Genomic DNA, 71,800 nt, shown 5'->3' with positions numbered 1-71,800 from the left:
ATGAGTCATTACACAAACTAAAAACTATTTCCCCATGCTAATTTCCCCCCTGCTGTTACTCACACCTTCTTGTCAACTGTTGGAAATGGGCCATCCTGATTATCACTACAAAAGTTTTTTTTTCTCCTGCTGATAATAACCCACCTTAATCGATTAGTCTCATTAGAGTTGGTATGGCAACCCCCATTTTTCATGTTCTCTGTATATATATATATCTTCCTACTGTATTTTCCACTGCATGCAACTGATGAAGGGGGCTTTAGCCCACAAAAGCTTATGACCAAATAAATTTGTGCCACAAGTACTCCTGTTCTTTTTGCTGATACAGACTAACATGGCTACCACTCTGAAAAATACAGACAGTAATTAAGGGGAGGAAAGCAACATGTATCAAAGAGAAAGGACACTTGTTAATTTTGCAGTAAAAGTAGATGTGTTCAAGAAATATTTTTGTTCCGAAGCAGTATCAAGTGCTCCTATCACCTGACGTGATGAAATACAGATTTTAAACCCCATCTACATTAGTACATTAGAATTACGAACATAAATTGCAAACTCCCAGATTAACCACACACCTCATTCGGAACCAGATGTATGCAATGAGACAGTTCTGTGTTAAATATAAACTATAACAAAATAAAGGGAAAGGTTATTTAAAATATTTGACAGGGTGAGGAAAAATGGGGAAAAAATCCTGGTATGGGATTAGTTAAAAAAAAAATGTCGAGGAATATAATTAATGCCAGACAACAGCATGGTTTATGGAAAACAGGTTTTGTCAAATAAATCTGATTTCATCCTTTAATGAGAGTACATGTTTGGTTGATCAATGGAATGATGCAGATACAATAGACTTTGATTTCTCTGAGGCATTTGATTTAGTAGGGGAAAACACGCAGATAAAAAATGAACACAATGCAATAGCAGTGGAGTACATGTTAAATGGACTAAAAACTGGATAACCAACGTATCTCAGAAGGCAGTTATCAGTGGGTAATTGTCAGGGAATGGAGGTGTTTCTTGTGGTGTTCTGCTGGGATCAGTTTTAGGCATCATGCTATTCAATATTTTCATCAATGATATGGAGAAGGGAGAAAACACTGGGTACTAATGGGCTCTGGAATCTAGCAGAGAAAGGCAGAGCAAGACCCAATGGCTGGAAGCTGAAGCCAGACAAACTCCAGTTGGAAATAAGGGCCAAAGGTTTAGCACTGAAGATGATTAATTGTTGGAACACACTGCAAATGGAAGTGGTGGATTCTCCAACTCCCCATCGTCTACAGATGCAGCCTGGATGCTTTTCTAGAAAATCTGCTTTAGGGCTTCTCCACACTGAAAGCACTACAGTGGTGCTGCCGTAGCGCTTCATTGTAGACACTACTTACACCGACGGCAGGGGTTCTCCCATCAGCGTAGGTAATCCACCTCCCTGAGAGGTGGTTGCTAGGAAGATGGAAGAATTCTTCTATTGACCTCATGCTGTCTACACTGGGGTTAGTTTGATATAGCTACATTTCTCAGGGGTGTGGATTGTTTTTGCTGTTTCAAAAAATGAAAATGCAATGTTAAGTTGCATTATCAGAGGCATAGCATGCAAGTCATGAGAGGTGATATTATCACTCTACTCGTCGCTCATTGGTCCTCATCTGGAGTACTGTGCCCAGTTTTGGTCACAGCTGTATACAAAGAATGCAGAATAACTGTACAGGATCCAGAGGCAAGTGACAAAGATGATGAAAGGGAGGGAGTACAAGCCATATGATCAAGCTGAAGAAACCGGATATCTTTAGTTTCTAAAAGAGTAGATTGGGAGAGGACACGATAGCAGTGTTCAAAATTTGAAAGGCTTCATAAAAATATGGAGGAAAGTTGTTCCCTCTTGTTGCGAAGGAAAGGACAAGAGGCAATGGGTTTAAACTACAGCATAGCAGATTTAGATGAAATCTCAGGAAGAACTTCCTAACGTAAGAACAGTAGGACAAAGGAACAGATGCCTGGGAAGGTCATTCGATCTCCTTCGCTGGAGGTTTTCCAAAGGAGGTGGATAACTATCTGTCTGGCATTGACTAAGATACATCAAATCCTGCATATTTGCAGGGGTCACATTAGATGACCCTTGCGGTCCCTTCGAACCCTATGGCTCTATGAGTCCATAATGTAAAATCCTAGTGTAGACCAGGTCTTAGTCAAACACAAGCCGTGGAGCTCAATACAGGGGCAACTGGGTGAAATGTAATGGCCTGTGTTATACAGGAGGTCAGACTGGTTGCTCTTATAGTCTCTTCTGACCTTAAACCTATGAACCTATCAATAATAAAAGTAGATCAAGCATTCATATTTACTGTGTATCATATCACACAAAAAAGGAAACATGGGATTACATTGAAAGTCTGAACATATAACATTGAGAAAAGGAAATTGTTTACATAATCCATATTTAGCCTGTGGAACTCCTTGCCACCATAATTATTGGAAAGAAGAGCTTAGCTGGATGGGATTCACAAATGGATTGGCCATTGTGGGTCGTGCTGATGTCACCAACTTTAGTTAAGGCTGTCTGACACCTTCAGTTAGGAGACCTCATTTCTATTCCTTATAAGTTTGCCAATTTTAATCATTTGGACTGAAATTTCCCATGCTGGGTGTCTGCATCTGGCTGAATTGTTTTTTTTTTTTTTTAAATATTCAAGCAGAACAATACAGCCAACTTCGTGAATTAAGTTAGAAGAGAAGATGTCTTGCCTATGTTGAAAAATTCTTATAATTGTTCCAGTGAAGAACACCTCCATGCTTTCCAGCAGATAAAAAGTCAGGTAACAGTTCCCCCACACACCGCGCCCCATGCACCTTTTAACTACCAGAGCCCTGAAATTTAAGAGGAGGATAGTGTCTGTGCATTAACACACTGTTGGCTCCTGAGGTCTTTACTCAGTTCTTACTCCAAGGGGAGTTTTGATTCAGTGGTGCCTGAGCAAACTGCAGGCTACAGCCTCAGAATTTGGCCCTGTATCACACATCCATTAACATCTTTCATCCTGAAGGATCCCCTGTGCCACTGAAATGCAGCCAGATTTGGGCTGGAGGTGTCATAACTATAAAGGGAAGGGTGACAGCTCTCCTGTGTACAGTGCTATGGAATCCCTCCTAGCCAGAGACTCCAAATCCTTTTACCTGTAAAGGGTTAAGAAGCTCGGGTAACCTGGCTGACACCTGACCCCAAGGACCAATAAGGGGACAAGATACTTTCAAATCTTGGGGGGGGAAAGGCTTTTGTGTGTGTCCTTTGTTTAAGGGGTTGTTCGCTCTTGGGACTGAGAGGGACCAGACATCAATCCAGGTTCTCCCCATCTTTCTAAACAAGTCTCTCTTATTTCAAAATTGTAAGTAAAAGCCAGGCAAGGCGTCTTAGATTTACTTTGTTTTCTCAACTTGTAAATGTACCTTTTACCAGAGTGCTTATCTTGTTTGCTATACTTTGAACCTAAGACAGAGGGGATTCCTCTGAGCTCTTTAAGTTTGATTACCCTGTAAAGTTATTTTCCATACTGATTTTGCAGAGATGATTTTTACCTTTTGCTTTAATTAAAAGCCTTCTTTTTAAAAACCTGATTGATTTCTCCTTGTTTTAAGATCCAAAGGGGGTTTGGATCTGTATTCACCAGGAGTTGGTGAAAGGAAGGAGGGGGGAAGGGTCAATTTCTCCTTGTTTAAGATCCAAGTAGTTTGGATCTGTATTCACCAGGGAATTGGTGAAAGGTTTCTCAAGGCTTCCCAGGGAGGGAATTCTTAAGATGGTGGCAGCGGACCAGAGCTAAGCTGGTAGATAAGCTTAGAAGTTTTCATGCAGGCCCCTACATTTGTACCCTAAAGTTCAAAGTAGGGATACAGCCTTGACAGGAGGCCATCAGCCATGGGGACACAGCAAAGAGGGACATTCTGGCCCATGATACTGGAGCAAGCTCATGTCCTGTGGCAAGGGCCCAGGTATGTTTAATGGCTGTGCAGAGTGGAAAGGACCACAGACTTACACTCTCTCTCATCACGCCCATGTTGCACTGGGTTTGTCGAGAAGGTAAGCTCCTCAGCAAGAGATGGGTAGCTGTGAATTCTGACACTGACGTGTCTTCCCTGGGAATCCACCTCAGATAGTTGTGTCTCACATCTCTCTCACTCCAGCATCTGCAGCAACATTGCACACTGAGGTCTGACACTGGGATATGCTCTGGTTATATTATAGCTCTGTGCAATCCCAGTGGGGTTCACTAAGCCTCTAGGGGAGAAGAGGCATCTGGATGTTAACAGGCTGGACACAAACCTCTCTGCACCTCTGTGCTGTTTATCCAGCTTTAGAAGAAAACAGTAATTATGGGGTCATCCTAAGGGAGATGAGAACACTGGGGCTCTGTGCTTAGTCAGAGAGGAATTGGCTGCTCTGTGTATTTGTGTATATTGAAAAAATATATTGTTGATTAGCAAGAAAACTGGGATTAATCTTAGGTCTCCATAGGGTCTGATACCCTGTACATGCCAGAGTGGCTGGGTAGATAGTAGACAGAATGATCTAGAGAAAGATGACTACATGGAAATATGAGCAGTTTCTGTAGGCACACAGAGCTGTCTAAGGTATCAAAGATCACTAATACTCCTCAGTAATGTTTCATTGAAGGATAGTGAATGGGAACATATCTCCATTGTACAGATAGGTAAACTGAGGGATAGGGAGACATGACTTGGCCAAGGTCACACAGTGAATCACGACAGAACCCAGGAGTCCAGAGTTCTTTTCCTGTAACCATGGTCTCTCTGTCAGTAACTGAGCAAATGACAAGAGGGAAATGGACTGAAGATCTAGCAGGTCCTCTGTGATGTGTTGGTTTGACGGACTTCCCCTGTGTGCAACCTGGAAGTGCAATACCTCTGAGCCCTTGGGCATACCAATCTCAGACCCCTATCACATGGTGGGGCTATGACAAGCTGCAATCCTCTCCAGGTCTTCCACTTACACAGCCATACACTGACAGGGATCAACCCAGCTGCCGTTACATGAATACTTTCACTAGTCACTCATGAACCAACAATAGCGGGGCACCAGAAAGTTCCCCCCAGCTCGCCAGCCTAGGACCCAGAGCTGTATTGTCTTGTCCTGGTCAGAAGCTTGATCAGTTGCAAGTTTATAACCCAGTATGCCCCTCCCTCAATGCGGAGAGGACAATGCACCAGCCCCTCTTCCTGAGACACTGAGGGCTTTAGCTTCCTTGACCATGGGATACTGTTCCAGGAAGAAGGACTGTTAAGCAGAGATGGGGTCCACCTATTAAGGAAGGGAAGAGCATATTTGGATACAGACTGGCTAACCTAGTGAGGAGGGCTTTAAACTAAGTTAGAAGGGGGCAGGTGACCAAAGCCCACAGGTAAGTCAAAAACATTGAGGCCTGGGAGAAGGGTCAGAAATTGGGGAGGGGGAGCATGGGCTGTAATAGCAGGGATCAAAGAGGGTCAAGACAGAACTGGGCGGGGTAAAATCAGTATCTAAAATGTCTGTATACTGATGCCAGAAGTATGGGGAATAAGCAGGAAGAATTCATAATGCTAGTAAATGAACACTATAATATAGTTGGCATCACAGAGGCTTGGTGGGATAATACACATGACTGTAATATTGGTATATAAGGGTACGGCTAGCTCAGGAAGGAGAGGCCAGAAAAAAGGGAGAAGGTGTTGCCTTATATATTAAAAATGTATGCACTTGGTCTGAGGTTGAGATGTAAATAGGAGACAGACTTGTACAAAGTCTCTGGGTAAGGATAAAAGGGGTAAAAAACAAGGATGATATCATTGTAGGGGTCTACTACAGACCGCCTAACCAGGAAGAAGAGGTGAATGAGCCTTTTTATAAACAACAAACAAAAACATCCAAAGTACAGGATTTGATGGTGATGGGGCACTTCAACTACCCAGACATCTGCTGGGAAAATAACACAGCAAGGCACAGATTATCCGAAAAGTTCTTGGAATGCATTGGAGACAATTTTTTTTATTCCAGAAGGTGGAGAAAGCTACTAGGGGAGAGGCTGTTCTAGATTTGATTTGGACAAATAGGGAGGAACTGATTGAGTATTTCAAAGTGGAAGGCAGCTTGGGTGAAAGTGATCATATTCATGATTCTAAGGAATGGTAGGTGGGAGAACAGCAAAATAAAGACAATGAATTTCAAGAAGGCAGACTTTAGAATTCTCAGAGAGTTGGTAGGTAACATCCCATGGGAAGCAAGTCTAAGAGGAAATACAATTGAAGACAGTTAGCAGTTTTTCAAAGAAACATTGTTAATTGCAGAGGAGCACACTATTCTATGGTGTAGAAAAGATAGGAGGTATGGAAGAGACCATCTTGGCTTAACCAGGAGATCTTCATTGATCTAAAAATCAAAAAAGAGTCATACAAAAAGTGGAAACTCGGTCAAATTACAAAGAATTAATATAAACAAATAAGACAAATATGTAAGGGCAAAATTAGAAAGGCTAAGGTACAAAATGAGATCAAACTTGCTAGAGACATAAAGGGTAAGAAGAAAACATTCTACAAATACATTAGACACAAGAGGAAGACCAAGAATAGCATAGGCCCATTACTCAATGAGGAGTGAAAACAATAACAGAAAATGTGGAAATGACAGAGGTGCTTAATGACTTCTTTGTTTCAGTTTTCACCAAGAAGGCTGGTGGCGACTGTTCACCTAATGTAGTGAATGCCAGGGAAAATTAGGTAGGATCAGAGGCTAAAATAGGGAAAGAACAGGTTAAAAAATATTTAGACAAGTTAGATGTCTTCAAGTCGCCAGGGCCTGATGAAATGATCCTAGAATACTAAAAGAGCTGACTGAGGCGATATCCGAGCCTCTAGCTATTATCTTTGAAAAGTCATGGAATATGGGAGAGATTCCAGAAGACTGGAAAAGGGCAAATATAGTGCCCATTTATAAAAAGGGAAAGAAGGACAATCCAGGAAATTAAACACCAGTCAGCTTAACTTCTGTACCCGGTAAGATAATGGAGCAAATAATTAAAAATAATAATTAAAGAATCCATTTGCAAACATCTAGAAGATAATAAGGTGATAAGCAATAGTCAGCACGGATTTGTCAAGAATGAATCATGTCAAACCAACCTGATAGCTTTCTTTGACAGGGTATGGCTAGGGTGGCGGTAGATGTAGTATATCTAGACTTTAGTAAGGCTTTAAATACAGTCTTGCATGACTTTCTCATTAACAAACTAGGGAAATACAACCTAGATTGATCTACTATATTATCTACAGAAAAACAAATTTTGTGTGATTATAAAATATAGCGAACAGACCAAAGCATATTTCCTAGCAAATATACAGAACTTTAAACTTAGCCTAACATACTAGAGAGATGGGATTTGAAGAAGCAATTTCTCACCCTCTGATGATAAAACCAGTTCACCACGTTTTCATATGCAACCATTATCTTTGTTGATGAGCCATCAGCACTGTCTAGTTTCTTCATGTTTGGACCCAAAAGGCTAGTTGTGGGTGTTACCCAGAGTAAGCACATTTGAAATATAGATACATAGTCAATATTCACAACTTCAGGTGCAAAATTCATATATGCATGCCAGTAGGATAATCATATTCAGCAAACCATAACTTTTCCAATGATACCTCTCAAGACATATCTTGTACCACAGGTATCATAATTATGTCATAATCACATCTCATAATCACACCACTATGTTGAATGCTGAGATTCCCATGTGGTCCCTTGACACTGTTTCTCTGTGCCCTTGACTACAGAGCCCCCCGTTGTAAGGAACAGGATTAGGCTACAGCCAGCCAGATAAATAAGTAACTGGCTCGCAGAGTCACTGGGTAACTGAGGCACAGCTCACAGAGAGTCTCCTCCTCATGTTCAAGCATGAGACATGCACACGCTCTAAGCAAGGCCATGCACATTCTTAATAGTAAGGGATGTGTCACAACCCAGCTTGAAATGCCTGCTGCTAGCTCTCTATAGAGTCAAACAACACCCTCCAAATTTGGTGATGATGAAAATTTGGATGCCGGGTGTGAGGTCTGTCTCCAGTGCTAGAGCAGATCTCATTGCTCATGGAGTGGGTGGGGGGTCAGGATCAGACCGAGAGGCAGCCCAGCAGGGCTCTGTTCAGCCAGGCAATGCTGTCCAGATCCTTTGTTTTCTGAAAGCATGTCCTCATTCCCACACCTTACTGCCAAGCTTCAGGAGGAGCAAAGAACTCACTCAAGAAAAGATGCTGTGCTAATCATAGAATCATAGAAGATGAGGGTTGGAAGAAACCTCAGGAGGTCATTTAGTCCAACCCCCTACTCAAACAGGATCAACCCCAACTAAATCATCCCAGCTGGGCCTTAAAAAACCTTTAAGGATGGAGATTCCCCACCTCGCTAGGTAACCCATTCCAGTGCTTCACCACCATCCTAGGGAAATAGTTTTTCCTAATATTCAACCTACACCTCCCCTATTTCAACTAGAGATCATTGCTCCTTGTTCCATCATCTGCCACTACTGAGAACAGCCAAGCTCCATCCTCTTTGGAAACCCCCTTCAGTTAGTTGAAGGCTGCTATCAAATCCCCCCTCACTCTTCTCTTCTGCAGACTAAATGACCCCACTTGGAACAGCCTCTCCTCATAAGCCATATACTCCAGCCCCCTAATCATTTTAGTTGGCCTCCTTTTGACTCTCCTCAATTTGTCCACATCCCTTCTGTACTGGGGATCCAAAATTGCATGCAATACTCCAGATGTGGCCCCAGCAGTGCTGAATAGAGGGGAATAATCACTTCCCTCAATCTTCTGGCAATGCTCCAATTAATGCAGCCCAATATGCCGTTAGCCTTCTTGGCAACAAGGGCACACTGCTGACTCATATTCAGCTTCTCATCCACTGTAATTCCCAGGTCCTTTTCTGCAGAACTGCTGTTTAGCCAATCAGTCCCCAGCCTGTAGCAGTGCATGGGATTCTTCCATCCTATAGGCTTCATCATCACGGGGTTTTGGGAAGAGTTCAAGTTCTCCACCCAGTGCCCCCAAACCATCCTAGGGAGGGACACCGAGCTGAAATCTCTATAATGCATATAGCTATGGCTTCAAATATTGTAGCACCCGAGCGCCTCATAATCTCTAAAATATTTATCAGAACAATACCCCATGCAGTAGGGCCATGCAATTAACACCACTGTGCAGAGTCAAACGTTCCTAGATCTGAAGGTCAGAAGGCACCACTGTGATTACCTAGCCTGACCCCTGCATAGCACAAGCAAGAGGCCTGCCCTAAAATAAGTCCTAGGGCAGAGCTGTTATAACAACATCCTGCCTTGATTTAACAATTGTCATTGCTGGAGAATCTACCCCGGCCCTTGGTAAATTGTTCCAGTGGTTTATTACCCTCATTGTTAAAAGAATTATGCTTTAGTTCAAGTCTGAATGTGTCTAGCTTCAGTTTCCAACCATTGGATCACTTTATAACTTTCTCTGATAGATCGAAGAGCCCTTTGTTAAACGTTGTTGCCCATGCAGGTATTTACAGACTGTGATCAAGTCACCCCTTAATCTTCTCTTCGTTAAGCTAAATCGATTAAGCTCCTTGAGTCTATCACTACAAGGCACATTTTCTAATCATTAAATATTCTCAAGGTTCTTCTCTGAACCTCCTCCAATTTATCAACTTCCTACATGAACTGTAGATACCAGAATTGGACCAATATTCCACCAGTGGTGACACCAATGACAAATACAGAGGTATAAAAATCTCTCTGTTCCTAATCGAGATTGCTATGGTTGTACATACCAGATTGCAGTAGCTTTTTCAGCCGTACTGTTGCCCTGGGAGCTCATGTCCAGCTGATTATCCATTATGATCCCCCAGGTCTTTTTTAAAGTCACTGCTTCGCAGGATTGGGTCCCCCATCTGATATGGATGGCCAGCATCCCTTGTTTCTAGATGTACACCTTTACATTGAGCCATATTAAAACACATGTTGCTGAGGCACAGAGGGCATAAGTGAGTTGCCCAAGGTCACAGAAGACTGTGAAAAAGCCTGGAAATGAAGCCAGTTCCTCTGAGTCCCAGGCTAGCACTTCAACCACTGAACCATCCTTCCTCTCTGGGGCTAGTGGCTGGGGAAGGGGCAGCTGGTGGCTCAGCATGCTGAGGTGACCAGAAACTCAGGGAATTAAATTCCTGTGACATAAGCAAATAGGAACCGAAGAACCATTATTTTTCCAGATGATAACACTGAGTTATGGGTTTCTTCTTAATCTACTGAGTGACAAATCCATTTGCCAAGGCACAGAGAGGAGCATAGTGCACTAGGAACTCCACATGAGCACCCAGTGTGGCGCAAAATGGGCAAATGGGTGATCCATATGGACATAAGATTTAAAGGGACGTCCTGGGTCAATGAGACCATTTCCCTACTATGGCAGGCAACCCTGGAATATCATCCAGTGCATGAAACTGTGAAACTTCAATTTAAACCAGCTGGCTTGTTTCCCCTCCCCACTCCTGTTGGGCGGCTGTTTCTGAACCTCCCTCCTCGGATGGTCAGAAACCTTCTTCTCCTTCCCAGCCTCAGTTTGCTCCTCATGACTTTGTCCCCATTTGTTCCTGTGCCAACACTGTCCTTTAGCTTCAGGAGCTCATCTCCCTTCCTGGTGTTTACACCCACCCCCCAATGTATTTATAGTGAAATCCAATTCACGCTCAGCCTGCATTGTGTTAGGCTAAACCAGCCAAGCTCTTTCATTCTCCTCCAAAGTTAGTCTCTCCATTGCCCTCACAATCCCAGGAGCCCTTCTCCACAGCTGTTCCAGCCTGAATTCATCTTTCTTGAATATGAGTGACCAGAATTTAACAGTTTTTCAGGAAATGTCTCACCAGTGCTTGATATAAGGATATTAAAACTTCCCTGTCTCACTGCCACATTCTAGGATCTCATCTGCCTTGTTCACAACTGCATCACATTGGTGGCTCACAGTCATCCTGAGACTGACTAATATATCCAGGTTTTTCTCCTCCTCCATTGTTTCCAACGTACCCTCGGCTGTATAAACAGGGACACAGTGAGTAGAAGTAGGGAAGACTGAGAGGTGATTTGATGTCAGTGTACAAGCACTTTCAGATAAGTTTATGGAGGAAATGGTTTGATGGGATAACGTGATTTTAGTCAATTAGGCATTAATGAGCCATCGCTGGTAAAATAAGGGTCCGGCTGTAGAATCTTGCCTGTATGCTCGGGGTTCTACTGATCGCCATATTTGGGGTCGGGAAGGAATTTTCCTCCAGGGTAGATTGGCAGAGGCCCTGGAGGTTTTTCGCCTTCCTCCGCAGCATAGGGCAGGGGTCGCAGGCTGGAGGATTCTCTGCGACTTAATTTAAAGACTTCAAGGGAAAGTGGGTGGGTCAGCTTTTGTGGCCTGCATCATGCGGGAGGTCAGACTAGATGACCATATTGGTCCCTTCTGACCTTAAAGTCTATGAGTCTATGAGACAGAGGGATGAAATACCAGCTACTAATGGGCTCCTTAATCTAGCAGGGTAATTTATTACAAGAAGCAGTGGCTGGAAACTGAAGCCAGACAAATTAAATTGGGAAATGAGGCACACATTTTTAACAGCAAGGGTGACTAACCAGTCAAGCAAACTGCCAAGGGAGGTGCTGGATTCTCCTGCTATCTCTAAACCAAGACTTGATGTCTTCCTGGAAGATCCGCTTTAGAGGAATGCATGTCACGCATTAATAGAACACAACTCATTGGGTTCAAGATGGGGATAAATGGGTGAAATTCTGCAGCTTGTGCCATACAAGAGTTCAGAATAGATCAGTTGTTCTCTAACTTATTTGATCATATTTGCTTCTTTGTGTCTATAAGAGTTTATGCCTTCCCCCAGCCACACAAATATATATACTGATTTATGTGGTGGCATGGCTTCGATTGAATTAGTTTCAGCTTTGTTGTTTTTCACTTGCAGTTGTTTTTTTAGTTACACAAATGAGCCAATTATCCAGTGAAATAAGAGCAAAAGCAAAACTGTGATTTTGGTCCCTGCTTACAATGAAATTGGCACACCGTGCCATAGCAAACAGATCCACGTTGAGATGTCTACGACTTTGTATAATGCTATGCAAGCTTAACAGTAATCCACCAAAATGAAAAGTGCCACCTAGAGACAAACACACAGTGCCGACTGGGGACTGGATGTGTCTGCAGGGATGAGCTTGGCTAGTTATTCATTGATGTGAGTAAAATGTGTACAGGAAGGTTTTTCCCCTACATTTTCTCATGGCCCCAGCCCTCCAAATACATTCCACACCCCCACCAGGGAAGCCCACCACCTAGTTTGAGAGCGTCTGGACTAGATGATATAATGGCTTATTCTGATCTTAAATTCTCTGACTCTATGAATCATTGTCTTGAGCACATCATTATCTTGGATGCAGCTTGAACAAGTTGCTCCTCTGAATGCTGACAGGAATTCAACAAGGATAGATGCTGGCCAAGAAGAATCGGGATTGTCACAGTAAAACTGGGATATATGGTTTCTTTATCGTCTAAACCAGGTCCTTTCTGTCCTGGGGAGAATCTTACAATTTTCCCAGTCTTCGAGCTGGGAACAACATCCCATCTATGACAAAAGCTTATCACCAAGCAGCAGTGACTGGACACCTCAGTCTCTGCCCTTCGGGAGCTTGTGACCAGAGCTACACAGACACCCCCAGCCTCCTTTAAACAATGAGGTTTATTAGCAAACAGCACAAAGCATTACAGAAAATGGATTTTAATAACAGGCAGCTTCCACTCGTGTACATTCATATATCTCATGTATCGCTTAAGCTAAGTTAGACAGGCTTCGCTCTGGAGATAGAGGAACAGAACTGGCCCAACTTTCAGTAAGCCAAGGAACTCTCGGGACCCAGCCTAGTTTCCCTGTGTCTCTGAGAGCATCTTCCCATCTGTTTGCCCCTTTCTTGTGGAAGCAGCCTTTGCTGAAATCTGTGTGAGCCTGGGCCCAGTCACCATAGTGCTCAGCCGTGTCTGTGTTATAGGGTCAAGGTGTGAAGCTGATCTTTGCCCTTTGACCTTTCTCCCACCCAGACCATCTAAGATGATGCCTCCATGGCCATTGCTCCATTATTTGGCAGTTCGACCCATTCAGCCTCAATGGCTGGCAAACACTAGTCCAGTGACTGCGCTGAAACTCCCTGTGACCCTGTGACACTCCAACACTCTCCTCAGAAATCCACTACTTTCCCCTCACTGTCACCCCCGAGCTCCCCCACATGTGCCACAGACACCACGGTGCTGGAGTCACAGGGCTTCCCAGAATCCAGCTGTCACAGGGGGCTGTGGTAAGAGGCCTTTATAGACAAACATTAGGAGCATTGCTCTGTGGGACCCTGATATAGACCTGATGTTAGGGTATCAGAACATCCTTGAATGTATTTATCCTCCTGCCACCACAGTGAGGGATGGCAAGGCTATTATAGACCTGTGCAGAGGTCCAGAGACAGCCAATGGCCCACAGTCACACAGGGCAAGGGAATCAAACCCAGCTTTATTGAGTCACAGAGCAGTACCCAGACCACGGGACCAGCCTTCCAGCCATCTGAGCTGTAACAGTCCCAGCTAGATTCTCTGCTGTACCAGAGAAGCTCCCTCATGCACTGCAGAGAGCAGGGATGGCAAGGGGCCAGTTACAGAGGTTTGATTCCCTGGCCTGATTTGATTCTCCCCTTCCCTCAACAGAGTTTAGGGCAGCCTGGGAGCTGGGCTGACCTCCGCCCATCGGTAACGGCTCCCAAGAGCATGGCACACTCTGGCCAAGTTCCTGCAGACTGGGGCCATCCCATAGTGCCCCCTACTTGCCTGAGCTAGAAATTCAGGCACCCTGCCTTTCCCTCAAAGGTCCTTGCAATGACTTACTCTCATCCCGGGATCCTTAAAACAAGAACCCCCTTTGTGGGGTCACATTTATTGAGTCTTCTCTAAAGCACAGGCTCTCCTACCTTCCGGCCCCATCTTCCTCCTTTACTCATGAGCTCCTGACCCCAGTGACCTCCTTGCAGGGGTCTGCATTGTTTTAGGCTTGCTGTATTCCCTGCTTCTCCTTTTCTCCTGAGACCCCACCCTCTGCCCAAACTTTTCCCCTGAGACCCCACCCCCTGCTCTTCCTCTTCCCCTATAGAGCCACCCCCCTGATCAGACCTGAGCTTGATTTTGGTAAGAGCTGCCCAGGGAACCACTGTGGAGAGTCCCAGGCTCACCGGCGTCCCTGGTTTGAACATCCTTGGGGTGGGGAGACAGGCTGGGGGCTTCTTTCTGGCAGCTTTTATCATGGCCCCGCTCTGGCTTCTGGCCTGGACAGGGGATGGAGCCCTGGGTAATGAGGAGGAGCAGGGGATGGGATCTCAAGGGGGATGACAAGTGGCTGGGGCGATGTCACAGAGGGACGGGGCTCTTGCATGTGTCCCGCTTTTGCCTTTTGAGAGGTGGTCACCCTATAGTGAATGTGCTGGACTGGGACAGGAGCTAGCCACATCTTTGTTGGGGAGTTGAAGCTCATTTCCACCCCCTTTGCATTGCTGGGGCAGCACAATCTGAGGGGAGGAGGAGGGAATCTGGGCCTGAGTCTCTTGCTAGAACTCCTGTGTGTCAGACCCTCACTCACACATGCAGCTCTGCTCTGCCTCAGTGGGGAGTGGCTCAGCAGGTGTGTGGTGTGCAGAGCCATTAATGGGGGAGCTGCAGGGGGTTCTGTGAATGGCTTTTCTTGGGGCTCTGACGTTAGTCATGTCTCTGACACGACTCAGTCACAACCACTTGGCTCAGGGTGTAGGGGAAGGGTGGGTGTCCGTGGCCCTTGAATAGCCCCTGTCCACAGCTGGTGCAGCCCCCATGGTCACGCAGCACCCAGAGTGCTCAGGAAGGGCCAGGACTGCGACTCCACAACAGCCTTCCACCTTTTTTCATGGTCCCTTGTTTTTTAACCAGAGACGGAACAGCTACAGCCCAGGTGTAATGGGAAACAACGTCCAGATCCCTTCTCTTTATTGACTGTATCAGCAAGAATAGTGAGGTTGGAGCAGCCACCGATACTGCTCTTTACTAGCCAACATCTCATCTGTCCCCTGGCTCTCCACAATCACATTCAATTTTTAAATGCTGCTTCCTGCTTGGTTTCCTTCCACCAGTGCACTGCCCTCCCTCAACAGTGTTTGGGGAGAAGCCACCACACATTGCTCAAGGACTTAGACCCCACCTGAACCACTACAGAGTGGAGATCAGTAGCTCATGTCGCCTCAGATGTAAGTGTCCAGGAAGGAATAGGTGACCCTTGTTTCTCATGGCCAATATCAGCAGCGCAGGATCCAGGTGATGAACTGACCCTTTATTTGATGAACACCCTGATTATTCTCGCACGAAGGTGTTTGCTTTTCACGCTGTACACAATTGGGTTCATCAGGGGTGGGACCAGCAAGTAGACATAGCCCAGGAGAATCTGAAGCAAGTGAGAAGAGCTATTCCCGAATCTGTGTATCACAGACAAGCCAATTTCTGGTGTGAAGAAGAGCAGGACGGCACAGAGGTGGGAGACGCAGGTGTTCAGGGCCCTGAGGCACTCCATGGGGGATGCGACACTCAGCACTGTTTTGATGATCATCACATAAGAGAGAAAAATGAGCAATGAATCCAACCCAACCGTTAAGAGTTTAACAGACAAGCCATAGATGCTATTGACTGTGATATCTGAACAAGCCATCTTCATGACCTCCTGATGCAGACAGTAGGAATGGGAGAGGACATTGGCTCGACAGTATCGGAACCGTTTCAGGAGAAATGGGACTGGGAATACTAGGACCACCCTTCTTAGTGCAAACACCAGTCCCATTTTGGCTATTCTTGGCGGAGTTAATATGGAAGCATATCTCAGCGGGTTACAGATTGCAACAAAACGGTCAAAGGCCATCAGCAACAGCATGGAGGATTCAGTTAATGAAAGCGAGTGGATGAAGAAGACCTGGGCAAAACACGCATCGAGGCTGATCTCCCTAGAGTTAAACAAGTATATGCCCAGTATCGTTGGCATGGTGGCTATGGATAAGCCAAGGTCTGTAACGGCCAACATGGAAAGGAAAATATACATAGGCTCATGGAGGCTCGGATCTGTTTTTATAATGAACAGAATGACTGAATTTCCAACTATCGAAATAACATACATTAAGCAGAAGGGGATAGAGATCCAGAGATGGACGTCTTCCTGCCCAGGTATCCTGGTGAGAAGGAACACTGCAGAGTTGAATTTGGTGTCATTGACAGATGACATAATGTACTAGGCTCGTCCGAGGAGTTTTGAGCTTTCCTTCCTGAAAAGAAAAAGAACAGGAGAATAGATGATATTTAACTAGACATCTTTCTGCTCTCAGTGGAAGACTAGTTTCAGAGTAGCAGCCGTGTTAGTCTGTATCCGCAAAAATAACAGGAGTACTTGTGGCACCTTAGAGACTAACAAATTTATTAGAGCATAAGCTTTCGTGGGCTACAACCCACTTCTTCGGATGCATAAAGAGTGAACCATATATATATAAGTGGAAGACTAGAGACTCCCAGGAGCTGAAGGAAGATCAGCAAAAATATTGTCTTGGATTTTCACCACCGATAGGAGGATGGGCATTGCCAGACTGGATCAGACCTGTCATCCATATAGCTGAGTATCCAAGGGCCAGTTCAAGATGCTGCAGAGGATGGTCCAAGAAGCTCTGTAATAGGCAGCTATGAGATAACCTGCTCCCAGGGAATGTTTTCCCCTGACACCCACTAATTAGAGACATGTTTTGTGGTATAATCAGGAAGGTTTACAGCCCTTAGAAGACTCTTTTAAAAACCCTCATTATTGTAATTTAATTTTCTGCTTAGCCATATTAACATCCCTTCCCTCTTTGAAACTTTCTAAGTTCTTGGACCCATTGATATCTTGTGGCTGGGAGTTCCATAACCTACTTGAGCACTGTGTGATTTTACAGTTGTGACTTTACCACACACACAGTGTCTTGCCCTCCATGTCTGAGTGTGCCCCAATGTATCATGACGTGTGTAAACACATTGCAAATGCATGGTGAAAATGGTCAGCTCCTTGTATTTATCTGTCCTGCATAGAAGCTATTTATGAACATGTTTCATTTCCTCATTATATAATTTTTTTTCCCACTCTTGGGAGTCCAAATTATCTCACTGCCTCTTTCCAGTACATTGGATAAATTCATAGGTTCAGGTTCTGAATTCAGTAACATTTACATCAACGGTGTAACTCCATATTTACATGTGCAAATTCGATCAGAACGGAGCTGTATTAACTTTCCCTTACCAAATGCTTCCGGTGATACACTGTGAACCCCAACAATTCCTCCAAGAGAAGCTGAAGTGCTTTGCCTGGTCAGCATTTACAAAATCTAGAGAGTTCGATCATCCTGAAGGCTATTCTACCTCCTCACGGGACCTGCATCCTTTCCCTGTGCAAGTGTCTGTATATACCTGGTAAGTTACAAGCCTGTAACCAGAGTGATAACAGACATTGGGGTCAGTATAGATAATACTGAGTCCCTGAGCTCTCACTCTCTAGTACACAGTGACCTCAGCACCTGTTATTCAGATATGATGAGGGTTTGCAGGAACTGGATTTCAAAGTCAATTGCATGAGAATTCATTGAAATGCAACTTCATTTCACACATGAAAGTAGTCTATTCCTCTTTCTCACCATGACTGTCTATGTCCTGTATTCACAAAATCCATACCACCTGGGAACGGCATTGGGACAGACATGGAGCTGAGCTGCCATAATGAATGTGTATGTTAAACGCAGTTCTGGGGATGTTTGCTGTAGAGCTATATTGGGTTAACGATTGGGATGTTTATGCCATGGCTATAATAGGTTAAACCAGTACCGCTTCTCTTAGTTTAATAAGAGGCTGCTGGAGAATGAAGTGGTAGGGAAGTAACAGCTCAAGAAAAGCCATCTCTCCGTTAGCACTTCAGGGAAGCTGAGAGACATCACCGGAGCAACAAGCTGGTAAGAGCCTATTTCCAGGCTCCAGCCATGTTACACAGCTTCTTTTGCCAGGACTGGGAGTTTGTCCAGAGGTGGGGTAGCTATTACTGAGAAGCTCTTCAGACTGACACTCACAGACACCGCTTGGGAAATCTGAAGGCCCTTGACCTGCTTGGACCCCCATCAGACTTTCAAGGCTTGGGGTCAGAGACATATACAGACAGTTCTCTGAAAACCCTCCTATTCTCCCATGTTACACTTTCTTCCTGCTCTTCAGATTAAACAGTATTTTGGTTCAAGAGGGCTGCCTGGTCACTCGTCTCACCACTCCTAGAGGGAAGAACCACAGGTGCCAAACCCACTGGGACCTGCTCAGTAAGCACAGTCGACCTGCAGTGTGCGGTAGCCCAGGGCCCAGTCTGAGGGTGGGAGGCCCGCAGGATTTGGAAACAAGGAAGGGGGCAGAGATGCCAGTAGCCCTGTAACTTTACAGGGCAGAGATTCTAGAGCCCTCAGCCAGTCAGGAAATAGAAATATGCCCTATTCCTGCATCCACAATCAAGTCAGAGAATAAAATAATTGAAAATACATTTGCTGATAAAATTTCCAGAGGCAAATAAACGTGAGGTGATTTGGGAACTAATCACTGATAGTCCGTGGGGTCGCCTCTCTGTCAGCCCCTGGCAGAATCGGACCGAGAGCACAGGGCACTGGAAGAAAAGGAACTGCTTGAGACATCCTGACTTGATAAATCAGGGTTTTAACATGTTGAGGTTGAATAATCCACCATGCAGTTTGGGCAGATGTAGGGGAGGGGTTCCCAATCTCTCTAGCTCTCCCTGCCCTCCAGCCCCTGTCACTGAGTCACCCCGACAGCCCAGCTGCACAGAACATCTGCAAACGGAATCAGCCTGCAGCCTTTCCCCTTCACTGCGCATTGTAAAGATAGTGAAACCTGCCAACGTACCCAATTTCTGCTGGACGGGGAGCCGCTGACATGAGAGGTCTTCACCCTAAATGACAAGGAGTCATCGGCAAGGTTGCACAGGCAGCAGGCAGTATCTGTTCAGATAGGGGAGGGAACTGTCTTTATGAAGCATGCCTGCATTTTCCCTTGGGGGCCACTTGGCCATTAGGGAACTTCAGCTACTTAACTTAGTGTGCACCAGCTTTAACCCCCGTCACAGCCAATGAGATGAGAGGTGATGCTACCTAATTGGTCGACCGCTGCTGCTCGCCCATCGACTCCGCTTCCGCCTCTCGCGAGCTGCAGTTCCGGAGTCGACGGGGAGTGCGATCGGGGATCGATTTTATCGTGTCTACACTAGACACGATAAATCGACCCCCGATAGATCGATCACTACCCGCCAATCCGGCAAGTAGTGAAGGCCTGCCCTCTGTTTCTATGTGCACTTTAGCCAAAGACACAAGGATTTTCTATCCGTCTACTTAGAAAAGCTCTGGACTCTATCCTGGCAGTATGTCCCCTTCTTGCTCTACATTTCACCTAACCACACAAATTTCTGCCCTGTATCTTCCCACCCAAAGTATTCTTGCCATTAATGCTGACAGCCTTTATGTGCTTCATGCCTTGTATATAGGCTACTTTTAGAAACCCAATTTGGCAAGTGACAGACGCCCGAGGGGCGTCTGTGCACAGGGTCGCAGCATTCACATAAGATACCTGCTGCCTGCTTGCCCCCCAGCACAGGGCATGTATTGCTCAGGTGAGCAGTGGAATTACAATGATAGCAATTCTCAGCTCTTCTGTTTTTACAGGAGATTTAGGTCAGGGAATATAGGAATGGTTTTGGAGAGGTGAGTGCCCAGACTCCCAGCCAGCCTCTTTCTTCCCAGGAATAAAACTTGACCCTTGTGTCCTACCAAGTTTAAACCCCTCTCTCTGTGTTTTTTTCACAATAGATGCCTGTGTTTGCTCAAATCATCAGCTAGAGAAGCCATCTCATTCAGAGTTTTTACCTTCTTGTCCTATAACCACTATTTTGCAAAATCTTTACATATGTTTAAGGCATGGTCCTGAGCAAGAAGGGCAAACATTCCTTCAAAGCTTGTAACACCTTTACCCCTTGCCCACTTTCCCATCAAATCTTTCATTTGTTTACATATTCAACATTACTCATACCAGCACCCTTCTTAAGATTCCTAAATTTTGCTCTATGTGCTTAAAGGGTAATTGAAATTCTGAATACAATAATCTAAAGCATCCTCAACTGGCAATTTATTGAATATATCCAGAGCTTTTTCAATCAACTTTGCAACTAAACAGGGCATATTTTGTTCATCAGGAATCTTATGAATCACACAAAGCCTCTCAAAGGTAGTAAAGTATTCAGCAATGTCCCCTGCCTCATTATATGCAGGACACAATGGATCTTTGGAGAGGTGGGAATCAGTGGAGTAGGAGGGCTCTGGTTCTGCTTTTCCAGCAAGAACTACTGGTGTTTCTGCTTTCTCTCTTTCTCCTCAATTGTTTCTTGTTTTAGTGCCATAGCCCTTCTGTGTTCAGCCTCCTCTCTGGCAGCCTCTCTCTACTTTATCTGCAGAATTCTCCTTTTGTTGTTTTTCTACTGTCTGTATTCCAAAGTGCTCCAATTTCACAATTGATTCACTGTTTTCCCTCATCTTCCTTCTTTTCTGCCCCTACTTCCCATTCCTGAAATAAGCAAACAGAAAATAATAAACTGGTAACCTCTTAAACTGATCTCCAGCCACCACACATAAAATCTAAATTAAAATCTCCACACCAGTGTATGAAGAGCAAATCTCCTCAGAACAAATTGTGGATTTCACCCTCTTTGCCGTGCTACTATGACAGATGTCCGCAGGCTGCAACCTGGAACTGGGGTTTCACTGAGCTCTCTGGCATACCAGTCTGGGCCCCCACTCACAGTGTGATAATGTGAAAAGCTGCACCCCTCCAGGTGCTGCACTCACACAAATATTCACAGGCAGGGAGACACCCAGCTGAGTTATGTGAATGCTTTTGCCATCCACTCATGAAGTAACAATAGAGAGGTTTCAGCCAGTTCCCCCCAGCTTCCCAGCCTAGGACTCTAGTGCTGTACCGTCTTGTCCTTGTCAGATGCCTGACCAGGGCAAGTTAATTACCCAGTTCGTCCCTCCCTCAATGTGGAGAGAACAAAGCAGCAGCAGATTTCCTGAGCAGATTTGCCTTTACACTTCAAACAACACATTGTTTTATGTAAAAAATGTACATCGAATGCATAAATTACAGAAAGATAGATATTAATTGATTATAAGTAACAGGTGTACAGATCAAAGTAGATTACCATAAAGCAAAATTGCTATCTGTGTGCTATAAATGAGACAGGTTTTGAATCAAGCACTGTCTCACCCTGATGGTGCAAACAGTTCTCCATTCTTCCATACATGGGCCGGGTTTTACACGTCCCCAGTCAGTCTTTTTTCAACTTTATTGTCCCAAACAAAATCCTCAACATGGTTAGTGGAAAAGTACAAACAAAAGATGGAGTCCAGCATCACAGAAGCTGGTCACATGCCCTTCTGTGCTTTCATGAATCATAGCAGGGACCATTACCCATATTCAGGGTAGAACGTGCACAGGAAAGTCCATCAGGTAGGGATAAGCTTCTTCCATGACCCATTGTGTTCATTGATGTGCCATCAACTTGAATAGTCCCTTCCCAATGTGCTGGGTAGACTGGATGTAAGCTACCTTGTGGGAGCTACCACAGGAACAAACACATTTGAAATACAGGCACATCGTCAGTACTGATAACTTCAGATACAAAAGTGATACATGCATACAAATAGGATAATCATTCAGCAAACCACAACTTTCCCCTAGAAACCTTGCATGACATATTTTGTACAAGATTTGTTGCAATTACACAACAGTGGTGAATATGGGGGTGTTGCTTTGGTGTATACAGGGCCGGTGCAAGGAAGTTTCGTGCCCTAGTCGAAACGTCCACCTTGCACCACCCCCCAGGCGCCTCCCACCACGGCAGCTCCCCCCCCCCGGGAGCCGTGCGGCAGCTCCCCACCCCAGCTCACCTCTGCTCCACCTCCTCCCCGATCATGCCGCCCCGCTCTAATTCTCCTCCCCTCCCAGGCTTGCGGCACCAAACAGCTGATTGGTGCCGCAAGCCTGGGGGGGCGGGAGAAGTGGAGCAGCGATGGCGTGCTCGGGGAGGGGGCGTAGCAGAGGTGAGCTGGGGTGGGGAGCTGCCGCATGGCTCCCCGGGCCGGGGGGGTGGGGAGCTGATGCGGGGGGGGGTGCCTCAGGGCGGGCTGGCGGGGGGGGAGCTGCTGCAGGGTGCCCCCAAATCTTGGCGCCCTAGGAAACCGCCTAGTTTGCCTTAATGGTAGCACCAGCCCTGGGTGTATAGAGGTTTACAGCAATATATTTATACAACTAGAGCTCTCTGAGTTCTAATTTTGTATGAGACATGCATCCATGTCCTGAAAAGCCTGCATTCTGGTCCGTACCACAGGAGAAAAGCAAACCGAAGTACAGAGCAATGGAAAATGAAATAATGTTTTCCCTGCTACCCATCACATGCGCAATACGTGACCCTCTGAAAATGTCCCTCTCACTTTCCTTGTTCAGCAAGTGTCACCTGCGCTTTCTCTTTGTCAGACCTCAGCCTCACACACATTACTGGATCAACAATCTTTTTGCCACGGTATCTTGGGAGCCATTCACCCCATCAATCATCTTCAAAATCTTCACTGCATATCCCAGAGGAATGTAGCTTCCTTGCAGACCAAGTGCTTCCCAGGTCGATCTGTGGGAAGGGGCTTCAGGGGTCTGGTTATATATTCGCGCAGTGGTAGTCTTGTGTTACTGAAGCTCCTGGTGTCCACGTAATAGGTCGTGTAGTTGCAGTCCTCCGTATGACCAATTTAGAACTTGCTGGTCTTTCACTCTAGTACTGTGTCCCCAGCAAGAAAGCTGCCAAAACTGACACAGCTGATGGGGGTGGTTGCTGGGTTCAATGTATCCTCTCTCCTGATCTTGTGCAGCCCCTTGATATGAAGCAGCTGCTGGAAACCACAGGCATGGAAAACCTCAGCCCCCTCCATATCGCTCCCACCCATGGGAGGTGGGGTGCCCGTTGTTCTATTGATCTGCAGCTTTGTAGCAAGCCTGCTGCCAGGACATCCCCACAAAGGCTGTGGAAGGGAACAGGGCAGCAGTTGGTCCTGTTCAAGTACCCACAGCTTCCGAGCAATCTCCAGACCTGTCTATGAAGCTGCCCCCTGCCCAGCAATCCCTCCATACAGGTTCATACTGAGCTGGTCGCAGTTTGCAGCTGCAGGTTGCTTAGGGTTGCCAACTCAGTCGGACGGGAAGGACCGGACACCATTGCTGAAAATTCATCCAGTACGACCGAGCTGGCAACCCTAAGGCTGCTTGATGGCCAGGGACTTTGTTTTACTGTGATTAATAATCAGACTAATGCACCCGGCTTCTTGCCCAGCCAGATCAGCTCTCAGCTGCAGCGATTCGCAGTGGTACACCTGCAATGGCCACTGAAGTCAATTTAAAAATAGCCCCTTGGCCGTTTTAACTGGTTCCTAGGGTGGGATGCACATTAGAAGTGGCAGAGAGAGGGAGGCGTGTGTGTGTGTGTGTGTGTCTGGTGAGTTACAAAGGAAAGGGAGAGGTGGATGCAAATGCATAGGGACAGAGAGAGAAAGAGATGGGAAGTAACTGAATTGAACAGGGACCCCCTGCCTCTGCCATTCTGGGGAGCACTTTCAAAGGGAAAGACAAACCCTCTCCCTGACTCCAAACCAGAACTTCTGGGTGCAGGAAATATTTCCTTCCGGGGAATCTGGCTGGATCAGTCTAGGAACCTGAGAACTCATGGAAACACTGTGAGCAGTTTAACCACGTTTGGATGAAGCGAATAGCTTTTGGACACATACCCAGCCAGCCCCACTCCCCTTCCACTCAAAGTCCCCTAGCTTCTTTGTAGCAGCTTCAGGTTTCCTATCACAGCCCCACTCAAGCTCTTGTGGTTACCCCCCCCCCACACACACACAGGTGGTTGTGTTTGGGTCCCACACACTGGACCCTTGTGATTTTGACTTGCATCAGTGTTCAGGCCCTGCCTCTGGGTTTCTAGGCCTGCTCTAGGGATGAAGCTTTCATTCTAGTGCCTCCCACTTGCAGCAGAGACCTGCTCACCAAGCGCCAAGGCCCTGAGGCTCATTTTGGCTCAGTTCCCCAGACTCTCCAATTGCTGCAGCACACCCTTCCCAGACCTCCCTGCCGGGAACACTTTGTTTCCAGTTTCTCTCTTTTGGGTCACAGGGTCGTTAAACCAAAAAGACCCAGCCCTTGCAAAAGGGGGTTGCTAAAACAATTCCTCAACTTTAGACAGAACAAGAAATATCCACGCCTAGGTAAACTCAATAGATCACCTGCACGTCATTCCGTGCCTCAATATCCTCACCACCCTGAAGCATTATGTTGGATTTGGTAAGAGCCATCTAGATTGTCCAGGGGCCACATCCTGCAGCTCATGGCTTCTTCTCCAGCTGGAGTCTGTCTCTCTGCTGCAGCCACAGCCCTGCAACCAAAGAGTCCCCTCTGCCACCCTTGTGCCTCTCTCCTGCCCCAGCTTCTTCTGTCTCATACAGTTTCTGTGTTTTTAAAGGGCTGGACCTACACCACATCTGTTTTTTCATTCTTCTGGGGAGGTTCCATTCCAACCACGCTCACCCTACTGCTGAGACGCTGGAGAAAACTGGCTTTATCTTGAATGCAGTTACTCCTTTCTTCTGTCTGGGCGAGATCTTGTTAGGGCTGATAGTCTTTAATGACCAACTTATTTATACACAGATGCTTCCAGCTTCTGCCTTTGGGGCAGGAAGTTTGTTTATGAACAGAGACAGGATGATTAGGATAACAAAGGGCTAGTCATTAAATTAAATTAAAGCTTTTTAGATGATCCTGAAAGCAATGCCAGACACTCCAATTAAAAGATAGGAAAGAAGGGTAAGAATACCAGGTGAGAATGGAAAGAGGTAAATAGTGCTGTCCCCGAAGGGTCTATACTGGAACCAGTGCTGTTCAACATACTCATCGATGATCTTGGAAAAGGGTTAAAGAATGAGGTGGCAAAATTAGCAGATAGAAAATTAATCAAAATTGTTAAATCCAAAGCAGACTGTGAGGAAGTACAAAGGGATCTCACAAAACTGGGTGATGGGGCAACACAATGGCAGATGAAATTCAGTGTTGATAAATGCAAAATAATGCACATGGCAAAATATAATCAAAACTATACAGACAAAATGATAGGGTCTAAATTAGAAAAAAAAATCTTGGAGTCAGTGTGGATAGTTCTCTGAAAACAATAGTGGCAATCAGAAAAGCAAACAGAATATTGGGAATTATTAGGAAAGGGATAGGTAATAAGACAGAAAATATCATATTGCCTCTATAAATCTATGGTACATCTGCACTGATTTGGCCTCAATTGGAGTATTGTGTCCAGTTCTGGGCGCCATATTTCAGGAACTTAGGGACTGTAAGGGGTCGGACTCACCCCTGGGGCACCCCGTACTGGTCATCTCAGGAATTAGCTCACCAGCATCTGGAGCGCCCTCTGCAGGCCAGGTGTCCCACTTGTTGGCCCCGTGTCCCTCCCGGACCTCGGTGCCCTTGGCTTGGGTGCTGCCCCCCTGGTAGTACCCCACTCTCTCTGGGTCTCCCCACCCAGGGGAACCCCCACCCCCTATCCAATGTTGCCTCAGTCGTGGCTACTGCCAGTCACCATCTAGCCCCCGCGCCCTGGGGCAGACTGCAGTCTATCAGCCAATCATCACCGGCAACAAGGGGTTTGGACTGGCTGCCTTTACCCACCCTCATGTTGCCCCTCTGCAACCCCAATACCTATATGGGCCTAGGTTGAGGCCCTGCAGTCTGGGGAGTTGCTGGCCTAGGGCTTCCCAGTCCCCAAGGCCTTTCCCCAGCCCTGCCTCCCTCTAGGTCCCAGGTGAGCTCCCTACAGCCAGGCCTGTCTCTCTCTCCTGTCAGAGGGAGACTCCTCTGCTTCTGGCTATCCTGGCCTTCTTATAAGGCTAAGTGGCTCAGTTTGGGGCATGGCCCCAGCTGCAGCCACTTCCCCAATCAGCCGGGGTTTTGCCCCTTTACAGCCCCAGACCTCTGCAGGGCTTTTCCAACCCCTTCAGGGCTGGAGCGGGCGTTCACCCCGCTACAGGGACAAATTGAAGAGAGTCCAGAGAAGAGCAACAAGGATGATTAGGGGTCTGGAAAACTTGACCTATGAGGGAAGATTGAAAGAACTGGGTTTGTTTAATCTGAAAAAGAAAAGACTGAGAGGGGACAGTCTTTTGAGGGGACAATCTGATAAGGTTCAACAAGGACAAGTGAATCCCATGGCAGCAGTTCTGCAGAGAGGGACCTAGGGGTTACAGTGGATGAGAAGCTTGATATGAGTCAACGGTGCCCTTGTTGTCAAGAAGGCTAATGGCATTTTGGGCTGTATAAGTAGGGGCATTGCCAGCAGATTGAGGGACGTGATCAGTCCCCTCTATTTGGCATTGGTGAGGCCTTATCTGGAGTACTGTGTCCAGATTTGGGCCCCACACTACAAGGAGGATGTGGAAAAATTGGAAAGAGTCCAGCGGAGGGCAACAAAAAATATTAGGGGGCTGGAGCACATGATTTATGAGGAGAGGTTGAAGGAACTGGGATTATTTAGTCTGCAGAAGAGAAGAATGAGGGGGGATTTGATAGCTGCTTTCAACTACCTGAAAGGGGGTTCCAAAGGGGATGGTTCACTAGGAGGGTGGTGAAGCAGTGGAATGGGTTACATAGGGGGGTAGTGGAATCTCTATCCTAGAGGTTTTTAGAGTCTGGCTTGACAAAGCCCTGGCTGGATGATTTAGTTGGGGATTGGTCCTGCTTTGAGCAGGGGGTTGGAATAGAAGTAAAAATATATATATATTGGAAGTGGCAGAGGTACAGAGAAGGGCAACAGAAATGATTAGGGGTATGGAATGCCTTCCGTATGAGGTGAGATTAAAAAGATTGGGACTTTTCAGCTTGGGAAAGGGATGATTAAGGAGGGATATGATAGAGGTTCTATAAAATCATTACAGGTGTGGAGAAATTGAATAAGGAACAAAAACTAGGGATCACCCAATGAAATTAATAGGCAGCAGATTTAAAACAAACAAAAGAAATAATTTATTCACAGATTCCAATAAGAACTAGATACGTTAATGGACAATAGATCCATCCATTTTTATTGGCCAGGATGGGCAGAGATCAAACACCACGTTCTGCATGTCTATATCATCTGTTTTCCACAACCTGGGAGTGGGTAATGGGTGAATCACTTGATGATTGCTTGTTCTGTTCATTCCCTCTGAAGCATGTGGTATTGGCCACTGTCAGAAAACACGATACTGGTCTAGATGGACCATTGGTCTTACCCAGTGTGGTCATTCTGATGCCCGCTGTCATGCACCAGAACCTCTCCCCTCCCTGAGCTGAAATAGAACTCAGGGGTGGCTGACAGGCTCTCTTTCTCCACAGAGTTCGTAAGAAAGTAGGTATATCCATTAAAATTTTAAACCTAAGCAGTGTCCCTTAAGTGACTTGCCACAAAATGGCAGAATATGTTAGTACTAGAGCTGAGTGAGTCTAATATTTATTTCTTTTTCTTTTTCTTGATATAGAAATTAGATACAGTGCTCCTGTCAGCTCTTTGCTAAGTTATCTGCCAAAATATTTAGAGTTTTGAGTGCCTAAATAGCCCCTTGAATAATCATTAAAGTTGTCAGCCCTACAAAATCTGAAATGGCGCTCTTGCAGCAGGGGGAGAAGGACATGGAGATGATCCAGTGAGTGATAGAGGGACAGGAGGAGCAAGTGCCAGGGGCATGACCTTGGGGGAAGGGAAGAGGTAGAGCAGGGGCAGAGCCTTGGTTGAAGAGGTGGGGCAAGGGGTGTTGTCTTGGTGGTCAAGTTACCAGCAATTTGAAAGCTGTCAACTCAGTGTGTTGTACACAGACCAGTTCCCCAGTTGTCATGCTAAAACAGCACAGTTTAATGTCTCTCTGACTGTCCAGTATGTGATCCAGGGAAGAGAGCCCAGCACCATGTCACAAGCCAGCTCTGTGCAGAGCTCGGGCTGAGAGCCAGAGCACCAGGAGAAAACTTTAGATCCCTTTATGAGTAAAAAGCCGGAGCAGCCTGTCCCGGATCTGTTTGGTCCTCACACCAAAAATGATGGGATTTAGCATGGGGGGCACCAGGAGGCACACATTAGCAAAGAGAACATGGAAATGCAGGGCCACATGGTGGCCAAACCGATATGTGAGGACAGAAAAGAGACCTGGGATGTAAAAGGCTAAAATGGCACAGAAGTGGGAGCCGCAGGTCCCAAAAGTCTTGAGCCGGGCATCCTTTGTGGGGAGTCTGAAGATGGCCCTGAGGATCTGGGTATAGGACACGGCGATAAAAAACATATCTAGACAGATGACCAAGTTTGCCACAGTGAGGCCGTAGTAACTACTGATGCGGATGTCAGCGCAGGCCAGATTCACCACAGCTATGTGCTCGCAACATGTGTGGGGGATGATGTTGGTTCTGCAATATGGCCACTGCCTTGCTAGCAAGGGACAGGGCAGTGCAAATATGCTGCCGCGCAACATCACAGCCAGGCCGATCTTGGCCACCACGTGGTTTCTCAGGGTGGTGGAATGTCTCAGGGGATCGCAGATGGCCACGTAGCGATCAAAAGCCATGGCCATGAAGATCCCAGACTCCATTGCAAAGAAGCAATGAATGAAGAACATCTGGGTGAGACAGGCACTGAAATCAATCTCCCTGGAATTGAACCAGAAGATGCTCAGCATTTTGGGAATTGTGCACGTGCACAGCACGAGGTCGGTGATGGCCAGCATGCAGAGGAAATAGTACATGGGGCCATGGAGGCTCGGCTCCGTCTTCACAATGAACAGGATGATGAAGTTCCCCAAGATGGCGATGACATACATGGTGCAGAAGGGGATGGAGATCCAGACCTCGGCCGCCTCCAAGCCAGGAATGCCCAGCAGGATGAAGGTGGAGGGGTTGGTGAAGTCGGTTGAGTTGGAATCTGACATGGAGTAGAGGGAGACGGTCTCCAACTCGGAGGCAGAACGGTGTTTCCTGCATGTACCATATATTCCCCTGCCTTCCTGTAGGTGCCCAGGGTCTGGAGTGAAGGTCGCAGTACAAATGCCTGGATGGAGAGATAATGTTAATATGAGACACTACATGCACAACTGGAGGATGCTCTCATGAGTGAAATAGATTGCTCACTCTTCACACACACAAAAATGCATTTTCATTTTTGAGATTAATGAATTATGAAAAACTTTGACCCTACTAATGTCAATGCCATTTTTATGGCTCTACATGCATCAATAATTCCTCCACGTTGTGTTGAGGGAAACCTGAAAAGGCACCTGCAGGAAACAGAAGTGTAGATTCCAGTTATCCATCATTGTTCCTTAATGCAATGAAAGCCAGGCTAGAGAGGTCATGCTGTAGGGACTTCCCCATGCACCCGGTTGCTCAAAATCTGAGAGTGGAAAATACCCAAACTTTTGCCAAGACAGGTGCCTGGGACAAATATCCCAAATAGAACACATCCCAGGGAAAATACCTGGGCCTCACTGTTAGCAGCTCCATGAAAATACCTGCTCATTCGCAGTAGTGGCCAAAACAAAGATAATGTTTGGATGCCCAAGGAATGGGATGGAGAATAACCTGCTCTGGATAAGCACTCAGTTTTGGTCACACAGGGACATAGCAGATAGAAAGGGGAGTTCCGAGGCAGGCTCTGTGAATGTGGGAGGCTGCCCTATGTGAACAGACTGAAAAGTCTGGGACTGTTTAGAAGAAACAAGGAAGGGGACACTTGATAGAGGAGAACAAAATAAAGAATGGATCCGATTACATTCAAATGGACAAACGAAGAAGAGTTCCCAACCAGTAACATCTAAAAACACTTAGTGCTTCTAAAGGACAAGTTATCCATAGCTGAGGCAAATTATCAACAAAATGGATTGGGAGGAAAAATTTAGACCAAAAAATTGGAATGAAAATTGGGACTTCATTAAGAAGAAATTATTACCTATCTACAAAGCCAAGACTCCAAAGTCAAGAAAGCAGAGAACTTTGGACAAAAACCCGGTTCAATGGCAAAATACAGACAGCAATTAAGGGGGTGGGGAAGCAACATGTAACAAAGACAAAGGAAACTTGTTAATTTTGCAGAAAAAGTAGATGTGTTCAAGAAATATTTTTGTTCCAAAGCAGTATCAACTGCTCCTATCACCTGAGGTGATGAAATACTTTCCAGTGCATCAGTGGTTTGAGCATTGGCCTGCTAAACCCAGGGTTGTGAGTTCAATCCTTGAAGGGTCCACTTAGGGATCTGGGGCAAAATCAGTACTTGGTCCTGCTAGTGAAGGCAGGGGGCTGGACTCAATGACCTTTCAGGGTCCCTTCCAGTTCTAGGATGTCTCCATTTTTTATTATTATAAACTGACTGCATGTAGTCCTGGGTTCCACATTTCCAAAGGATGCTGAAAAAATGGAAGAGGGTGCATAAAAAAAACAAAAACCAAAATGATTGGAAGCTAAAGAAAATGGCTCTGACAGTGAGAGTCTTAATGAGCTTCATCTATTTATCTTATCAAAAAGACGATCAAATGAAGACTATCCTGGGGAGAAAACCCTGTGTCCTAATGGGCTCTGAAATCTAGCAGAGAGAGGCAGAGCAAGATCCAATGGCTGGAAACAAGGGACAAAGGTTTAGCACTGAAGGTGATTACGTGTTGGAACACACTGCAAATGGAAGTGGTGGATTCTCCAACTCCCCATCATCTGCAGATCCAGACTGGATTCTTTTCTGGAAGATCTGCTTCAGGGCTTCTCCACACTGAAAGCACTACAGCGGTGCTGCCGTAGCGCTTCATTGTAGACACTACTTACACTGACAGCAGGTGTTCTCCCATCAGCATAGGTAATCCACCTTGCTGAGAGGTAGTAGCTAGATAGATAGAAGAATTTTTCTATTGACCTCATGCTGTTAGTTTGATATAACTACATCTCTCTGCTGTGTGGATTGTTTTTGCTGCTTCAAAAAATGAAAATGCAAAATGCAATGTTAAGTTGCATTTTCAGAGGCATAGCATGCAGGTCACGAGAGGTGATATTACCACTCTACTCATAGCTCGTAAGTCCTCATCTGGAGTACTGTGCCCAGTTTTGGTCAGTCACCACTGTATACAAAGTATGTAGAGTAACTGGAGAGGATGTGACAAAGAGAATCAGAGGGAGGGAGTTCAAGCCATAGGAGCAAGCTGAAGGAACCAGTTTATGTTTAGTTACTAAAAAAGTAGATTAAGAGAGGACACAATAGCAGTGTTGTAATACTTGAAAGACTTCCATAAAAGTGTGGAGGAAAGTTGTTCTCTCTTGCCTCAAAGTTCAGGACAAGAGGCAATGGGTTCAAACTACAGAATAGCAGATTTAGGTGAAATTGCAGGAAGGACTTCCTAATGTAAGAACAGTAGGACAAAGGAACTGATGCCTGGGAAGGTCATTTGATCTCCTTCGCTGGAGGTTTTCCAAAGGAGGTGGATAACTATCTGTCTGGGATGACTAAGACCCAACAAATCCTGCATTTTAGTAGGGGTCAGATTAGATGACCCTTGCGGTCCCTTCTAACCCTATGGAAATATGAGTCCGTAATGTAAAATCCTAGTGCAGACCAGGTCTTCATTAAACACAAGTCATGGAGCTCAATACAGAGGCAACTGGGTGAAATGTAATGGCCTGTGTTATACAGGAGGTCAGACTGAATGCTCTTATGGTCCCTTATGACCTTAAACCCAATTAATCTATTGATAAAGAAAGTAGATTAGGCGTTTATATTTACTGTGTATCATAATATACAAACAAGGGAACATGGAATGATGTTGAAAGTCTGAATATATAACATTGAGAAAAGAAAATATTTTACATACTCCATATTTTGCCTGTGGAACTCCTTGCCGCCCTCATTATTGGAAAGAAGAGCTTAGCTGCATGGGATTCACAAATGGATTGGCCATTGTGGATCGTGCTGATGGCACTAACTTTAATTAAGGCTTTCTGACACCTTCAATTAGGAGACCTCATTTTCAGTTGCTTATAAGTTTGCCAAACTTTAACGTTTTGGACTGAAGATTTCTCACCCTGGGTGTCTGCATATGGCTGAATTGTTTTTTGAAATTTTCAAGCATAACAGTACAGCCAATTTCATGAATTAAGTTAGAAGCAATGTCTTGCCCATGTTAAAATTTTCTTATAATTATTCCAGTGAAGAGACCGAGCACCTCCATACTTTCCAGCAGATAAAGTCAGGTGAGAGTTTCCCCCTCTCCATAAACCCATTAACTACCAGATCCCTGAAATTTAAGAGGAGGATGACAATGTCTGTGCATTAACACACTGCTGGCTCCTGAGGTCTTGACTCAGTTCTTACTTCAAGGGAATTTTGATTCAGCGGCGCTTGAGCAAACTATGGGCTACAACCTCAGAATTTGGTCTTTGTATCACACATCCATTAACACCTTTCATCCTGAAGGATCCCCTGTGCCACTGAAATGCAGCCAGATTTGGGTTGGAGACCATCAGCCATGGGGACACAGCAAAGAGGGACATTCTGGCCCATGATACTGGAGCAAGCTCATGTTCTGAGGGAAGGGCCCAGGTATGTTTAATGGCTGTGCAGAGTGGAAAAGACCACCGACTTACTGTCTCTCTCATCACGCCCATGTTGCACTGGGTTTGTCAAGAAGGTGTGCTCCTCAGCAAGCGATGGGTACCTGTGAATTCTGAGACAGACGTGTCTTCCCTGGGAATCCCCCTCAGATAGTCGTGTCTCACATCTCTCTCACTCCAGCATCTGCAGCAACATTGCACACTGAGGTCTGACACTGGGATGTGCTCTGGTTATATTATAGCTCTGTGCAATCCCAGTGGGGTTCACTAAGCCTCTAGGGGAGAAGAGGCATCTGGATGTAAACAGACTGGAGACAAGCCTCTCTGCACTGCTGTGCTGTTTATCCAGCTTTAGCAGTAAACAGTAATTAAGTGGTCTTCCCCAGGGAGATGAGAACTCCTGGGCTCTGTGCTGAGTCAGAGAGGAATTGGCTGCTCTGTGTATTTGTGTATATTGAAAAAAATGATAGTTGATTAGCAAGAAAACTAGGGTTTATGTTAGCTCTCCATAGCGTCTGATACCTTGTACATGCCACGATGGCTGGGTAGATCGAAGAAAGAATGATCTGGATAAAGATGACTAAGGGGAAATATGAGCAGTTTCTGCAGGCACACAGAGCTGTCTAAGGCATAAAAAATCTCTAATTCTCCTCAGTAACGTTTCATTGAAGGATAGTGAATAGGAACATATCCCCATTGTACAGATAGGTAAACTGAGAGATAGGGAGACATGACTTGGCCCAGGTCACACAGAGAATCATGACAGAACCCAGGAGTCCAGAATTCCCTGCCTGTAACCACAGTCTCTCAGTCAGTAACTGAGCAAATGACAAGAGGGAAATGGACTCATGGTCTAGCAGGGCCTCTGTGTTGTGTTGGTTTGATGGACTTCCCTTGTGTGCAACCTGGAAGTGGAGCACGGCTGAGCCCTCCGGCATACCAATCTCAGCCCCCTATCACATGGTGAGGATATGACAAGCTGCAATCCTCTCCAGGTCTTCCACTTACACAGCCATACACTGCCAGGGATCCACCCAGCTGCTGTTACATGAGTACTTTCACTAGTCACTCATGAACCAACAATAGCGGGCACCAGAAAGTTCCCCCCAGCTCGCCAGCCTACGACCCAGAGCTATATCATATTGTCCTGGTCAGAAACTTGACCAGTGTTATAATCCAGCATGCCTCTCCCTCAATGTGGAGAGGGCAATGCACCAGTCCCTCGTCCTGAGACCCTGAGGGCTTTGGCTTCCTTGACCATGGGATGCTGTTCAAGGAAGAAGGACTGTTAAGCAGAGATGGGGTCCACCTATCAAGGAAGAGGAAGAGCATATTTGTAAACATACTGGCTAATCTAGTCTGGAGGGCTTTAAACTAGGTTTGAAGGGGGCAGGAGACCAAAGCCCACAGGTAAGTCAAACACATAGAGGCCTGGGAGAAAGTTTAGAAATTGGAGGGACAAGACAGAACTGGGTGGGGGGAATCAAATCAGTATCTTAAATGTCTGTATACTAATGCAAGAAGTATGGGGAATAAGCAGGAAGAATTCATAATGCTACAGAGGGTCCTGTGGCACCTTTAAGACTAACAGAAGTATTGGGAGCATAAGCTTTCGTGGGTAAGAACCTCACTTCTTCAGATGCAAGACTTGCATCTGAAGAAGTGAGGTTCTTACCCACGAAAGCTTATGCTCCCAATACTTCTGTTAGTCTTAAAGGTGCCACAGGACCCTCTGTTGCTTTTTACAGATTCAGACTAACACGGCTACCCCTCTGATACTTCATAATGCTAGTAAATGAACACACCTATGACATAGTTGGCATCACAGAGATTTGGTGGGATAATACGCATGACTGTAATATTGGTATAGAAAGGTATAGGTCGCTCAGGAAGGACAGGCAGGGAAAAAAGGGAGGAGGTGATGCGTTATATATTACGAATGTATACACTTGGTCTGAGGCTGAGATGGAAATAGGAGACAGACTTGTCAAAAGTCTCTGGGTAAGGATAAAAGGGGTAAAACACCAGGGTGATATCCTGGTAAGGGTCTACTACAGACTACCTAACCAGGAAGAAGAGGTGGATGAGGCTTTTTAAACAACTAACAAAATCATCCAAAGCACAGGATTTGGTCGTGATTTGGGCATTTCAACTACCCAGACATCTGCTGGGAAAATAACACAGCAGGGAACATGTTATCCAATAAGTTCTCGGAATATATTGGAGACATTTTTTTTTAATCCAGAAGGTGGAGAAAGCTACTGGGGGAGAGGCTATTCTAGATTTGATTTTGACAAATAGGGAGGAACTGGTTGAGAATTTGAAAGTGGAAGGCGGCTTGGGTGAAAGTGATCATGATATGGTAGAGTTCATGATTCTAAGGAATGGTATGAGGGAAAACAGCAAATTAAAGTAAATGTTTTCAATTGTTTTTCCTCTTAAACTTGCTTCCCATGGGATCTTACCTACCAACTCCCTGAGTTTGCTAAAATCTGCCTTCTTGATATCCATGGAACAAGAGCAAACTATTCCATTGAGTAGGAAAGATAGGACATATGGCAAGAGAACATCCTGGCTTATCTTGAATATCTAAAAATCAAAAAAGAGTCCTACAAAAAGTGGAAACTAGATCAAATTACAAAGGATTAATATAAACAAATAACACAAGTATGTAGGGGCAAAATTAGAAAGGCCAAGGCACAGAGCGAAAGACATAAAGGGTAACAAGAAAACATTCTACAAATACATTAGAAGCAAGTGGAAGATCAAGGAGATGGTAGGCCCATTATTCAATGAAAAAGCAATAACAGAAAATGTGGAAATGGCAGAGGTGCTTAATCACTTCTTTATATCGGTTTTCACCAAAAAGGTTGGTGGTGATTTTTCATCTAACATAGTGAATGCCAGTGAAAATGAGATAGGATCAGAGGCTAAAATACGGAAAGAACAAGTTAAAAATTACTTAGACAAGTTAGATGTCTTCAAGTCATCATGGCCTGATGGAATGCATACTCAAGGAGCTGACTGAAGAGATATCTGAACCTTTAACTATTATCTTTGAAATGTCATGGAAGAAGAGAGAGATTCCAGAAGACTGGAAAAGAGCACATATAGTAACTATCTATAAAAAGAAAAATAAAGGCAGCCCAGGGAATTACAGACCAGTCAGCTTAACTTCGGTACCCAGAAAAGTAATGGAGCAAATAATTAAGGAATCCATTTGCGACATTTAGAAGATAATAAGGTGATAAATAGTAGTCAGCATGGATTTGTCAAGAACAAATCATGTCAAACCAACCTGATAGCTTTCTTTGACAGGGTAACAAGTCTTATGGATAGAGGGTAAGCGGTAGATGTGGTATATTTAGACTTTAGTAAGTCTTTTGATACAGTCTCACATGACCTCAGTAACGAACTAGGAAAATACAACCTAGATTGATATACTATAAGGTGGGTGAGTAACTGTTTAGAAAACTGTTCTCAGAGAGTAGTTATCAATGGTTTACAGTCATGCTGGAAGGGCATAATGAGTGGGGTTCTGCAAGGATCAGTCCTGGGCACGGTTCTGTTCCATATCCCCATCAATGATTGAGATTGGCATAGAGAAGACACTTGCAAATTTTTCAGATGTTACCAAGCTGAGAGGGGTTGCAAGTGCTTTGGAGGATAGGATGAAAATTCAGAACTATCTGGACAAACTGGAGAAATGGTGGTCTGAGGTAAATAGGATGAAATTCGGTAAGGACAAATGCAAATTACTGCACTGAGGAAGGAACAATCAGTTGCACACATACAAAATGGGAAATGACTGCCTAGGAAGGAGTACTGCGGAAAGGGATCTGGGGGTCATAGTGGACCACAAGCTAAATATGAGTCAACAGTTTAACACTGTTGCAAAACAAAGCAAACATCATTCTGGGATGTATTAGCAGGAGTGTTGTAAGCAAGAGAGGAGAAGTAGTTCTTCCACTCTACTTCGTGCTGTTTAGGCCTCTACTGAAATATTGTGTCCAGTTCTGGGCACCACATTTCAGGAAAGATGTGGACAAATTGGAGAAAGTCCAGAGAAGAGCATCAAAAATGATTGAAGATCTAGAAAACTTGATCTATGAGAGAAGATTGAAAGAACTGGGTTTGTTTAGTCTAGAAAAGAGAAGACTGAGAGGGGACATGATGACAGTTTTCAAGTACCTAGAAGGTTGTTACAAGGAGGAGGGAGAAAAAATATTCTCTTTTACCTGTGATGATAGGACAAGTAAAGGGCTTAAGGGAGGTTTAGGTTGGACATTAGGAAAAATGTCCTAATTGTCAGGTTCGTAATCACTGGAATAAATTGCCTAGGGAGGTTGTGGAATCTCCATCATTGGAGATTTTTAAGAGAAGGTTGGATTGACACCTGTCAGGGATGTTCTAGATGGTGCTTGGTCCTGCCATGAGTTCAGGGGCCTGGACTTGATGACCTCTCGAGGTCCCTTCCAGTCTTATGACTCTATGATTCTATGTCTTGCCCATGATGGAAAATTCTTTTAATGGTTCCAGTTAGGATCCCTATCACCTCCATGCTTTCCAGCAGATAAATACCAGATAACAGCCCTCCCACCCACCCCCATTAACAACCAGAGCTCTGAAATGCAAGAGGAGGAAGTGACAGTCTCTGTGCATTCACACACAGCTGGCTCCTGAGCTCTCTAATACAGTGGTTTTCAACCTTTTTTTCATTTGTGGAGCCCTAATAAATTTCAAATGGAGGTGTGATTACCTTTGGAAATCTTAGACATAATCTGCAGACCCCCAATGGGCCACAGATCACATGTTGAAAACCACTAGTCTAGTACATAGTAACCCCATCTGTTATTCAGCCACGAAGAGGGTGTGTAGGAAGTGGATTTCAAAGTCAAATGCATGTGGAACTTCATTTCCCACATGAAAGTAGTCTATTGCTCTCTGACTGTCTATGTCCTGTATTCATAAAATCTGTAGCACTCGAGAACAGTATTGGGACAGACATGGAGCTGAGCTGCCATAATGAATGTGTATGTTAAACCTAGTTCTTGGGATGTTTGCTGTACAGATATCTTAGGTTAACTATTGGTATGTTTATGTTATGGGTGTATTGGGTGAATCCAGACTGGCTCTCCTTAGTTTAACAGTGGACTGCTGGAAAAAAAGCAGGAAGGGAAGCAACAGCTGAAAAAAAGCCATCGCTCAGTCAGCACTTCAGAGAGGCTGAGAGACCACACCAGAGCTAGTAGCTGGGAAGAACCTAATTCTCGGCTCCAGCCACATTACACAGCTTGTTTTGCCACTGGTGGGATTCTGTCCAGAGTTGGGGAGGCTGTTGCTGAGAAGCTCTTCAGACTGACATGCACAGACATCGCTGGGGAAGTCTGAAGACCTTTGGCCTCTCTTTGTCCCCGTCGGAATGCAAGGGCTTGGAGTCAAAGACGTGTACAAACTGTTGTTTTAAAACTAGGGCTGTTGATTCATCGCAGTTAACTCATGCAATGTACTCAAAAAAATTAATCATGATTAAAAAAATTAATTGCAGTCAATCAGAGTTTTAATCGTACTGTTAAACAATAAGAGAATACCAATTGAAATTTATTAAATCATTTTGGCAGTTTTTTTCTACATTTTAAAATATATTGATTTCAATTACAACCCAGAATACAAAGTGTACAGTGCTCACTTTATAGTATTATTTTTTATTAAAAATATTTGCACTGTAAAAAAGATAAACAAAAGAAAATAGTATTTTCAATTCACCTAATATAAGTACTGTAGTGCAATCTCTTTATTGCAAAAGTGCAATTTACTGACATAGATTATTTTTGTTACAGAACTGCACTCAAAAACAAAACATTGTAAAACTTTAGAGCCAACATGTCCACTCAGTCTTACTTCTTCTTCAGCCAAACACTAAGACAAACAAGTTTGTTTACATTTAGAGGAAATAATGCTGCCTACTTCTTATTTACCATGTGACCTGCAAGTGAGAGCAAGTGTTTGAATGACACTGTTGTAGCTGGCATTCCAAGATATTTACATACCAGATATGCTAAACATTTGTATGCCTCTTCATGCTTCATCCCCCATTCCAGAGGTCATTCTTCCATGCTGATGATGCTCATTAAAAATAATGCATTAATTACATTTGTGACTGAACTCTTTGGGCGAGAATTGTCCCTTGCTCTGTTTTACCCACATTCTGCTATATGTTTCATGTTATAGCAGTTTTGGATGATGACCCAGCACATATGCATTTTAAGAACACTTTCATAGCAGATTTGAAAAAAAACCCACAAAGGTACTAATGTGAGAATTCTAAAAATAGTTACAGCACTCCACCCAAGGTTTAAGAATATGAAGTGTCTTCCAAAATCTGAGAGGGATGAAGTGCCGAGAACGCTTTCAGATGCCTTAAAAGAGGCTGAGGGTTGTATAGCAGGGGCTCTGTGAGGAGATCCGCCCCCTTCGGTGGCCACCACGGACCTGGTCGCTGAAAATAGTTTCCAGGTCCGGAGGAGGTCCAGGTAGAAGACCGGCAACCTGGAGAGGTCTCGCGGAAGACCTCTCGGGTGGAGATAAAGGAGCTGCCAGTCGTATCGATGCCCTCAGAAGCGGCGCAGGAAGGCGTGCGCCAGTATGCTCCACGCCAGACTACCTGCACCATAAAGGAGCCTCTGCAGGGCCTGGATGTGGAAGACATGGACCTGAGTGCGCAGGCACTTCAGGCCCTGTCCTCCTTCCTCCAGAGGCATTTGGAGGACTCCTGCAGAGACCCAGTGCAGTCGTGGTCAAAAGAACTCCAGAACCAACATCTGGAGGTTGGCCAGGAAACTTGGGGCCGGGACCTGAGTGTTGAGCCAGTCCCAGAGCATGGACAGGACCAACTGATTGAGCACAAGTGCCCTCCCTCATAGGGAGAGGCACCGGAGTAGTCCTGTCCACCTCTGCAGCCGCTCCACCACCCTGCCATCTAAACCTTGCCAGTTCTCCAGAGGAGACAGATGCGTGGCAGAAAGCTAAACGCTGAGATAGAGCAGTGGACCCGCGCTTCACAGGATGGCCTGAAGCGTGGGTGGGAGGGAGCTTGCCTGCCACCTGTCCCCGACCATCAGGCCAGACCTCTTGACCCAGTTGACCAGGGCAGAGGAGACTGCCGAGTAGATGTACTGGCAAGCCTGCATTCGCACCAGGTTGCCCGGAACCTGGACCACGAGGAGCATGTTGTTGCTGTATGCTGACAGGACCAACCACAGCTCCAGCTCTCGCAGCACCAACCCTGTCAACATCCGAAAGAGGAGACAAAGGAAGGGCTTGATCGCCAGGGTGTACAACTGGCCTGACAGCAGACACCCCTGATGGACCCGTTGCCCAAAGCTGACCTGCTCGGTCAGGGTCCACTTGAGCCTGACCAGACACTTAGTGGAAGCGTACAGTACTTGGAGAAACCCCACAAACTGGGGCCTGAAACCAAACTCTCGCAGAGTGCCCAGGTGCAATGATGCGGCTTTTTGCGGGACACTACTGAGAGTATCAATTCAGGACAAATTGCTTAGAGCAGGGTAGTTACAGCCCAAAGCTGGAATTCCTTTACTATTAAGGCACGCCAACCCAGCCAAACAGAGAGGACTTTGGTTTTACCCCACTGGCTAACCAGAAATCATACAAGCCATTTCCTCGGATACTCCAGTTCCCTTGTATCGCCACTACCACCACTCCTTATGGGGATGAATGGTTATAAAAACCAATACCCCAGTAAAAGAAAAAAGTTTCTCCCAATCCCAAAGGACCAAGCCCCAGACCCAGGTCAATATACAAATCAGATCTTACCCACAAATCATGCTGTTGCCAATCCTTTCGAATCTAAAATCTAAAGGTTTATTCATAAAAAGAAAGAAATCTAGAGGAGAGTTAAAATGGGTTAAATGAAATCAAATACATACAGCAATTGCAAATGGAATTAAATACATACAACAATAGATCAGGCTTGATGGGATTACTGCTGATTTAAACCAATCAAGTCTCTGGGGTACAAACATCCCAGCTTGGATGGGTCCTTCAGTCCTTTGTTCAGAGCTTCCTCCAGTGATCAGGAGCAGGATTGAAGACAAAATGGAGGGGATTCCAGGGCCTTTTATATAGCTCTGCCAGGTGGAAGGACACCCCTTTGTTCTGACTGTGGAAAATCACAGCAGCAAGATGGAGTTTGGAGTCACATGGGCAAGTCACATGTCCATGCATGACTCAGTTCTTTACAGGTGGAGCAGCCATTGCTCACATGCTACCTTAAATGTTTCCAGGAAGGCTCCTCATATGTGGATTGGAGTCTCCCAAGGTCCATTGTCAGTTAAGTGTTTCTTGATTGGGTGCTTAATCTGAAGAGTCCCTTCTCAATAACATGGCCAAATGCTTCACTGGTGCTACTTAAAATCAAGCTTAAAGAAGAGAAGGTTAAGGCATGACTTGATCACACTCTCTAAGTGTAATGCCGACAGATCCAGTTGTCAGGGGGCGGGATTAAACCTCGGGCTTCTGGAGCTTAGTGCATGAGCCTCAAGCCAACTGCTTCTTTGCTAAAGCTGTAGAGCAGACTCATTTTATCTCTCTCACTAAGTGGTCTCAGTGCCACTAGATGGGACAGAATATCATGCCCAGAAGGTGTGTGGGTTACACACTTCCCCTAGCTGAGGAAGCACGTCCCGAGCTTCAGAGACTTCCCAGTTGAAATCCCAGATGAGCCCTCACTTATAATGCCGACAGACCCCAGTCCTCTGTGGTGGGATCAAACCTGGGGCCTCTGTATCTTCTTCAGTTTATCACTATAAGGCTGTTTTTTCTAATCCTTTACTCATTCTTGTGGCTCTTCTCTGACCCCTCTTGAATTTATCAATTTATAAACCTACTTCTTCAACTGTAGACACCAGAAGAGCACATAGGATTCCAGCAGTACTCACACCAGTGCCAAATAAAGAGGTAAAATAACCTCTCTGCTCCTACTCGAGATTCCCCTAGTTGTAAATCCCACATTGCATTAGTTTTTCAGCCATAGCCTTGACCTGGGAGTTCATGTTCAGCTCATTATGTCCCCAAAGTCTTTTTCAGAGCCATATCTTCCCAGGATTGGGTCCCCCATCTGGTAAGGATGGCCTGCGTCCCTTCTTCCTAGATGTAAACCTCTACACTGAGCAGGTATTAAAACACATATTCCTGAGGCACAGAGGGATTAAGTGAGTTAGCTAAGGTCACAGAAGACATCTATGGAAGAGCCTGGAACTGAAGCCAGGTCTTCTGAGTCTGAGACTAGCACTTTAACCACTGAACCAGCCTCCTCCTCTGGGGCTAGTGGCTGCAGAGGGGGCAGCTGGCAGCTCAGCATGCTGAGATTACCAGAAACTCAGGGAATTAAACTCCTGTGACGTCACTAAACAGGAACCCAAGAACAATTCCTTTTCCAGATGATAACGCTGAGTCATGCTTTCTTCTGAATCTATTGTGGGACAAATCCATCGACCAGGGCACAGAGCAGGGTCATAGTGGACAAGCAACTCCACATGAGCTCCCGGTGTGACTCAAAATGGGCTATTGTGACCCATAGGGGCATAGGCCTGGAAGGGAACTCCTGGGTGAATGAGCCCAGACCGCTGCTATGGCTGACGACCCCGGCATATCGTCTGGTGTATATACTTGTCAAACCCCACTTTAAAATGACCTGGGGTGTTGGCCCCCCTAGACTCCTCTTGGGAAGCTGTTCCAGAGCCTTCCCCCTCGGATGGTCAGAAACTTCTTTCTCCTTTCCAGCCTCAGTTTACTCCTGGTCAGTTTGTCCCTGTTTTTTCTTGTGCCAACACCGTCCTTTAGCTTCAGGAGCTTGTCTTCCTCCCTGGTGTTTACTCTCCAGATGTACTTATAGATCAATATGATCCCTGCTCAGCCTGCCTTGTGTTAGACCAGCCAAGCTCTTCAAGTCTCCTTGTAAGACAGGCCCTCTGTTGCCTTGACCATATTAGGAGCCCTTCTCTGCACCTGTTCCAGCCTGAATTCTTCTTTCTGGAATAGGAGTGACCAGAATTCTACACAGTTTGCCAGAGGAGGTCGCACCAGTGTCTTTTATAAGGATATTAATACTTCCTTGTCTCACCTGACACATTCTAGGATCTCATTTGCCTTGTTCAGAGCCACATCATATTGGTGGCTCACAGTCATCCTGGGACTGACTAATACACCCTTCTGAGTGGTGACAGGCCTGGATGGATTCTCTGCTGTGGCAGCCCAACGTTGTAGAAGGTGGGGATGGCAAGGAGACAGTTACAGTGGTTTGATTGGCTGGCCTGTTCTCCCCCTGCCTCAGTGGAGTTTAGAGCAGCTTGGGGGCTGAGCTGAACTCTGCCTAGTGGTAAGAGCTTCCAAGAGCACAGCCCACTGTGGCCAAGTCCCTGCACATGGGTGTCATCCCAAAGTGCCCTCTTGTGGCCTGAGGCAGCCATGCAGGCACCCTCCCTTTCCCTCTAAAGTCCTTGCAATGACTTACACTAGAATATTTAAAACAAGATCCCCCTTTGTGGTGTCCCATTAATTCAGTCTTCTCTAAAACCCAGGTTGTACTACCCTCTGTCCCTGTCCTCCTCCTTTACTCAGCAACCCACCACCACCCTGCTTCCTGGGATGAGTGTGGGTTCCTCTACATCCTCCGAGGCTCTGCCTCTCGGGGAGGCATGAGCCAGGCCATGGTAAGAGCTACCCTGGGAGCCCAGGTTACTATGGGGAGCACCAAACTCTACACCTTCCCTGGGTTCTACATCCTGGGGGGCAGAGACACAGGATGAGGACTTCTCTCGGGCCCCCCAGCTCCCTGCCCAGGGCAGATGGAGGATCTGGGGCTCCTCACAGTGGAACTCGCTCCCTAGGCAGCTCTTGCCACAGCCTGGCTCTGGCTTCTGGGTGGAGCCTTGGGAAATGAGGAGGAGAAGTAGGTGGGGTCTTGGGGGAAGACATGAGGCAAAGGGAGGGGCCTCAGTGGAAAAGGAGGAAGTTGGGGTGGGGCCTCAAGGGGGAAAAAGAGTGGCAAGAGTGGGGTCACAGAGGGGATGGGGCTCCTGCATGTGGTGGTCACCCTACAGTGAATGGGCTGGGCTGGGATAGAAGCTAGCTTAATATAATATATGGAGATATACCCATTTAATAGAACTGGAAGGGACCTCAAAAGGTCATTGAGTCCAGCCCCCTGCCTTCACTAGCAGGACCAAGTACTGATTTTGCCCCAGATCCCAAAGTGGCCCCCTCAAGGATTGAACTCACAGCCCTGGCTTTAGGAGGCCAGTGCTCAAACCAATGAGCTACCCTTCCTTGTACCTCTGGGGAGGGGAGGGGGGACCTAAGGCCTGTTTCCACCCCTTTGCAAGCAGCTGGGTTAGCACAAACAAAGGGGCCAGGGAGGGAACTTGGGCCTGAGTCTTTTGCCAGGTCTCTTGTGTATCAGACCCTCACTAACACACGAAGCACTGCTCTGCCTTGGGGGCATTATGGATATATGGGGGTAGGCTTAGCAGGTGTGTGGTGTGCAGAGCCATGAACAATGGAAGGGTTGCCTGAATGTCTTCTCTTGGGGCTCCTGCGCTAATCATGTCTCTGACACAACTCAGTCACAAGCACCTAGCTGAGGGTGTAGGGAAAGGGTGGGTGTCCGTGCCCCTTGAATAGCCCCTGTCCACAGCTGGTGCAGCCCCCATGGATCACACAGCCCACAGAGCACTCAGGAAGGGCCAGAACTGTGACTGCAGAACAGCTCTGCAGCTTTTTAATGGCCCATGGATATTTAACCAGAGACAGGCCAGGGACAGGCCACGTGTAATGAGAAACAACATTCACATCCCTTCCCTTTATTGACTGTATCAATAGGAATTCTGAGGTCGGAGCAGCCACTGATACATGTCTTTATGGACCAACATCCCTCCAGTCCCCTGGCACTCAATGAACACAGTCACTTTGTAAATGCTGCTCCCTGCCTTGGTCTCCTTCCCCCAGAGTGCTGTCCTCTTTCATCAGCCCCTCTCCCACAGCTCCAGGCCTGAGATGCCCTTTCTCTATAGAATGGAGATCAGTATCTCATGTCGTCTCGGATGTAAGTGTCGAGGATGAAACAGGTGGCCCATGTTTTTCATTTCCGGTGGCACCAGCACTGGAGCCAGATGATGAACTGAACCTTCACTTGACAAACACCCTGATTATCCTCACACGCAGGCGTTTGCTTTTCACACTGTACACAATTGGATTTATTAGAGGCGGGACCAGCAGGGAGATGTAGCCCAGCAGAATCTGAAGTAACGGAAAAGAGCCCTTCCCAAATCTGTGTATCACAGACAAGCCAATCTCTGGTGTGTAGAAAAGCAAGACGGCGCAGAGGTGGGAGATGCAGGTGTTCAGGGCCCTGAAGCACTCCGCATGAGATGCAATGCTCAGCACTGTTTTGATGATCATCACATAAGAGAGTAAGATGAGCAGTGAGTCCAACCCCATCGTTAAAAGATTAGTAAACAAGCCATAGATGCTGCTGACTGTTATATCCGAACAAGCCATCTTCATGACCTCCTGGTGCAGGCAGTAGGAATGGGAGAGGACATTGGCTTGACAGTATTGGAACCGTTTCAGGAGAAAGGGGAGTGGGACTATTATAGCCATCCCTCTTAGCAGAAAGACCAATCCCATCTCGGCTATTCTCTGCAGCGTTAAGATGGAAGCATATCTCAGTGGGTTACAGATTGCGATGAGGCGGTCAAAGGCCATCAGCAAGAGTACAGAGGATTCAATGCATTGAAGCGAGTGGATGAAGAACAGTTGGGCAAAACAGGCATTGAGGCTGATCTCCCTACAGTTAAACATGTATATGCCCAGTATCGTCGGTATGGTGGTTATCGATAAGCCAAAATCTGTGATGGCCAACATGGAAAGGAAAATGTACATGGGCTCATGGAGGCTTGGATCTGTTTTTATAATGAACAGAATGAGTGAATTTCCTACTATCGAAATAACATACATTAAGCAGAAGGGGATAGAGATCCAGAGATGGACGTCTTCCTGCCCTGGTATCCCGGTGAGAAGGAACACTGCAGAGTTGAAGTTGGTGTCATTGACAGCTGACATAATGGACTGGGCAGGTCCGAGGAGTTCTGAACTTTCCTTCCTGAAAGGAAAGAGAACAGGAGACTGGATGACATTTAACGAGACATTTTTCTGCTCTCAGTGCAAGTCTAGAGACTCCCAGGAGGTCAAGGTAGATCAGCAAAAAAAATACTCTTGGATGTACACCATTGATAGGAAGATAGGCACTCCCAGACTGTATCATACCTACAGTCCATCTACCCTGTATCCAATGGCCAGTTCCAGATGCTTCACAGGAAGGTGGAAGAAGCCCTGCAATTGCCAGCTATGAGACAACATTCTCCAAGGGAAAGTTTCCCCCTTACACCCACTAGTTAGACATATGTTGTGGTATCAGAGGGGTAGCCGTGTTAGTCTGAATCTGTAAAAAGCAACAGAGGGTCCTGTGGCACCTTTAAGACTAACAGAAGTATTGGGAGCATAAGCTTTCGTGGGTAAGAACCTCACTTCTTCAGATGCAAGTAATGGAAATCTCCAGAGGCAGGTATAAATCAGTGTGGAGATAACGAGGTTAGTTCAATCAGGGAGGGTGAGGTGCTCTGCTAGCAGTAGAGGTGTGAACACCAAGGGAGGAGAAACTGCTTCTGTAGTTGCATAGCCATTCACAGTCTTTGTTTAATCCTGATCTGATGGTGTCAAATTTGCAAATGAACTGGAGCTCAGCAGTTTCTCTTTGGAGTCTGGTCCTGAAGTTTTTTTGCTGTAAGATGGCTACCTTAACATCTGCTATTGTGTGGCCAGGGAGGTTAAAGTGTTCTCCTACAGGTTTTTGTATATTGCCATTCCTGATATCTGACTTGTGTCCATTTATCCTCTTGCGTAGTGACTGTCCAGTTTGGCCAATGTACATAGCAGAGGGGCATTGCTGGCACATGATGGCATATATAAATGTTATACCAATGTTATGTCCACCAATGTTATATATGCCATCATGTGCCAGCAATGCCCCTCTGCTATGTACATTGGCCAAACTGGACAGTCACTACGCAAGAGGATAAATGGACACAAGTCAGATATCAGGAATGGCAATATACAAAAACCTGTAGGAGAACACTTTAACCTCCCTGGCCACACAATAGCAGATGTTAAGGTAGCCATCTTACAGCAAAAAAACTTCAGGACCAGACTCCAAAGAGAAACTGCTGAGCTCCAGTTCATTTGCAAATTTGACACCATCAGATCAGGATTAAACAAAGACTGTGAATGGCTATCCAACTACAGAAGCAGTTTCTCCTCCCTTGGTGTTCACACCTCTACTGCTAGCAGAGCACCTCACCCTCCCTGATTGAACTAACCTCGTTATCTCCACACTGATTTATACCTGCCTCTGGAGATTTCCATTACTTGCATCTGAAGAAGTGAGGTTCTTACCCACGAAAGCTTATGCTCCCAATACTTCTGTTAGTCTTAAAGGTGCCACAGGACCATATGTTGTGGTGTAAATCAGGAAGGTTTAGAGCCATTCCAAGCCTTTTTTTTTTAAATCCTCACTGATGTATTTGAATTGTCTAGATACCCATATAAACATACAGTCCCTGTTTGAATCCTGCTAAGCTCTTGGTCCCATAGATATCTTGTGGCTGGGAGTTCCTCAGCCTACTTGAGCACTCTGTGATTTTACAATTGTGACCTTCCCTTGGACACCATTTCAGGCCCTCCACTTGTGAGTGTGTCCCATTGGCAAGTACACAGTGAAAATGGTCATTGCATTTATCTGTCCTGCATTGAAGCTATTTATAAACGTGTTTCATTGCCTCATTTTATGTATTTTTTCTCCACTTCTGAGAGCCCAGATTATGCCACTGCCTCTTTCCAGCACATGGGATGAATTCTTAGGGACAGGTTCTTAATTCAATAACAGTGACTTGAACAGCATCACTACAGATTTACATGTGTAAATTCATTCAGAACCAGACTATTAACTTTCCCTTACCAAATGCACCCAGTGATAAACCCTGAAACCCAAGAATCCCTCCAAGAGAAGCTGATGTACTTTGCCTGCCCAGGGTTGACTGAATCCAAAGAGTTCAATCATCCTACAGGCTTCTCTTCATCCTCCCAGGACCTGAATCCTCTCCACATGCAAGGGTCTGTAGATATCTGGCAAGTTACAGGGTAACACAGACAGTTACTTCACCTGGGCGGGGGAGGGATTGGCATCACAAATGGGTAAATAGTGCAAAACTGGTGTTGCACTAATATCCAGTGGAGTGTGAAAGTTACTTCAGCCATGCTCGTGTAACAGGTGATGGGTGTAAATTACTTACAACCACTATAACACTCCCCTTTCCTGCACTTCAGCTCTATTCTTTGCTGAAACACTGACCCGCGGTTCTGGTCTCTCATAACTTTTTGGAAAGTCTTGCACAGGTATTGCAGAGTTATTGAGTATACGACCCTGTATGTAAGTGTTAGAAACAGCTTCTGGTCAGTTTCCAGGAGACAGTATCATACAACTTTTCACTGAACCAACAGTTAATGGAACAAACATTGCTAATAGTATTTGGAGTACTTCTGAAATACTTTCCAAAGCAAAAGCCATAAGCAGTAAAGTTATCACTGCTCCGAAGAAGTGGGTTGTAGCCCACGAAAGCTTATGCTCTAATAAATTTGTTAGTCTCTAAGGTGCCACAAGTACTCCTGTTATTTTTGCGGATACAGACTAACACGGCTGCTACTCTGAAACCTTCCTGTAGAGATTCCAACAACTCTGCTGCTTGCTTTCGACATACATACATGTCATGAAAGCTTGGTTAGTAACATTTGTATTAAAATGAATAGTTTTGGCATAACATCTACACATCTGTACTTTAGTACACACCTGTCAACCACATTCGCTGGACCTATGTGGACCTACTCGGCAAGCACAGTTGACCCACAGTGTAGTGGAGCCCAGGGCCCCATCTGAGGGTGGGAGGATCATGGAATTTCACTCCATGAGAGAGAAGGCTACGAGGTCTGATATCTGACACTCAGAAACCAGAGCGGGGACAGGAATGCAGGTAGCCCTCTAACTCTCAGGGGTATCTACACGGAAGACATGCTGGAGCCCTCAGCCAGTCAGGAAATATAAATATGCCTTATCGGACCTGTTACCACAAAGCAACGCAGCTCTGAATTCCTGCATCCACAATCGAGCCAGAGAATAAAATCTTACTAAATGCATTTATTGATTAAATTTCCAGGAGCAAATAAACCTGAAGCGATTTGGGAACTAGTCATTGACATTCTTTGTGGTCTCCTCTCACTGAGCCCTGGCAGGATCAGGCCCAGAGCACACGGCACCTCCAGAAAGGGGACCCCTTGAGAAATCCTGACTCGGGGCATTGGAGTTTCAACACTTCGAGCTCGATTTGAATCCCAGATTTTTTGTGTAGCTTGAATAACCCACCATGGACCATGCACAACTGTAGGGGAGGGGTTCCAAAGTTACGTAGCCCTGCCTGGCCTCCAGCCTGTCACTGAGTCACCCCGACAGCCCAGCTGAGTCCTCTGTCACTGCACAGAACATCTGCCAATGTAAACAGCTTGCAGCCTTTCCCCTTCACTTTGCATTTTAAAGATAGTGAAACCTGCCAACGTACCCAATTCCTGATGGAAGGGGAGACGCTGACACCCTAAAGAGGTTTTCACCGTAAAGGAGAAGGAGTCTTTGGTGGTTGCACGGGCAGCAGGCAGTATCTGTTCAGATAGGGAGGCAACTGTCTTTATGAAGCATGTTCGCACATTCCCTTGGGGGCCACTTGGCCATCAGGGAACTTCAGCTGCTTGGCTTAGTGAGAACCAGCTTTAACCCCTGTCACAGCCAATGGCAAACTGCAGGAGGCCAAATCACATGGTGATGCTACCCAGCTGTTCTGCAGCGCAAGCCCTGTTGCAGGCTCTATTCCTGGAATCCGGGCTAGTCATCACTGTTCATATGCTTCAGATTAGTGACATGGCTACCTTGGGGACAGCCAAGTAGTAACAATGATGCTGTCACAGATGTGATCTTGCTGAATAATAAATAATAATAATAATAATGACAACAACATAGGAGGAGATTTCTCCCCAGCAGCCCTGTTTTCTGTATTTCAAACCCAGGGAATAGCTCAGGGAAGGGAGATTCCACAAGGTTCCCTAAATGGAAATTTCCCTTTGATCATTTCCATAGGGGAGGACCCTTCCCTTCTCCATGAGGAAATTTCCAGGTATGGAGCCTTGTGCAATCTCCCTTCCCTGCCTTGTATACTGTTTTTGCAATGCAGGAAAGGGGGCTGCCAGGGAGAAATCTGGTTAAACATTGACCCCCTCAAAGAATTCTAGTGGATTGGTGAGGCATGATTTCCTTCTACAAAAACCCTGTTAACTCTTCACCAACAAATTACGTTAATCTCTGTGTCTGACAGTTTTGTTCTTTACTATAATTTCAACCAGTTTGGATGGCACTGAAATCAGGCTTACCAGCCTGTAATTGCCAGGATCACCTCTTGAGCCCTTTTTTAAAAAATGGCATCACATTAGTTGTCCTTCAGTCCTTTGTTACAGAAGCTGACTTAAATGATAGGTTACAGACTACAGTTAGTAGTTCTGCAATTTCACATTTGAGTTCCTTCAGAACTCTTGGGTGAATACCATCTTGTCCTGGTGACTTATTACTGTTTAATTTATCAATTTGCTCCAAACGCTCCTCTAACAACACCTCAATCTGGGACAGTGCCTCAGCTTTCTCACCTAGAAGATTGGTGAGGCATGATTTGCCTTTGAGAAGCTGTGTTGATTCTTCCCCAACATAATGTGTTCATCATTGTGACTGACAACCAATTTGCCTGGTACTGAAATTAGTCTTTCTGGCCTTGTAGCGGGGTGGTCGCCCCGCTCCTGCCCGGAGAGGGTTGAAGCCTTCCTGGAGAGGGCTGTGGTGAAGAAATGCTAGGCTGGTTGGGAGAATCAGCCACAGGTGGGGCTACGTCCCAATCAGGCCACAGCTGGCCATATAAGAGGCTGAGGGCCAGAGACTGAAGGACACACCCTCTCTAGCTCCCTAGAGATAGAAGGACCTGGCTGCCTGGGAAGCTGAGGAGGGTACATAGGGTGGAGCAGGGCTGGGGAAGGGCAGAGGGAGCTGGGGAGCTCCAGCCTAGCAAAGCCCCAGGCTGCAGGCCGATTTAAGGGCCCACAAAGGGTACTAGGGCTGCAGAGGGGCAGCCCAGGAATAGGCAGAGGCAGCTGGTCCAACCCCCCTTGCCAATGATGAGTGGTTTACAGACTGCCGTCTGCCCCAGTGAGCGGGGGCTAAATGGAGACTGGCAGTAGCCACTGAGGGAAGGTGGGGATAGGGGGTTGAGGGTTCCCCTGGGAGGGGAGACCCAGAGTGAGGGGGTGCTGTGGTGGGCAGAACCCCTGGGCAAAGGGCACCGGGGTCTGGGAAGGACACGGGGCCAGCGGCAGGCGAGACACTGGCCCACAGAGGATGCTCCAGGCTGGAAATTGCTAATTCCCTGGATGACCAGAAGGAGGCGCCATGCCGGTGAGTTGTCGCCCGGTCACAGGCCTGTATTGCCAGGATCACCACTGAAGCCTGTTTTAAAAATCAGCATCACTTTAGCTATTTGCCAGTCATCTGGTACAGAGGCTGACTTAAACAATAGGTCTCAAAGCACAGCTTGTAATTCTGCAATCCGCTTTTTGAGTTTCTTCTGTACTCTTGGGTTCATCCCATCTGGTCCTGGTGACTTAATACTGTTTAATTCATCAGATTGTTCCAAAATCTCCTTTACTGACACCTCAACCTTGGCTAGTTCCTGACATCTGTCACCTAAACAGAATGGCTCACATATGGGAATATCCCTCACATCCTCCGCTGTGAAGACCAAGGAAAAGAATTCATTTAGCCTCATCTTCCTTGATGGCTCCTTTAGCAGCTGAATCATCCACTGGCCCCACTGATTGTTTAACAGGCTTACTGCTTCTCATGTACTTCGAAAAAAATATTGCTCTTATTTTTTGTGACTTTTGCTAGTTGCTCTTCAGATCTTTTGAACTAGGTACGCAGTATCGCCTAGCCCCATTCAAGAAGTATGAGTCAGATCCTGAAAAAAATCATCAGATTGGTTTGAAAATATTGAGATTCTAAAATATACATATTTGAGTTTTGTTTTCATGTGCCTATGGTTTCTAAGCCCTTGGGGTGCACCTGATTCAGGTTTTCTAGCTTTTCTGCACTCACTTTTTATAGAAAACTGAAAGTTGAGTTTCCCGCACAGTATCTAGATTTCTGAAGTTGGGGCTTTAAGGAAGACAGGAAATAGTGCGAGACTCCCAATAAAATCCCAAGAGGTAGAACTGCTGGCCCTATCTCAAGCAGAACACCCACAAACTAAGCCAGGGATGGTTCATTAGTAAACATTTCTGGTCACACAGTCCATCAGTGGCAGAGATGCTGTTTCCCTCTGCACTGGTGAGAAGAGGGTTACACCACAGACAGCCGGATGTAACAGTGACAGGCACGCACAGTCGCTGTGTACCTGAGGCATATGTGAGCGGATCTTCTTCTCTTGCTCTCTCCAAAAATCCCCTTAGAAATCCACTCACTGTCACCCAAGGCACCCCATATCTGCCAGACACACCAAGGTGCTGGAGTCATGGGGTTTCCCAGAAGCAGCTTTCACAGGTGGCTGTGGTAAGAAGACTTTTATAGACAAATGTCAGAAGTGTTGCTCTGTGGAACCCTGACATAGCCCTGATCTTAGGCTCTCAGAGTATCTGAGCACCTTGAATGTATTTATCCTCCCGCCACCACTGTGCGGCAGGGCAGGGCTATTATCCACCTGTGCAGCGGCTCAGAGACAGCCAGTGGCTCCCCCACGGTCACACATCTTAAGGGAATCAAACCCAGCTCTCTTGAATCACAGATTCTCTGCTGTGCCAGACCTGTGTTGTAGCACATGGGGATGGCAAGGAGCCAATTACAGTGGTTTGATTTGCTGGATTGTTCTCCCCCTGCCTCAGCGGAGTTTAGAGCAGCCTGGGGGCTGGGCTGACCTCCGCCCGCTGGTAATGGCTTTCAAGAGCACAGCTCACCCTGGCCAAGTCCCTGCAGATGGGAGCCACCCCAGAGTGCCCCCTTGGGGCCTGAGGTAGCCCTGCCCTTCCCTCTAAGGTCTTTGCAATTACTTACTCTCAGCCTGGAATACTTAAAACAAGAGCCCCCTTTGTGAGGTCGCACTTATTCAGTCTTCTTCAAAACACAGGCTCTCCTACCATCCAGCCCCATCCTCCTTTTCTCAGGAACCACCACATACCCCCTGCACCATCCTGCTTGCGTGGGTCAGAGTTGGTTCAGACTTGCCACACCCTCTGCTCCTCCCTGGAGGTCCTGCCCCATCTATTCCCACTTGGCCCTGCCCCCTGCTCCTCCACTTCCCCTGAGGCTCAGCTCCCAGCCAGGCCAGCGACAGGCCTTGGTAAAAGCTACCCTAGGAACCCAGTCGGCTGTGCTGCCTTGGTGGGGAGTAGGCTCAGCAGGTGTGCGGTGTGCAGATCCATTAATGGGGGTGGGATTGCCTGAATGGCTTCTCTTTGGGCTCCTCCGTTAATCATGCCTCTGACACAACTCAGTCACAATCACCTGGCTGAGGGCATAGGGGAAGGGTGGGTGTCTGTGCCTCTTTAATAGCCCCTGTCAACAGCTTGTACAGTGGCCATGGATCATGCAGCACCCAGAGGGCTCAGGAAGGACCAGTAGAGCTCTGCAGCTTTTTTCATGACCCATGGATGTTTAACCAGAGACAGGAGAGTGACAGATCAGGTGTAATGGGAAACAACATCCACCTCCCTTCTCTTTATTGACTGTATCAACAAGAATTCTGAGGTCAGAGCAGCCACTGGCTCTTTATGGGCCAAAATCCCACCGGTCAACGTTGCTCTCCACGGACACAGTCACTTTGTAAATGCTGCTGCCTGCTTTCGTCATCATCCCCCAGTGCACTGTCCTCCCTCACCAGCCCTTCTCCCATTGCTCCAGGCTTTAGACCGCATCTGAACCTCTCTCTATAGAGTGGAGATCGGGAGCTCATGCAATCTCTTATGTAAGGGTTCAGGATGGAATTGGAGGCCCGTGTTTTTCATCTCCTGGGTCACCAGTACTGGAGCGGGGAGATGAGCTGACCCTTCACTTGACGAACACCATGATTATCCTCTCACGAAGGTGTTTGCTTTTCACGCTGTAAACGATTGGGTTCATCAGAGGCGGGACAAGCAGGTAGACGTAGCCCAGGAGAATCTGCAGAAAGGGAGGAGAGCCCTTCCCAAATCTGTGTATCACAGACAAGCTGATCTCTGGCGTGTAGAAGAGCAGGACGGCACAGAGGTGGGAGACGCAGGTGTTCAGGGCCCTCAGGCACTCCATGTGGGACGTGATGCTAAGCACTGTTTTGAGGATCATCACATAAGAGAGGAAGATGAGCAGTGAGTCCAACCCCATTGTTAAGAATGTAACAACCAAGCCATAGATGCTGTTGATTGTGATATCCGAACAAGCCATCTTCATGACCTCCTGGAACAGGCAGTAGGAATGGGAGAGGACATTGGCTCGACAGTATCGGAACCGTTTTAAGAGAAAGGGGAGTGGGACTGTTAGGGCAAACCGTATTAGCACAAACACAAGTCCCACCTTGGCTATTCTCTGCAGGGTTAAGATGGAAGCATATCTCAGTGGGTTACGGATCGCGATGAAGCGGTCAACGGCCATCAGCAAGAGAATGGAGGATTCAATGCATTGAAATGAGTGGATGAAGAACAGCTGAGCAAAACAGGCATCAAGGCTAATCTCCCTAGAGTTAAACAAGTATATGCCCAGTATCGTCGGCATGGTGGATATCAATATGCCAAGGTCTGTGATGGCTAACATGGAAAGGAAAATGTACATGGGTTCATGGAGGCTTGGATCTGTTTTTATAATGAACAGAATGACTGAATTTCCTACTATCGAAATAACATACATCAAGCAGATGGGGATAGAGATCAACCGGTAGATGTCTTCCTGCCCAGGTATCCCGGTGAGAAGGAACACTGCAGAGTTGAATTTGGTGTCATTGACAGCTGACATAATGTACTGGGCAGATCCGGGTACTTTTGAACTTTCCTTCCTGAAAGGAAAAAGAACAGGAGACTACATGATATTTAACGAGACATCTTTCTGCTCTCAGTGCAATTCTAGAGACTCCCAGGAGCTCAAGGAAGATCAGCAAAAAACTAGTCTTGGATTTACACCACCGATAGGAAGATAGGCACGGCCAGACTGGATCACACCTGTAGCCCATCTAACGCAGTAACCAGTGCCCCGTAAACTACCCAGTGGCCAGTTCCAGATGCTGCAGGAGAAGGTGGAAGAAGCCCTGCAATAGGTAGCTTTCTCCCAGGGAAAGTTTTCCCTCTACACCCACTATTTAAACATATTTTGTCGTGTAAATCAGGAAGGTTTATAGCCCATCCAAGCCCTTTTTAAAAAAAATCCTGACTACTCTAATTGGATTTTCTGGTTACCCATATAAACATCCACTCCCTCTTTGAATCCTGCTAAACTCTTTGTCCCATTGGTATCTTACGGTAGTGAGTTCTGCCGCCTACTTGAGCGCTGTGTGATTTTACATTTGTGACCTTCCCACAGACACCCTTTCAGGCCCTCCACTTTGGAGCATGGCCCATTGCAAGTGCATGGTGAAAACAGTTATTGTATTTTTCTGTCCTGCATTGAAATTCTAAATGAACGTGGTTTTTTTTCTCCACTCCAGAGAGTCCAAATTATGCCACTGCAACTTTGCAGCACATGGGATAAATTCTTACGGCCAGGTTCTTAATTCAATAACAGTGACTTCATAGATTCATAGATTCTAGGACTGGAAGGGACCTCGAGAGGTCATCGAGTCCAGTCCCCTGCCCACTTCAACTGCATCACTCCAGATTCCCCTGTGTAAATCCAGAACAGGGCTCTATTAACTTTTCTTTACCAAATGCTCCCAGTGATACACTGTGACACCCAGGAATCCCTCCAAGAGAAGCTGAAGTGTTTTGCCTGGCCAGCGTTGACTGAGTCCAGAGAGTTTGATCATCCACAGGCTTCTCTTCATCGTCACAAGTCCTGCATCCTCTCCCCATACAAGGGTCTGTAGATACCTGGCAAGTTACAAGCTAACACAGACAGTTACTTCAGTTGGGCGAGGGAGGGATTGGTGTCCAAATGGATGAATAGTGTAAACACTAGGTTTGCTCTAATACCCAACTGAAAGTGCAAGTTACTTCAGCCATGCTTGTGTAAGAAGTGTTGGGTGTTAATTACATACAACCACTATTACAGGGCCCTTTCCTGCACTGCAGCTCTATTCTTTGCTGAAACACTGACCAGAGGTTCTGGTCTCTCAGGACTTTCTGGAAAGTCTTGCACAGGTATTGTAGAGAGATTGTGTTCATTACTCTGAATGTGAATGTTACAAACAGCTTTTGGTCAATTACCAGGGGACAGTATCATACAACTGTTCACTGAAGAAAGAGTTAATAGCATAAACCCATTGCAAACAGTCTGTGGAGTACTTCTGAAATACTTTTTAAAGCAAAAGCCATTAAACTGTAAAGTTACCACTGCTCCTTCCTGTATAGATTCGAACAACTCTGTTGCTGGCTTACGATGTACATGCATGTCATGAACGTTTGGTCTGTAATATTTGTATTACAATGAAAAGTTTTGACATAATATTTACACGTTTGTACTTTAGTACATACATGTCAACCCATTCTTTCCCCTCTCATCTTCTTTCAGAGATGATTTCTTATGTTAGAGTTGGACTTAAAATGTAGCATATGTAAACAAAGTCTGAATGAACTCTCCCCTGACAGATAGCTGGGAGGAAGAGAGACAACAGGAGCAAACTGTACTGAACTGAACACACCTACTCTGCCTAGATGTCCAGCAGATAGAGAGGTGTTGCTCAAAGTGATCAACTTTAGCTGGTGTACAAATCACTTTAGTAGTGAATGCAGGGATAGTAAAATGCTGTTATCAATGTTGTTGTCTTTAGTGTATGAATAAAGGGGAGCAGAACTGTGCTTAACCTGTCCCAAATGAGGGGGTCACCCTCAGCTGAAAAGACATCATTAAGCCAGGGGATCAAATGCCAGAGCCCTGTGAAAGTAAGGGGGGTGGGGACAGGTTTCCCTGGCAGGAGTTATGGACTCTCACAAAGGGTCCCCACTGTGGTTTAACCTTTTCCTGCCCATTGTTCAAAGATAGAATTGAATATGCTTTATTAGGAACCTTTGTTATTTTAAGTGCTTAAATGAGATCTGAAATCACTTGTGGTGGGACAGCGTTTCTGACCAACCTGCTAAAAGCTGAGGTCACAGCAGCGAGGCAGGTGGCAGCAGAAGGTAACTGACAATTGACCGGATGGATCAGAGCAGAACGATTTGCTGGCGGGGCGGCAACTAGAGAGGCTCCATGGCTGAGGGGGTGGCCAGCCTGAGCAAGTGCTCAAATCACAAAGCAAGCAAGGTGACTTATTCCCCCGGTGGGAGGTGAACTCACACAGATGCACCTCTCAACCCTCTGTCCTCCCTGACCAAGGACGACCACAGTGAGGTGAGGTAGCAGAGAAGGGCATTGTAAAGAAACTTTTGGTTGTAGAACTGAAGAGTATGAGGCAGAAGCCACTGCCCCAAGCACTCTGGGGTGGGTGTCCTGGTCACAGCTTTAGGATTATGAATCCTGCTTGTGGAATTTTCCCTAATTAATGTTGGTTGACTTCTCTCCTATCATTAAAACTTTCTTTCCTAAACTCAGTCTGTGTGCTTGCGAGTAGGGAAGTATTGCCTCCCAGAGGTGCCCAGGAGGGGTGTGTAATTTCCCAAGATACTGGGTTGGTGCTCAGGCCTCTTCTTTGTTGTATTGTTGAAAAGGAATCCCTAAATACAGAACCCGGCCCTGGGTGTTGCTGGCTCCACCTAGCAGAAGGGTTACATGTATGTCATCTGGATTTCTTCAGAACCTGAAAAGATCACAACATCTCACCCTTCAATCGATCACTTCTCAGCAAACTAAGCTCTAGTAGCTCCTCTGTCCCTGGGTAAATAGCTGACTGGTTCCCCTCAGATTCTGTTCTGTCAGTCTGCAGCCTGTATCTGGAGTGGTAACAGGCATTAGGATCAGCATAGAAAATATTCATTCCCTGAGCTCTCACTCTCTCATACATAGTAACCTCAGCACCTGTTATTCAGGCATGATGCAGGATTTCAGGAAGTGCATTTAAAAGTCAAATGCATGTGGAACTTCATTTCCCACATGAAAGTAGTCTATTGCTCTCTGACTGCCTATGACCTGTATTCATAAAATCCATAGCACCTGGGAAAGGGATTGGGACAGACATGGAACTGAGCGGCCATAAGGAATGTGTATGAACAGTTATTGTCATGTTTACATTATGGTTATCTTGGGTTAATTATTTTGATGTTTATGTGATGGCTATATTGGGTGAAACCAGTTTGGCTCTTCTCAATTTAATACCAGGCTGCTGGAAAATAAACTGGAAGGGAAGCAACAGATGAAGAAAAGCCATCGCTCAGTCAGCACTTCAGGGAGCCTGAAAGAAAAAAACTGAGCTACAAGCTGGGAAGAGCCTATTTCCTGGCTCCAGCCACGTTACACAGCTTGTTTTGCCAGCGCTGGGAGTCTGTCCAGAGCTGGGGCAGCTGTTGCTGAGAAGCTCTTCAGACTGACAGGCACAGACACTGCTGGGGAAGTCTGAAAGCCTTTGGCCTGCCTGGGTGCTCATCAGAGAGGGAGGGCTTGGGGTTAGAGAAATGTACAGACTGTTTTTTTTTAAAAACCCTCTTATTCTCCCATGTTACGCTTCATTCCTACTGTTCAGATTAAACAATATTTTGGTTCAATAATGTTGGCTGCTCATTCGTCTCACCGCTAATAACAGCCTCCCTGAGGGAAGAACCAGAGTTTCCGAACCCACTGGGATCTGCTCGGCAAGCACAGTTGACCCACAGTGTGCTGTAGCCCAGTGCCCAGCCTGAGTGTGGGAGAATGGAGGGATCCATCTCATGAGCGGGTAGGCTGCAAGGCCTGACATCTGGCACTCAGAGACCAGAGAGGGGGAAGAGATGCCGGTAGCCCTGTAACTATAGTAACTATAGGGTAAAAATTTGTCCTCTCAGACCTGTTACCACAAAGCAATACAGCTCTGAATTCCTATGTTCACAATCGAGCCAGAGAATAAACCCTTTGAAAATGCATTTGCTGATTACATTTCCAGAAGCAAATAAACCTGAGGTGATTTGGTCACTCATCTCACCACTGCTCACAGCCTCCCAAAGGGAAGAACCACAGGTACCAAACACACTCTGACCTACTGGATAAGCACAGCTGACCCACAGTGTGCAGTACCCCAGGGCCCAGTCTGAGGGTGGGAGGACCGCGAGATTACACCCCATGAGAGGAAAGGCTATGAGTCCTGCCATCTGGCACTCAGAGACCAGAGAGGGGGCTGAGATGCCAGTGGCCCTGTAACTCTGAGGGGTATCTACAGGGCAGAAAGGCTGGAGCCTTCAGCCAATCAGGAGATAGAAATATGCCTCATCGGATCTGTTACCAAAGAGCAATACAGCCCTGAATTCCTGTGTTCACAATTAAGTCAGGAATTAAAACCTATGAAAATGTATTTGCTGATTAAATTCCCAGTAGCAAATAAACCTGAGGCGATTTGGGAACTAGTCACTGATATTCCGTGGGGTCACTTCTCACTCAACCCCTGGCAGGATCGGGCCCAGAGCTCATGGCACCTCTAGAAATGGGACAGATTGAGAAATCCTGACGGGGCATCAAGGTTCTAACATTCCGAGCTCGCTTTGACTTTCAGATTTCTGTGTAGCTTGAACAACCCACCGTGGAGCATGGGCAGATGTAGGGGAGGGGTTCCCAAGCTACCTAGTTCTGCCTGCTCTCCAGCCTCTGTCACTGAGTCACTCTGACAGCCCAGCTGAGGTCGCTGCTGCTGCACAGAACATCTGCCAATGTAAACAGTTTTCAGCCTTTACACTTCATTTCGCATTTTAAAGATAGTGAAACCTGCCAACGTACCCAATTCCTGCTAGACTTGGAGCCGCTGACACCAGGGGTCTTACCCTAAAGGACAAGAAGTCATTGGAGAGGTTGCACGAGCAGCAGGCAGTATCTGTTCAGATAGGGAGGCAAGTGTCTTTATGAAGCATGCCTGCACATTCCCTTGGGACCACTTGGCCATCAGGGAACCTCAGCTGCTTGGCTTCCTGTGCACCAGTTTTTGCCCTCGTAACGGCCAATGGCAAACTACAAGAGGCCAAATCCCAGGGGATGTGTGGTGATCCTACCCAACAGTTCTGCAGCACAATCCCTGCTGCAGGCTCTTCTCCTGTAATCCAGGCTTGTAATCACTGTTCCATATGTTTCTGATTAGTCACATGGCTACATCGGGGGTGGCCGAATGATAATGATGATGCTGTCACAGCTGTGATCCAGCTGAAATAACATAAAATAAAATAAAAATAATATAGGACCTGATTTCTCCCCGGTAGCCCGCTTTCCTGTATTACAAACCCAGGGTGCATGCCAGGGAAGGGAGATTCCACAAGGCTCCCTACATGGAAATTTCCCTTTGATCATTCATGTATGAAGCCTTGTGCAATCTCTCTTCCCTGTCCTGCATGCTGGTTTTGTAATGCGGGAAAGTGGGCTGCCAGCAAGAAATTGGGTCAAATATTGACCCCCTCAAAGAATTCTAGTGGACTGGTGAGGTATGATTTTCTTTTGCAAAAGCCATGTTGACTCTTCACCAACACATTATTTTCATCTATGTGTCGGACATTTTGTTCTTTACTATAGTTTCAACCAGTTTGCCAGGCATTGAAGTCAGGCTTACCAGCCTGTAATTGCCATGATCGCCTCTGGAGCCCTTTTTAAAAGGTTTCAGATTAGTTATCCTCCAATCATTTGGTACAGAAGCTAATTTAAATGATAGGCTACAGACTAAAGTTAGTAGATCTGCAATTTCACATTTGAGTTCCTTCAGAACTCTTGGGTGAATACCATCTGGTCCTGATGACTTCTTACTGTTTAGTTTGTCAATTTCTTCCAAAATCTCCTCTAATGACACTTCAATCTGGGACAGTTCTGCAGATTTGTCACCTAAAAAACTGGTGAGTCATGATTTCCCTTGGAGAAGCTGTGTTGACTCTTCCCCAACATAACGTGTTAATCTTTGTATCTGATAATTCTGTTCTTTTCTATAGTTTCAACCAATTTGCCTGGTACTGAAATTAGGCTTACTGTCCTGTATTGCCAGGATCACCTCTGGAGCCTTTTAAAAAAATCTGCATCACATTAGCTATTTGCCAGTCATCTGGTACAGAGGCTAATTTAAGCTATAGGTCACATATCACAGTTAGTAGTTCTGGGATCTGGTATTTGAGTTTCTTCAGAATACTTGGGTAAATCCCATCTGGTCCCGGTGACTCAATACTCTTTAATTTATCAGTTTGTTCCAAAACGTCCTCTAATTACACCTTAACCTGGGACAATTCCTTATGTCCGTCACCTAAACAGAATGGCAAAGGTGTGGGGATATTCCTCACATCCTCTGCAATGAAGCCCAAGGCAAAGAATTCATTTATCCTCACCTTCCTTGAGTGCTCCTTTAGCACCTCAGTTTTCCCCTGGCCCCATTGATTGTTTGGCAGGCTTTCTGCTTCTGATGTACTTTGAAAAAAACTTGCTGTTATTTTTTTTTTACTTTGGCTAATTGCCCTTGAGATTTTTTGAGCTAGGTACACAGTATTGCCAAGCCCCGTTCAACAAGTGTGAGTCAAAGCCCGAAAAAATTATGAGATGGGTTTAAAAATACTGACATTTAAAAATATACTTATATGAGTTTCTTTTCCAATTGCATTTGGTTTCTGAACCTTTGGGGTCACCTGATTCAGGCTTTCTACCTTTTCTGCAACTCAGTTTTTAAAGAAACTTTTTTAAGAAAGCTGAAAGCTGATATTCTTGCATAATCTCTGGATTCCAGAAATTGGGGCTTTAGGAAATATTGGAACTAGTGCGAGAGTCCCATTAACATCCCAAGAGTTGGTGCTGCTGGCTGTAGCTCAAGCAGAACGCCCACAAACGAAGGCACTGAGGGTTGGTTAGTGGACATTTCTGGTCACACAGTCTGTCAGTGGCGGAAACGCTGTTTCCCTCTGCACCGGGCTACAGAGACCCCGGCTGTAAGGAACAGGGTTACACCACAAACAGCCGGACATAACAGTGATGGGCTCGCAGAGTCACTGGTTCCCTAGGCACAGCTCAGAGGGTCTCCTCTTCTTGTTCATGCATAAGACATGCATACACCCGGTAAGCAAGGCCATACACATTCTTAATAGAAAGGGGCATGATCCAAGCCCAGCTCCATTGCCTGCTGCTAGATCTCTCTTGGACCCAAACAATCCCCTCCTGCCCCCCCAGATCCATCGATGCCCAAATTTGGTGATGTTGGACATTTGAATGCAGGGTGTGAGGACTATCTCCAGCTCAAGAACTGTTTTTACTGCTCATGGAACAGGTGGGGGTCAGGAACAGACAGAGGGGCAGCCCAGCAGGGCTCTGTTGGGCCAAGCAACACTCTCCAGATCCTTTGCTCTCTGAAAGTATGTCACAGCATATACAATTTCTATAGATAAATTTAATGAACACCCCCAGTTATACTTACAGACATACTTGCATCTTCCTAGATGGTGTTAGAATCTGCTGGCCCTCTCATGGTTTGCCACTTAGATAAAATTAACAGAACAGAAATATGCATGAATTTTACTTGGTTGATTAATACCCTTGCCATAGGTGTGGCAGTGAGACCACTAACAGGGCCTTTCTGCAATTCTGGACATTCCACTGAGTTATGTGAATCATGGTTATTTTTCGCTATCATGGCCTGTACCTTTGAAATATTTATTAATAACTTTGACTTTATCCAAAACCTTAATTTGGATAAAGGCTTTATATTTTTCCTTATTCTTATGCTTTAGATTGTATATGATTATTGTTTCAGTTCTTACTGACCTTTGACATTTGGTTCTGTTTTCACATGATCCATATGGAATTTCATTACTGATTGGCAAAGAGTGAACTTCCCCAGGAATATATGTTTTACATCCTTCTCCCCTAGATTCGTCCAATAAGGGAGAGATTTCCCCCCCAATTTACATAAAGCATGTGCTCCTTTTTTTACACATCATATACAAGAATAATATGTTTCCCTACTATTTCATACCTTTCTTCACGTTTCTGAACCGTCAGTGGGAAATTCTTCCATAATAGCCATTTTTGCTTATCTTTTAATACCACATGCAATCCCAATCTGTACAAACCTGGCATATGATTTTGAACCTTATGCATTGCTACAGTTATACTATTAGTTCATGCAGTAAACAAAGTTTGATTCCAAGTCTTAGATATAAATTGTTTTTGGTTTGGTTGATAATTCCATTTAAAGAAGATTTTAGTTGACAGGCATGTTATTCCAAATTGTTTGTGGTCTGGTTTCCTTCTTTCTTGTACCCAAGGTACTGTTATTTGCAATTTTTTAGCTTTAATAGGCAAATTTGAGTTCAGTTCCAATACAACTGTCAAGGCTGATTCCCCACTCTGGCACTTTGAGTGCAGAAGGTGGGGACCTGCAAGGACTTTAAAAATTAATACTGGCCACTCCAGGCTTGTATTAAACTCCCAAGGTTACAGCTTCTCTCTGACCATAGATGGGTAGATGCTGTTTTTTTTAAATCTACAGTGAAAGTGTTCTTAAAATGAACAACATGTGCTGGGTCATCATCCGAGACGGCTATAACATGAAATATATGGCAGAATGTGGGTAAAACCGAGCAGGGAACATACTATTCTCCCCCAAGGAGTTCAGTCACAAATTTAATTAACACATTCTTTTTTAAACTAGTGTCATCAGCATGGAAGTACATTCTCTGAAATTGTGGCTGAAGCATGAAGGGGTATATGAATGTTTAGCATATCTGGCATGTAAATACCTTGCAATGCCAGGTGCAACAGTGACAGGCAAATGCCTGTTCTCACTTTCTGGTGACATTGTAAATAAGAAGAGGGCAGTATTATCTCCTGTAAATATAAACAAACTTGTGTGTCTTATTGGCTGAACAAGAACTAGGACTGCGTGAACTTACAGGCTCTGAAGTTTTATGTTGTTTTGGTTTTGAATGCAGTTATGTAACAAAAAAAATCTACATCTGTAAGTGCCATTTTCACAGCAAAGAGACTGCACTACAGCACTTGTATGAGGTGAACTGAAAAAATACTATTTCTTTGGTTTATCATGTTTACAGTGCAAATATTTCTAATAATAATATATGCTTTGATTTCAATTACAACACAGAATACAATATATGTGAAAATGCAGAAAAAACATCCAAAATATTTAATACAGTTCAATTTGTATTCGATTGTTTAACAGTGTGAGTAAAACTGCAATTAATTGCGATTATTTTTTAGACTCAATTAACTTTTTGAATTAATAGCGTGAGTTAACTGCAAATAATTAACAGCCCTAGTTTTCTAGCTTTTCTGCAACTCACTTTTAACAAAAAAAAACTTTTTAAAGATAACTGAAAGCTGAGATTCTCCGTGCAGTGTCTTGATTCCAGAACTTGGGGCTTTAAGAAAGACAGAAAATAGTGTGAGACTCCCAGTAAAATCCCAGGAGCAGGCACTACTGTCCATATATCAAGCAGAGTACCCATAAACAAAGGTACTGAGGGTTAGCTAGTGGATATTTCTGGTCACACAATCCATCGGTGGTAGAGACACTGTTTCCCTCTGCAGTGGGCTACAGAGCCCCCTGTTGTAAGGAACGGGGTTACACCACAGACAGCTGGACATAACAGTGACTGTCTTGCAGATTCTCTGGTCCTGAGGCACAGCTCAGAGGGTCTCCTCTTCTTGTTCAGACATGAGACATGCACAAGCCCAATAAGCAAGGCCATGCACATTCTTAATATAAAGGGGCATGACTCAAGCCCAGCTCCAACTGCCAGCTCCTAGCCCTCTATTGGGCCCAAACACCCTCCCCCCCTTCCCGAGATCCAGATATGCCCAAAACTGGTAATGATGGAAATTTGGGCGCAGGGTGTGAGGTCTATCTCCAGCGCTAGAACAGCTCTCAGTGCTCCTGGAGCGGGTGGGGTCAGAATCAAACCGAGGGGCAGCCCAGCAGGGCTCTGTTCTGCCAGGCAACACTCTCCAGATCCTTCACTCTCTGAAAGCACGTTCTGATTCCCCCTCTTACTGCCAAGCTGCAGGAGGGGCCCAGAACTCCCTCGTCAAAGGGTGCTGTGCTAATGACAGGCCTCATCACCAAGGGGTGTTTTGAAGAGTTCAGGTTCTCCACCCGGTGCCCCAAATGATCCTTATGAGGCACACAGAGCTAAAATCTCTCTAGGGCAATTAGCTATGATCCCAACTATTATAACATCCGAGCACCTCTCCATCTGTAACATATTTATCAGTACAACACCCCGTGTAGTAGGGCAGTTCTATTAACATCACTGGGCAGTGTAGCCCGATCTATAGATAATGAATACAAAATCCCAGTTATCACCTTGAGGGTAGAGGTTCTTGTCCCAAGATCAGGCTCGGAATTATTAATATATTTATATAGTTAGGAACCCTGATGTGCACAGGTGCAACACTCACACTAAAGTAACTCTCTGATATTTACAAATAGATACATTCTTAATACATTTAGCAAAGTCACATACACTCTAACTACTCAGTAATGTAGATATAGATAATACAGAAAGTTCATCTGAACATCCATACTCACACCATCCCTTGCAGAACAACCTGAAATGTTAGCCATCACCTTCTGGGCCCTCCCAAGGGCTACATCTCTCTTCCCTACTGCCCTGGGATGCCACTTTTATAATATATTATGCTGACATTACTGTGACGCTCTGCACCTCATGGCAACACCCTGCACCCCCATATTTGTCCTTATAATATGATTGTGTGATATCCAATGCAAAGTTTGTCATGTTGGGCTTCTTCGGAAGGCTCATGATGCACTAAGCATTGTTGTTATAGTAATATAATAGGTTTTAATTTCATGTATATTGTTATGAAGCTGAAAATGTGTCTTAGTGGCTTAATAGCAGGCAATAAGCCCAGGCAAAACTCCCAGGAACAGAGGGGCAGTTCACACCTCATCAGGGTATGTATGGGACAAACCCAGTCCAGCCTCATAGGAACAAAGGGCATTGGCCTAGGCAGCAACAAAGGATATTTTGGACTCTTGAGGGATTCACCCCCTCCTTTCCTTGGTCAGTTTGGGACTACGATGAGGTAATGCTCACCCAACTCTGAAGGAGAGGGACAAAGCCAAGAGAGAAGAAAGAACATGATAAAAATGAGAGACGTTTGCCATGGTCTCTCTCTTCCACCTCCATCTACAGACACCACCGCCAAGCGACTGAAGAACTGATCAAAGGGTCTGGTGGCACCTTAAAGACTAACAGATTTATTTAGGCATAAGCTTGCATGGGTAAAATACCCAATTATTCAGATGCATGTAATGAAAATTACAGATACAGGCATAAATATACTGACACATGAAGAGAAGGGAGTTACCTCACAAGTGGAGAACCAGTGTTGACAGGGCCAATTCGATCAGGGTGGATGTAGTTCACTCCCAATAATTGATGAGGAGGTGTCAATTCCAGGAGAGGCAAAGCTGCTTTTGTAGTGAGCCAGCCACTCCCAGTCCCTATTCAAGCCCAAATTAATAGTGTTAAATTTTCAAATGAATTTTAGTCAATATCTTTTACAGGATACAAGCCTGTAGGTTCCTTGCATTACTGCTGAATATAATAATATACATAATAATAATTCCTCTCTGAGGCTAGTTCCTGGGGAGGAAGCAGCTGGCAGCTCAGCATGATGATATTACCAGAAACTCAGGGAATTAAAATCCTGTGATGGCACCAAACAGGAACCCAAAAACAATTCCTTTTCCAGACGATAACTCTGAGTCATGCTTTCTCCTGACTCTATTGAGAGGAAAATCCATCAGCCAGGTCCTAGAGCAGGCTCATAGTGGACACACAACTTCCTGCTTCTCCATGTGGGCACTAATGATACTTCCAAGAATGACCTTGAGCAGATCACTGCAGAATACGTGGCTCTGGGAAGAAGGATAAAGGAAATTGAGGCACAAGTAGTGTTCTCCTCCATCCTCTCTGTTGAAGGAAAAGGCCCAGGTAGGGACCATTGAATTATGGAGGTGAATGCATGGTTACACAGGTGGTGTCGGAGAGAGGGATTTGTATTCTTCAACAATGGGATGTTGTTCCAGAAAGAAGGACTGCTTCCCTAACGAAGAGAGGGAAGAGCATCTTCGCAGGCAGGCTTGCTAACCTAGTGAGGAGGGCTTTAAAGATGGCTATGTAAGAGAGGGGTATGATTGTTCAGAGCTCCAGTTTGAAACTGGAGAAAAGCCTGTTGAGAGTCTTTGGGTTAAGTTTAGAGGTGAGAGCAACAAGGGTGATGTCATGGTGAGCATGTGCTTTAGACCACCGGATCAGAAGGACAACTAACAGAAGTTTCCAGATCACAGGCTCTGGTTCTAATGGAGGACTTCAATCACCCTGACATTTGCTGGAAGAGAAATACAGCAGTGCACAGACAATCCAGGAAGTTTTTGGAAAGTGTTGGGGACAACTTCCTGGTACAAGTGCCAGAGGAACCAACTAGGGGCCGTGCTCCTCTTGACCTGCTGCTCACAAACAGGGAAGAATTGGTAGGGGAAGTAGAACTGGGTGGCAACCTAGGCAACAGTGACCATGAGATGGCCGAGTTCAGGATCCTGACAAAAGGAAGAAAGGAGAGCAGCAAAATACGGACCCTGGACTTCGGAAAAGCAGACTTTGACTCCCTTAGAGAACTAATGGGCAGGATCCTCTGGGAAGCTAATATGAGGGGGCAAGGAGTCCAGGAGAGCTGGCTGTATTTTAAAGAAACCTTATTGAGGGCACAGGAACAAACCATCCCAAAGTGCAGAAAGAATAGCAAATCTGGCAGGCAACCAGCTTGACTTAACCATCAAATCTTCGGTGAGCTTAAACTCAAAAAGGAAACTTACAAGAAGTGAAAATTTGGACAGATGACTAGGGAGGAGAATAATACTATTGCTCAAGCATGCAGGGGTGTAATCAGGAAGGCCAAGTCATGATTGGAGTTGCAGCTAGCAAGGGATGTGAAGTGTAACAAGAAGGGTTTCTACAGGTATGTTAGCAGCAAGAAGAATGTCAGGGAAAGTGTGGGACCCTTACTGAATGGCAGAGGCAACATAGTGCCAGATGATGTGGAAAAAGCTGAAGTACTCAATGTTTTATGTTGCCTGGTCTTCACAGACAAGGTCAGCTCCCAGACTGCTGTATTGGGCAGCACAGTATGGGGAGGAGGTGACCAGCCCTCAGTGGTGAAAGAACAGGTTAAGGACTATTTAGAAAAGCTGGACATGCACAAGACCATGGGTCCAGATCTAATGCATCTGAGGGTGCTGAGGGAGTTGGCTGATGTGATTGCAGAGCTATTGGCCATTATTTTTGAAAATTTGTGGTGATTGGGGGAGGTCCTGGATGATTGGAAAAAGGCAAATATAGTGCCCATATTTAAAAAAGAGAAGAAAGAGAACCCGGGGAACTACAGCCTCACTTCAGTCCCTGGAAAAATCATGGAGCAAGTGCTCAAGGAATCCATTCTGAAGCACTTGGAGGAGAGGAAGGTGATCAGGAACAATCAACATGGATTCAACAAGGGCAAGTCATTCCTGACCAACCTGATTGCCTTCTATGATGAGATAAATGGCTCTGTGGATAAGGGGAAAGTGGTGGATGTGATATATTTTGACATTAGCAAAGCTTTTGACACGGTCTCCCACAGTATTCTTGCCAGCAAGTTAAAAAAGTATGGATTGGATGAATGGACTATAAGGTGGATAGAAAGCTGGCTAGATTGTCAGGCTCAATGGGTAGTGATCAACGGCTTGATGTCTAGTTGGCAGCCAGTATCAAGCGGAGTCGGTCCTGGGGCCGGTTTTGTTCAACATCTTCATTAATGGTCTAGATGATGGGATTAATTGCACCCTCAGCAAGTTCGCAGATGACACTAAGCTGGGGGAGAGGTAGATATGCTGGAGGGTAGGGGTAGGGTCCAGAGTGACGTAGACAAATTGGGAGATTGGGCCAAAAGAAACCTGATGAGGTTCAACAAGGACAAGTGCAGAGTCCTGCACTTAGGAAGGAAGAATGCCATACACGGCTACAGGCTGGGAACTGACTGGCTAAGCAGCAGTTCTGCAGAAAAGGACCTGGGGATTACAGTGGACGAGATGCTGGATATGAGATAGCAGTGTGCCTTGTTGCCAAGAAGGCCAATGGCATATTGGGCTGTTATTGTAGGAGCATTGTCAGCAGATAGAGGGAAGTGATTATTCCCCTCTATTCGGCACTGGTGAGGCCACACTTGGAGTATTGTGTCCAGTTTTGGTCCCCCCACTACAGAAGGGATGTGGACAAATTGGAGAGAGTCCAGCGGAGGGCAACAAAAATGATTAGGGGGCTGGAACACATGACTTATGAAGATAGGCTGAGGGAACTGGGGTTATTTAGTCTGCAGAAGTGAAGAGTGAGGGGGGAGTTGATAGTAGCCCTCAACTACCTGAAGGGGGGTTCCAAAGAGGATGGATCTAGGCTGTTCTCAGTGGTGGTAGATGAAAGAACAAGGAGCGATGGTCTCATGTTGCGGTCGGGGAGGTCTAGGTTGGATATTAGGAAACACTATTCCACTAGGAAGGTGGTGAAGCACTGGAATATGTTACTTGGGGAGGTGGTGGAATCTCCATACTAGAGGTTTTTTTATAGCCCAGATTGGCAAAGGCTTGTCTGGGATGATTTAGTTGGTGCTGGTGTAGTTCTATGATTCTAACTCCACATTAGCTCCCAGTGTGACACAAAATGGGCTAGTGTGAGCCATAGTGACATAGGCCTGGAAAGGACCTCCTGTGACAATGAGCCTTGTGCCCTATTATAGAAGGAGACACTGACATATCGTCTGGTGCATAAACCGGTCAAATTCCATCTTAAAACCACCTGGTTGTAGGTCTGCCACTACTCCTGTTGGGTGGCTGTTCCAAAGCCTCCCTCCTTGGATGGTCATAAATCTCCTCCTTTCCAGTCTCATTTTATTCCTGGCCAGTTTGTCCTCATTTGTTCTTGTGCCAACACTGTCAGGAGCTTGTCTCCCTCCCTGGTGTTTAAACCCCCTTCCCCAATGTATTTATAGAGCTATCTGATCCCCGCTCAGCCTGCATTGTTAGGCTAAACCTGATAAGCTCTTCCAGTCTCCTCATAATAGAGACCCTCCATTGCCCTGACCATCGTAGGATCCCGTCTCTGCACCTGTTCCAGCCTGAATTCTTCTTTCTGGAATACACATGACCAGAATTTTACACAGTTTGCCAGAGGAGGTCTCACCAGTACCTTGTGTAAGGATATTAATACTTCCCTAACTCACCTGACACATTTTAGGATCTCATTTGCCTGGTTCACAGAGACATCATATCGGTGGCTCACAGTCATCCTGAGACTGACAAATACACCAAGGACTTTCTCCTCCTCTGTCATTTACAAGTTTGCCTCAGCTGTATAAACAGGGGTGTCGTGACTAGAAGAAGGGAAGATTGAGAGCTGACTTGTTGACAGTGAACAAGCCCTTTCACATGTACAAAATACCAGCTACTAATGGGCTCTTCAATCTAGCAAGAAAAGATATAACAAGAACGAATGGCTGGAAACTGAAACCATACAAATTAAATTTGGAAATGAGGCACACATATTTAACAGCGAGGGTGCTTAACCAGTGGAACAAACTCCCAAGGGAGGTGGTGGATTCTCCTGATATCTCCAAATCAAAACTGGATGCCTTCCTGGAAGATGCGCTTTAGATGAAGACAAGTTATGCATTAGTCAGTCACAAGTCACTGGGTTCAGTACAGGGGTAACTGGGTGAAATTCTGCAGTAGGTCAGACTTGATGATCTAATATTCCCTTCTGGCCTTAAATTATGTGAATCTATGAATCGTTGTCTTGAGTGGATCAATATCTTGGATAGAACTTGAACAAGTTGCTAATCTGAATGCTGATTGGCACTCAACAAGGATATATGCTGGCCAAGAAGAATCAGGATTGTCACAATAAAACCAGCATATATCATCTATTTACACCCTAAACCTGGTGCTTTCTTGTCTTGGGAGGTATCTCACAATTTAATCATTACAGGTGTGGCGAAAGTAAATAAAGAAGTGTTATTTACGTCTTCGCATAACACAAGAAATTAAATTAATAGGCAGCAGGTTTAAAACAAGCAAAAGGAAGCATTTCTTCACACAATGCACAGTCAACCTGTGGAACTCCTTGCCAGAGTATGTTGTGAAGCCAAGACTTTAACAGGGTTCAAAAAAGAACAAGATAAATTCCTGGAGGATAGGTCCATTAATGGCTATTAGCTAGGACGGGCAGGGATGGTGTCCCTAGCCTCTGTTTGCCAGAAGCTGGGAATGGGCAACAGGGGATGGATCACTTGATGATTA

General features: G+C 45.7%; 4 protein-coding genes across 5 annotated transcripts; all 4 read right to left on the bottom strand.

Annotated features, from left to right (window-relative positions):
- Positions 1–14,044: 14,044 nt before the first annotated feature.
- LOC135882465 (olfactory receptor 51G2-like) lies at positions 14,045–16,422 on the bottom strand. Of its 2 annotated transcripts, XM_065409383.1 has the most exons (2): positions 15,480–16,383; positions 14,045–14,061 (listed from the first exon to the last, which is right to left on the bottom strand). In XM_065409383.1, the coding sequence occupies exons 1-2, from the start codon at positions 16,381–16,383 to the stop codon at positions 14,045–14,047; spliced, it is 921 nt and encodes a 306-aa protein (XP_065265455.1). The 2 variants fall into 2 exon arrangements, with proteins under 2 accessions (XP_065265455.1, XP_065265463.1); XM_065409391.1 differs by lacking the exon at positions 14,045–14,061 and having other exon boundaries at positions 15,448–16,422.
- Positions 16,423–28,315: 11,893 nt separating this feature from the next.
- On the bottom strand, positions 28,316–29,263 carry LOC135873106 (olfactory receptor 52E2-like). Its single transcript, XM_065397582.1, has one exon. The coding sequence runs from the start codon at positions 29,261–29,263 to the stop codon at positions 28,316–28,318; it is 948 nt and encodes a 315-aa protein (XP_065253654.1).
- Positions 29,264–45,125: 15,862 nt separating this feature from the next.
- Positions 45,126–46,061, bottom strand: LOC135882455 (olfactory receptor 51G2-like). Its single transcript, XM_065409370.1, has one exon. The coding sequence runs from the start codon at positions 46,059–46,061 to the stop codon at positions 45,126–45,128; it is 936 nt and encodes a 311-aa protein (XP_065265442.1).
- An 8,170-nt stretch (positions 46,062–54,231) lies between these two features.
- LOC135895607 (olfactory receptor 51G2-like) lies at positions 54,232–55,167 on the bottom strand. The gene has a single exon (XM_065423747.1). The coding sequence runs from the start codon at positions 55,165–55,167 to the stop codon at positions 54,232–54,234; it is 936 nt and encodes a 311-aa protein (XP_065279819.1).
- Between the last annotated feature and the right edge of the window lie 16,633 nt (positions 55,168–71,800).

Source organism: Emys orbicularis, chromosome 1, assembly GCF_028017835.1.
Source record: "Emys orbicularis isolate rEmyOrb1 chromosome 1, rEmyOrb1.hap1, whole genome shotgun sequence".
NCBI classification, from domain to species: domain Eukaryota; kingdom Metazoa; phylum Chordata; order Testudines; family Emydidae; genus Emys; species Emys orbicularis.
This window is presented reverse-complemented; position numbering and strand designations above follow the sequence as displayed.

What these genes read in the sequence shown, in the direction of transcription:
- LOC135882465 (XM_065409391.1), bottom strand. Translation starts at nt 16,383, where the DNA reads ATGTCATCTGTCAATGACACCAAATTCAACTCTGCAGTGTTCCTTCTC.
- LOC135873106 (XM_065397582.1), bottom strand. Translation starts at nt 29,263, where the DNA reads ATGTCAGATTCCAACTCAACCGACTTCACCAACCCCTCCACCTTCATC.
- LOC135882455 (XM_065409370.1), bottom strand. Translation starts at nt 46,061, where the DNA reads ATGTCAGCTGTCAATGACACCAACTTCAACTCTGCAGTGTTCCTTCTC.
- LOC135895607 (XM_065423747.1), bottom strand. Translation starts at nt 55,167, where the DNA reads ATGTCAGCTGTCAATGACACCAAATTCAACTCTGCAGTGTTCCTTCTC.